The sequence below is a fragment of the Diadema antillarum genome, unplaced genomic scaffold (genome assembly GCF_040938485.1).
Source record: "Diadema antillarum isolate AM-2024a unplaced genomic scaffold, OU_Dant_1.0 scf00000108, whole genome shotgun sequence".
Taxonomy (NCBI): domain Eukaryota; kingdom Metazoa; phylum Echinodermata; class Echinoidea; order Diadematoida; family Diadematidae; genus Diadema; species Diadema antillarum.
Window position 1 is genome coordinate 117,739 of NW_027270997.1, and position 70,182 is coordinate 187,920.

The 70,182-nt window shown below is 38.5% G+C and overlaps 3 protein-coding genes across 3 annotated transcripts; 1 reads left to right on the top strand and 2 right to left on the bottom strand.

Moving 5' to 3' along the window:
- The first annotated feature begins 1,434 nt into the window (after positions 1-1,434).
- LOC139719256 (synaptic vesicular amine transporter-like) lies at positions 1,435-33,609 on the top strand. Its single transcript, XM_071630682.1, has 15 exons — positions 1,435-1,642; positions 6,183-6,362; positions 6,889-7,282; positions 12,777-12,835; positions 16,217-16,300; positions 21,931-22,026; positions 22,895-22,984; positions 24,005-24,106; positions 25,363-25,458; positions 26,528-26,606; positions 27,281-27,332; positions 28,501-28,564; positions 28,968-29,087; positions 29,894-29,939; positions 30,893-33,609. Exons 2-15 carry the CDS (start codon positions 6,251-6,253, stop codon positions 31,047-31,049), a joined length of 1,551 nt encoding a protein of 516 aa, XP_071486783.1. The 5' UTR covers positions 1,435-1,642; positions 6,183-6,250; the 3' UTR covers positions 31,050-33,609.
- Positions 33,610-35,297: 1,688 nt separating this feature from the next.
- LOC139719257 (TNF receptor-associated factor 4-like) lies at positions 35,298-50,499 on the bottom strand. The gene is made up of 8 exons (XM_071630683.1): positions 50,174-50,499; positions 48,753-48,801; positions 43,499-43,603; positions 39,680-39,919; positions 37,735-37,812; positions 37,129-37,257; positions 36,179-36,383; positions 35,298-35,626 (listed from the first exon to the last, which is right to left on the bottom strand). Exons 1-8 carry the CDS (start codon positions 50,497-50,499, stop codon positions 35,298-35,300), a joined length of 1,461 nt encoding a protein of 486 aa, XP_071486784.1.
- A 10,444-nt stretch (positions 50,500-60,943) lies between these two features.
- LOC139719254 (cytochrome P450 2J4-like) lies at positions 60,944-64,526 on the bottom strand. Its single transcript, XM_071630681.1, has 5 exons — positions 64,097-64,526; positions 63,243-63,833; positions 62,655-62,840; positions 61,745-61,951; positions 60,944-61,161 (listed from the first exon to the last, which is right to left on the bottom strand). The coding sequence occupies exons 1-5, from the start codon at positions 64,524-64,526 to the stop codon at positions 60,944-60,946; spliced, it is 1,632 nt and encodes a 543-aa protein (XP_071486782.1).
- Positions 64,527-70,182: the final 5,656 nt, after the last annotated feature.

Consider the following 70,182-nt stretch of genomic DNA (forward strand, 5'->3'; position numbering starts at 1 on the left):
TCCTAATAATTCTAGTCTATATGATTCGCTGATCTTGTGAATTGCCGGGTATATCCTGAAACGAATGTTTGCGCTCACTTCGAACGTCGGCTCTTGGAGTAGCTCGATTTCCGCCCTCCACTCGGAACAAGTACGCCTAGCACTGCCTAGCCCCCTCTGGAGAAAATCGAAAGGTAAACACCTGTTGTCAACTGGTTGTTCCGCGCGGACGAGCTCAAATTTGATCAGTTCTTGGTGAAACCGGCGTATGTGCAAGCGTGACAGCGCTCTCGTAATACTGTTCCTGGCTGCTTAGCTTTCATTTTTCCTCTTCATTTCTTATAGCTGTCTTTCCCTCTTTCACTCTCTTCTCTTCAATTCCCTTCCCCCTTTTTTATTAATTTTCCAGTTCTCCAGGCTTGCCTTATCTTCTTTTTTACTCCTGCTTTCTGCCTGCCTTCTGTATCTTTTACATGTTTATCTTTTCTTTCCCTCTCTTTAAGTGAAGGTTGTCCAAGACTACACCCTTTCGTTTTGGATCGACATGAAAACAAGACATAACTAAACTAAACTAGGTCTAAATCAATTTAACACATACACACACACACACACACACACCAAAACCGAAAGAGCTACACGAGTCAAATGGTAATAGATACAGAATCAAATATAGTCATATATTATTTCAAATCTTGATTCAGAGTTGTTTGAATATATGAGAGCCGAGCAATAACATTTAGGTCTATATAGATTTTCGTAAACTGTCAGTATACTATTGCAGTTTAGGCATAACCATCATGGTTAAAGCCCCTGGGACCATTGGGAGCAGTGATTAAAAAAAATGTTCGAGTTACCACATTTTGATGCCATATGCATAGTTTAGTTGTAATCACAAAACATCCGACCATATCGAAATTTTGCAATAAAGTCACAAATATAAGGAGATGTCACTAATTTTCTCAATAAACCATAACTGTAGACGGTTTATTCTAGTTCTATTCTTGTTCACATTTTGTATATTTAACAGAACCTAACATTGATTACACTGATTAACATTTTTACATTGGTTGTTTCTATTCCTAATTCACATTTTATAGAACCATTAGCACTAAGCTGGTTTTTTTTTTAAATCTGCAAATGGTAAATAGTTGTTTTAAGTGTTTCTCCCCCTGATTTTGAAAATGATACGCGGCAATACGTAATGGGTATATTATGCGCTACGTACGGACACACCCAGCGTGTCTGACGATTCAAGAAGCTCCGTCAAACTGTGTTGATAGCCCGACATAAGCTATTCGTAGCTCACAGCTCTTCGCGCGCGCTTCACCCAAAAGTATGACTCTGCAGGAGAAAGGGTATATGATTATACCAGACGACAGTGAAAGATCAAAGAAGACTTCGCGTCCCAAATTCTGCATCATTCCTCTTTCCCTTGGCAATTCCACTCGATGGAGGAATGCTGTGACCACAGGACTTGAGGAATATAACCGTTACTGAAGGATTTGATTCCTCGCTTTTGACTGTTACAACTTGTTGTTGGTATACCCCGCTGCCGCCGCCGCTGCCGCCGCCAAAACGATCCACCAGAATAAAGGATACTCGCAAACAATCATATCAACCGTCTTATTCTTCTCGTAGAAGCGGAGCAAGCGATACAACGATGGTACGTTGAAATATTTGTATCCTGTTTAATCATTCTTTTTTTCTTCATACGTCTAGTCATTTATCTCTGAGTAGGCCTATCTGCACTTGTCTGCATACAACTAACTATCGTGGAGAAGAAGAGCTCCAAATTACGACCTTGTGTGGTTTGGCCCAGTTGAGCAACTTACATGTACGTCAAACACGATAATTGCTTTGCAACAATTTTTCGTGTTGGTAATGTGTAAACTGAACGTCGTATCTTAGGACCATTTAGGACTCCTGGTTTGTAATTTTCAAGGAATGACATACTTATAGATCCCCCACTATGTAGGACTAAATCTCTGTTCACCCTATGTTGACTCATAGGTCATAGATTAATTACCAAGGATGCTGGATTACATAACCTCTTTGATTGTATGTAGAGATATTGGATTTTCTAACAACTACATCAAAACATTCCATGTGCAGTTAGTTACACATGGATTTCATTCTAAAATCCCACATAAGCGCAGTGCTATCTGCTGTCTTGCTAGTCTCTTGAATTCCTCTTACAATTGTATTATATGAACCAGAGGTTCGAAAAAGGAAAAATTGGCAAACATTGGCACATTCTTGAATCTAATTGTAATGGATCATTATAGTAGTTATAGGCATTCTTTGCATTCCTGCTGAGGTGGACAATGTATGTATATGTTTACTTGCCTTTGTTCTACGTTCAATAGCTGCATGGTGGAAATATTGATTAGATTATTGTTTTTTCTCCTCTCAGTATAAAAAAAAAATGACAATTTTTTTCTGCTTGTTAGCAAAGATAAACAATCACCCAAGTGTTTATCGATTTTACTATCCGTAGCTGAATGCCCGGCCACATGCTTGCACAGCAGCTTTGTGAAACTATGCGTTTCATATTTTACTGCTTCTTCGCAGATTGACTCATAATCACGCGCGGTACATTTAAATTCGTCTGTTTTTCTGCGACGCGAAAATCAAAGGCTCTTTAGTATGTCACTTTTGACATGAGATAGCGGACAGATTTTCCTCTATAAAACTGATGAAAACAAACAAAAATCAATACAGTTAATGTAGAATGTTTGTTTAAAACAGTGTGCTCTGAATTTCACGTGGTAGCTACCGTAACCAGTATGACTTGGGGTATTTATATAAGTGACAATATGACTTATTACGATATATTCAAAGAATTTGGGAGTAATAACTCATAGCTTTGATTAAAGGTGAACCTGAATTCAGCTCCATGATACGAGAGAATATTACACTGGATATGACTTTTGGATGACTAAGTTTCTGGTACGAATTACATCCTGTCGTCCTTTTTATCTGAGTAAGTATGGATCACTTTTCAAACGACCCTCTATATCATATCAAGTATGTTACAATACAACTTAAGTCACTTTCCTTAGAACGAACTACTGTATCAAATGAGTGTAAGTGAGTTCAGTTTGGTCTTGCTTTCCACACTGCGAACTGACTTTGGTGATGAGTCCAAATTTTGTGTCCTGAATTGCATACAAAACCTAAGAATGCAATGAAATGGAGAAAAGAGTGTGATAAACATTTCTCTCTTGCATTGGCCATGAAGCTATTGTTAGCTGGATGAAGATATTGGAGTATTAAACTGCAAGCACATGCATAAAATGCCTCAACAACGTGCACAGTGACGTTAATATAGGACATCGAAATATGTTGTCGTTTTAACGTCGCGTTCACTTCATTCTTTCTTTACTTGATCGTTATCATTCATCGTTCACTGGACGCTTAAAGAAGCATAGCAACAGTGTGCTTCTCATCTCTTCCTTCAGCTAGACTTGACGCGCATTAACCTTTCTGTAGCCGGGACTTTGGAGACTGTGTATAACACTGAGAGGTTTTCTGTGTCAATCAGTACTCAGAGCCCACAAAGGGTTAACTGCCGATAAAGACCGAGTTTGGAAAAAAAGGGGCAGATGAGAGGCATATGCACGCCTTTGAGTGCAATGTCATTTTAAAGGGATGGTACAGTATTGATGGAGATGAGAATTGGGCTTTTAACTTTTTGTGAGATACCAAGAAAACACTTATGATCTAGTACAAGAGCATACCATTTTAAGAGGAATTCAAAGTTTACTTGATGGAAATCGGGTTTGGAATGACTGAAACATCCAAAAACAAAGTAAAAAAAGCAATTTTGATAAAGTGTGGGTCCCACACTTTATAAGAATCGCTCTTTTTAGGATATCTCAGCCATTTCAAAACCAATTTCCATCAAATAAACTTTGAATTACATGCTCTTTTATATTTCATAAGAGGTATCTCATTATCTCACCAAAAAATGTTAAAAACCTGAAATTAGGTCTCAACCAAAACTATACGATCCTTTTAAGGTCAAATTGACTTTGATGAATAATGCAAATCGAAAAGAAATTTCTGGTTTTATCGGATCAAAAATGTGAAGGTCGCTGAACTTTCATCAGTGATAATTCCAGCAATCACATATCATACAAATTGGATGAGGTGATAATGTCATGCCGTTTAAATGTAATGTTGCGTTTTCCCTTTTAAAATTTCTTGTTCAGTTTTGCGGAACAGACTTGACCTTGCAATGTAGACAGACGTTTTAATATCCCGCTTACATAATGCCGTCTTGTGCTTGCAGATTTCCTCCGTAACTGAAGAGCGTGCTACTGAAAAACTTCGAGTGAAATTATTTGTGGAAATTACCGTTCAGTTGAAATAATTGCTTATTGGAGATGGTTCCACTGAAGAAGAAAGTGTAAATTTTGACGCGGCAGAGCGCTCTTCACACGTTTTGGTATGTGCGTCAATGTCAGCTGTCGGCGTCAAATTCTATTGTAATTTATCACGGTATCTCTGTGCGAGAGATAGACTCACAGAAAGATCAGTTGAATTCAATTTCAGCGAAGTGTATGCTTTATCGGTACTCCCATGTACACACAATATGCAGTGCAGTAATATCAGCGGAAATGATGACAGTGCGGGACTGTGAAGACTAATATAATTATTATACTGTTTTGAGTGCATATTGACATGATATCACATGGTCATACCACAGTATACTATTATCATTGTCGGCCCATAACTATAATGTGGAATCTTTCATACTATATCGTCGGTCTTATGCCAAATAAAAGGGCCTTAAACCACTTTCACTGTTATGCAAAAAGGCCCTTAACGACATGGACTTTGTACACTGCTTTAAGTGCCCTTTTGGCATAACGGTGGAAGTTCTTTACGACCCTTTAGGCATAAAGCCGACGATATTATGATATAACAAAATAAAATGATTATGATAAACTGTAGGTTGATTTGATATTGTATGATACAATATAATGCGATCTGATATCATACATACACTTGATTTTTTTTAAGTTTAATATCACACAACTCGACATAGCCGCTGGAATTATGTTCCCCCCCCCCCCAAAAAAAAAAAAAAAATGTCTCATTTATCGACGAAAAAATATAACTCCCAATGGGCTGTCAAGCGTTATATTACAACAATAAACAACACAATATTTGTTATATCGTATGGTCCGCATAAATACACATCCTTTCATTCCAAGCCCATCAGCAGCCGGTCAAATTTCGGAATTATGTTACCTGACGTGACGGCACTGTTCGCAATAAAACGATTCCAGTCCTTGCTACGTTAGTCTCGTGAATACATTGTGACCAATCACCAACCAGTATCTCTATAGACTATTCAATATACTCAGGAATGCAATAAGGTTACATGAATTATGTTATGCGTTTGTGTCTCTGTGTGTACACGGGCGCGGTAATGTGTGGGCTTAGAACTACTAGTATACCTTTTAGGGATTTGCATTCTCCAGGTTTACACATAAGACCGCTGTACATAGGGATAATAAAAAAAAAAATATCAGTCACAAGCCTCCGTCGGAGCTAGACTATAATTGAGACAATTATAACCTATGATTTGAACAATGACTGTAGTATAATCTATTATAATCTGATGTCATATTCATACATTAACGCGTTTATGCATGTTAGACACTGAGCAAAATGGTCAAAGCAGCCATTTAAACTATCTCTCAGACAGTATAACTCAAACTCGAGAATTATTTAATAATGATAATAACAATAAGGTCTTATTTATCCAGGGTAGCCTCTTCAGTGTTGCCACTGCTCTACCAGAGGGCCCTGCCATTAATATTACCCCAGCGTTGCCAGGTACCCATTTATACACCTGGGTCGAGAGGGACATTGTGGGTAAAAACATCTTGACCAAGGACGTAAGCACTGGGAGGGATTCGAACTCGGGTCCTGCGATTGGAAGTCGAGAGTCTTATCCACTATGCCACAGCGCCCCCACTATGAGGTGGTAAAGATCTCGCCTTTTTTCTGAGATCATCTAAACGTGATCTAAAGGCAAACTACAACACAATACACGTTCTTTAGAACACGATTTGTTAACAGCACATGTTGCCGAGCGTAGGATGCTCTGGTCTAATTTCCTCTTCACTAAGTGGAGTTGATCCAATCCCTTTATCATATTTAGAGGACCGCTTCCTTTTCATACGCAGGCAACCGTTCCGCTGTTAAAGAACTGATAACGGGTTCTAGGACGTGAACCAAATCATAGTCCATACCGATGGCGCCGTGGATGTCGAGCGCGACGTCGAAGCTGAGGTCGTCGAGGTCCGTGATCCTGGTCGTCATCCTGCTCGCCCTCTTTCTGGACGAAACGTTGATGACCGTAGTCGGTATGCTTCTTTGTTTTTTTTTCTTTCTGGACGAAACGTTGATGACCGTAGTCGGTATGCTTCTTTGTTTTTTTTGTATGTGTGTGTGTGTGTGTGTGTGTGTGCGCGCGTTCTTTTCTTTTTACATCAATAAATATCTCAATAATGTGGGTCAAACATGTCAAATATGGCCTAACGAATCAAAATTCTGTCACCCTAGAATGGCGCATCAAAAAAGTGAATCATGGACTGTGTGTTTGCTCTTACACTGCCTTGGCTGTAACTCTCACATTGCGCAGATTCTTTCTTCTTCTTCTTTTTCTAGTTGAAGAAGAAATCTATCTAAAATCGTATCATTCCTTGAAGGGATGGTAGCCATAAGAAAAGCAAGAAAACTATTCAAATTGTGTTTGACTTTATGAGATTCCCGGAATATATTTAATCCTCAACTTATTTCGCGCTCATTGTTTCATGGCAAGACTTTCTGACTTCAGAGAAAAATTATTATGTTTATTAGCTCATTGAATTATGTCCTCTCAAACCACAGTTCCAATCATTCCGGATCTGTTCATGAAATCATATTGTGGAAATACGACTGCTGCCGGTGATTCATCCGCACACTATGGACCTCTCTACCAACCATACGGCCGCTCAGAGCTGGTGCCGCCGGCACGGCTCCAGGACTACTCCTGGTACGACGAGGACAATGCCGCCGAGATTCTGGAGGAATACTCCTGGTACGACCCACGCGAAAGGGATGCGGCAAATTTCACTGGTCACCATGGCAACGGAGTGAACGTGTCGGTGATGAGAGCCAGGTTTGAGAGCGCGGAGCAGGAGGAGTGCAGCCAGCACGTAAACACTAAGACCGGATTGCTCCTGGCGTCCAAGTTCATGGTGCGGCTGGTCCTCAGTGCGCCGCTTGGAATGTTCACAGAATGGTGAGACGCCATCATGAATTATGATATTGTATAGGTCACGTATGCATAATGTATCTGTTTGGGTGACAAAATCTCGTATCTAAAAATGTCGAATGTTCAGCAGAGCGAACTCCCCCTCCGCCCCCCCCCAACAAAAAAAAATAGAGCAACAACATGGCAGCCCAAGCACTTTATCAAATGGAATCACCTTTCCTTTGACATGCTGTGGTGGCTTCCTTTTTTGGCAAGACAGCCAGGGTTTGGACGTGGCATCACTTAATTGATAAACCGACAATTAATCCAAAAAGAAATTTTCATCAAATTTTGAGATCCAAGGTCTTGGAACCCCAACGACGCTATACAAGTATATATGTTTATATGTATACATACGCGCGCGCGCGCACACACACACACACACACACACATATATATATATATATATATATATATATATATATATACATATACCATATATATATACATATATATACATATACCACATATATATATATATATATATACATATATATATATATATATATATATATATATATAATTTCTAATGCCTATAATGATAATCACTAGCAATAAAGGAAAGGTCAGAGGTCAAACTATCAGCGGTAAAGCTTTGGTAGGTTCATTAATTTACAAGGCTTAGATGTTTCATAATGTTAACGTGATTAAGGCCAGTGCCATTGATCTCACCAATTTTGTATGAAAAAACATGCACACAATTCATATAGTGTAGACATATATTGTAGCACAATAAATATGGTAAAGGCGACAGTAGATGTTTATAACCATGACTTACGACCACCAGATGGCATTTCGTATTCAACGTAGAAATTTTAACCTCTGGTGACGAGCGGGTTAAACTATAATGAATTTGGCTCAGGAATGTATGTCAGCTGATGAAGGTTAACAAAAATCGTATTTGACTTTTCATTCTTTGATAAACATCATTCCATCGTTCTGCAAATGTAACTAGAAATGAGAGGAACGGGGAGAGTTCACTCAAATATTTATCATCTTAGGCAGTGGTAGGTAGGCTCAATTACTGAATACATGCATTTTCATTGTAATGTCGGCGTGTCTGAGAGAGTCAAATATAGTGTCAAGCAAATAGCAGAGGAATTAGTTAATTTCCAACCGAAAAAAGAGCAAAAAGTAGGTCAAGTTAATTGTCGAGGGCGATAATCCCAGATCAATTGATGACCAGGGCCCTGGTGCATAAAACGATGCAATCACATATACAGTAAAAGAATCGAATATAAGTCAGGTATCAGCCAATCACAGCTGAGTATTCAAAGATTTATGTTTGATTTCAGACTTATGTCCGATCTCGACCTTTATGCAACGGGGCCCAGAACACGTATTAGTTCCGTAATAGAATCAACTCTTGTCTTCAATAAACCAACCAGACACCTCTCTTTGAAGACAAAACCAGTTCTTTAAGTATCACTCTTTTCCAGCTCCCCCCCCCCCCCCAAAAAAAAAAGGAGAAGAAGCATTCAATGGAAATTTGAATTCAAACTTATGGGATACGGGATGCATATGATTATGTTTATCGTATTACTTCATACGGGCGAAAAAAAAATGATAGTGACACCTTGATTGCAGAGAAGAGCGTCAATAGATCCCAGTTAGATCCCAGCCTTTGAATGTAAGGTGTGGCGTCCCACAGGGGTCCAATCTCGGTCCTCTTTTGTTTATGATCTACATTAACGACCTACCCAATTGTTTGCAGCATTCATCTGTTGCGTTGTACGCGGATGACACATGTATTTATTTTTCTGGAGAGAGAATCAGTCAGATTGAAGCCAAACTTAATACCGATTTGGAATATGTATCTAAATGGCTGAAGTGTAATCATTTAGTTCTAAATTCCAATAAATGTGAAGCTATGATAATTGGTTCACATAAGCGAGTTAAAAAGCAACATATCAATATAGTAATTAACAATACAACCATTAAACAAGTTTCTTGTTGTAAATATCTTGGCGTTTATGTTGACCAATCACTTGACTGGAATGAACATATTGATTATTTGTGTAAAAGTACAGTGAAAAATTTGTACTTGTTGAAACGAATTCGGTCTTTTATTTCTGATGATATAGCCCTTTTGTTTTATAAATCAATTATTCAAAGTAAATTAGATTACTGTGATGTTGTGTGGAGGAATATAAAGAAATCTCATATTCAAAGACTCCAAATTCTTCAAAATAGATCACTGCGTGCAGTACTGAACGTACAAGCTAGGTTCCCCACTGATTTATTATACACAGCACTCCCCATCGATAAACTGGATAAGAGGCGACATAAACATACTCTACAAATTATGTATAAAATTGCACACAAGTTTTGTCCGAAATATTTGCTTGATATGTTTCAACTTAAAGTTTTCAGCTATAACGTAAGGAATTCATCGTTAAACTTTGTGTTACCTTTGATTAAGACTTGTTTCAAACATAAAAGTTTGACATATTCTGGATCAATGCATTGGAATAAGTTACCATTGGAATTGAAACAAAAACCAACGTTTGTAAGCTTTAAAAACGCACTTGACCGAAACTGTTAATTGACAACTTTTTCAGTTTCCCCCTTTGTATGTGCTTCTCTCTCCCTATCTCTCCTCTCTCTTTCTCTCTCTCTCTCTCTCTCTCTCTGTGTTTCTCTTTCTGTCTGTCTCCCTCATTCTCTCTCTCTCCTGAACTCATTTCATTTTAAACTACGGCGATCATTTGTATAATTGTACATGGTTATCTTTGATTGATCATGTTTGTTTCTGTCGAAATGTGTGCCGCAGTTTCATCAACATGTTATTGTGGTTTTTTTTTTCTATATGTTTTTTTTCGGTTTTTAAGTATGAGTTTTGTTTTTGTTTGTTTGGTTTCTTTGATCATTTCTGTATAAAATGTATATCTATGTTGTATTTTTTATCCACACGGACCTGCGGAAGAACAGCCTACGGGCTGAAGTATGTGCCGTGCATAAATAAATGAATGAAATGAAATGAAATGAAAAATAGTTACATTCTCGAGCTTTTTGTCGCCAGAAGTAGAGTTCAAACGATTCATCAAAACTGACAAACTTTCGAATGCCGTGATGTAATTACAACGTCATTCATTACATCTGAAAAAGAAAGAAAAGCAGATCCGTCCAAGTTACATCACTCTGGATTTTTCCGTCATTCATCATTTAAGTGTAAGTTTTAAGGCGTGGGATCACGGGAATTTTTTTTTTCTGACCGTTTAGGCGGGAAATTATTGGTAGCAGGCGATCATTACAGAATACTTCCTAATAGTTCCGCCCAATTAAAGAGACAATTAGTAAACAAAGGAGGAAAAAAATGCCCGTGGTTATGAGACCAGGCCAATGTCACTGCGCTCCCACGTACGAACTGAAAAGTAAATCTGCCTGAACCGTCACAGCGACCGATATATTGGAACTTTTCGGCAAACACTGCGGCGGCTTGACTTTTTAGAAACTGAGGCGTCCGCTACGTCAAGGCAAATTTTAATCAGTAACCGCCTAATCCCCAGGACAATTTAACAGTCACGTCCGCATGTACATTCACGAAGGCATGACTGCTCAGGTAGCATGTTTTTTTTTTCTTTCCTTTTCTACAAGAGGAATACATGAATAACACAGGAGAGGAGAGTATCCATCCAATGACACATTTTTTTTTCTCTCTCATTTTTTTTTCTTTTTAAACTTTGACGTCAGGGACCTCAATTTCTAACCTGGTAGCGAAACGCGTTCACGAAATAAGTTCATTCATTAGCAGAGCAAGAGTACAACTCTCCCAGCAACCCATACGCTGTGACATGAAGTTTGCACTTCGTTCACGGCATTCAAATTACCATGAGGTATGGAATTTCCAAGTGACGTGAGAACGAAGAGCCTGTAAACATCTTGAACAAATTTTACTTGGCAAATTCTCCTCATCACGATTGGTCTGCGTATTAAATCCTGTATGTACATTTTGTTTAAGTGATGTGTCAGTTATAGTCTGATGATGGGCAAATTCATATCGCGTTGTCATTGCTAACCTGATGTACCCAATATGTGTTTAGATATTTCTTTGCATATATATATATATATATATATATATATATATGCAAGAAATGTTGTGCCAACGTTTAAACCTCCTGGTCGTGGAGACATTATATAGGCGTAAGACAGTATAATTAGTATTCCACGGGAGACGTAGCTTCTTCTTCCTATTACCTTTATTTCGTGTTCGAGCTTTCGGTAAACAAAATGACAAATGTGCCACTGCCATTGATAGCTATAACACGACTTACATGTATGTGAAATAACATACAATAGCTACAAAGTACCATATCATGGCGTGTGTAAATATAAAGAACACCCACAAGTCGCGTTAAATCACTGGGAGTGGCACATTTGTTATTTTGTTTGCTTGTATAGATCCTGATGAAGGCCGACACGGCCGAAAGCTCGAACACAAAATAAAGGAAATAGGAAGAAGAAGCTACGTCTCCCGTGGAATACTATACTATCTTACGCCTATATATATTTATATATTTATATGTACGCTGATGAAGAACCGAGGCGGGCCGAAAATTTTGTTAATAAAAACCTTGTTGTAACTACAAATGGCGTACTCGACACTCCTTCTTCTTCTTCTTCTTCTTCTTCTTCTTCTTCTTCTTCTTCTTCTTCTTCTAATAACATTCGAAGTCCAACACGTGGAAAATTCCAAGAGGTATATACATGTAAATGTATATTATGCATTATATGTTATTATTGTGAAGATTTTTCTTGAAATACTGGTTATTATGGTATGCGAAAGTATAATACTCTGTAATGATCATTATCGGATCGGTGCCCGGTAAATATGCCAGAGGTGTATAATGTATACATACACATACATATAATATTATACCTAAAAACCATCCTATTTCCTCCAATACGTAATCACACGATTTCCAAAATGCAAACGGTGTTCAAGCTGTAGAATGTATCAAATTACGTATGTATGCGTGCAATGTTTGAAAAGAGATAAGAATCAAATAAATTCAAATAAACGAAGTATCAATTGAAATCACGCTATAATCTTCTGTGACAAGGAATGAACTGATGAAGTGAGCACGATACAAGCTCTGACGAGATTCGTTCTCTGTTCTATATCATAGGCAAGGTATACACTGGTATAGTGGCATTTGCCAGTTCTACACAGCGATGAATATTTTATAGTCTTGCGAAGGTCGCAGATGTATTATTTGCACTGATTGAATATTCGGCTTCGCAGGATTCGGAAATGCCAGACAAAATTGTGCATCGACACTGACGACATTGCTGCAGGCTTTGAAACTAGGTGGATCTTCATTTTGACGAATATTACAGTATATATCATATTTAATGTGTTTAAAATGTTCACTGCATGGTGAGCGTATTGGGTTAGCATGAAATAGGGGCGACCAGATTAACACTCAATAAAACTACCGGAATTATATTTTGTGATTTGTTTCATTTTGATCACGCACAGGATTGGCTATTTCTTCCCCCTCTTTGGCAGTACAATTATCTTGATTGGTTCGTGCTTGGGTGAGTCATATTCATTCATTACTGATCACAATCAAAGTAATGTAATTATCGTTGTATACTCAGGAGTAAATTATATATACACATATACCTATACATATGCGTACACATATATGTTTACATGTACATATACTTATACATATATATATACACACACACACACATATATATATATATATATATATATATATATATATACATATATTATATATAAGTATATTTTTATATACATAATATATACTGTATATGCATACATATACACATATTTCACATTTGTATATTGTATAACATGGTTGGAACTGAAAGAGAGCGAGAGAGAGAGAGAGAGAGAGAGAGAGAGGGAGGGAGAGAGACCCATTGCAGCACATGATTTCAGTTGACTTCTTAAAGGGATGGTATAGTGTTAGTTGTGGTGGGGATTCAGGTTTTAACTTTTTGTGAGATTATTAGAAACCATATTAAAGAGCATACAATTCTATGAGGAATGAAAAGTTTATTACTTTATTTTTTTGATATCTGAGCCAAGTCAAAATTGATTTTTATCAAATAACTTTCAATTCCCCCTTAGGATTGCATGGTCTTCAATATTACTTTCTAATTATCTCGCAAAATGTTAAGACCTGAATCTTTATCTGAACTAAAACTATACAATCCCTTTAAAGCAGATCTATACAAGTATTTCAAAATATGTCACATATCTGTTACGAATCATTTAACGAATTTGATTTTGTTTGGAAGAGAAGTTTGAGTTTGCTATTTGTTTTCTCTGCTACTGGGCAAAAAATCCTCCACAACAATGTGAGGTATTTTGCGGGTCCGGTGCACCGGTTAGACGGGTCAACAAAAGGTAGGTACGTATCTAGCCGAAGACCATAACACCCAACACAAATACAACCGCTGATGTATTTGTTCTGTGACCACGTGCTGTCGAAACCTTATACCTTATGCACGCCTATACATACTATTCAAGTTATCCTTCCAATCATCATTCATAACTTTATTGTATACTCTAGAGTATGTGTATGTGTGTCTTGGGCGCAGCATAATGAAATAAAAGATTAAACATTGCCGATTGATACGAATGCTATGCACCAATATCGTTACGTCTAACGTCTAAGGAGATGAGTTCATTTTGAATTACCGAAATTATTTCTAAACAGTTTTAAATCAATGGAATGTATCCTGAAAGAAAAAAAAAACTGTATTTGGAATATCTGATTTTGGGCAAAAGCTGCTAATGTTTAGGGAAAGATTTTGCCTCGAGTTTTTGCTGTCTTTGCTTTTGTATAATAAATAATGGAGAGCGTTATCAACGTAACTGATCGAATCGTAATCACTTTTTAATCGTAACGCGATTTTCAATTCAATTCAATTTCAATTCAAAGTTTATTTCATTTTTCGACAAAACATATAAGTTACACTTCTTTTGACAACAGAGAATAAGGTAAACAGAACATTATGTATCGAAAAGAATATAAAACAATTGAGGAGGACCACATAGTAATTATACATTGTAATAAAAAAAAACAGAAGTGATCGAAATATAGTACATGTATAACTTTGCTTAAAGTGCGAAAAATGGAGAGACCCACTAAAAAGACAGAGCTTGTAGAATGTGGGCCCCTCTGGAATAATAACATCAATAGAAAAATTAATTAAAGCATTATAAATACTATAGGAGAGGGAAAAAAAAGAGGAAGAAGTCTTGGAAACCAACTTGGGACCACGAGTCTTATAAGTCCTGCTGACTTTGTATATGAATAGGCCTATGTTGCCGATGGTACTGAAAGAGTTAACATTCAAATCCTGGATGGATATTGGAGTCTTTGTCGTGGGGTAATAAAAACTACCCAAGAAATCTCAAGCTCGCTGCAATATCAGGCTGAAAGACAAATCGCATCGGGATTTCTTCCCCTTTGCTCTGGTCTTCGAATATTTGAACATCCAAAGCGGATCAATATTTGTCGTTGTGATAGGCACAAAGGATCCACTTGACAGGAGTAACCTCATATGTCTGCCCACGTACTAAAGACAGACAGAGACAAGCAGACGGACAAACAGACGGACAAAGACAGAAACCAGACCAACTTAATAAGATTGCGTTGGGGTTGAATACAGACATTATTTGGCGTGCACTCATAGCACAGAGTCCCTATATCGCCTTACATTTTTTTTTTACCCTTCGTCTTTAACTGGAGTAGTTTAGTAACTACAGCTGACTTTTGGGTTTAGTTATTTCTGATGATTTTGGTCCCCGCAAAAGTGACCATCTCCCCAAAATCTCTCCAATATTTGTTTCAGCAAGTAACATTCTATGGACTTGACTCATCTTGTAATGAATAATAAATGTAAACGTGTACATGGAAATTGCGTACCGTAAGACAGTTACTTGTCCACACACTATACCGAGCACTGGTATATGAATACATGTATTCATACGCCAGGATATAAAATGTATAAATGTATATCATATATTCATAGTACACGCAGAAACATACAAACATGGTATGCATATCGTACAGCATGACACCTAATTGGGCGTACACGAAATACTCTGTTCAATTAGTGCTCTTGCCATTTTTTTTTTTGGGGGGGGGGATGGGAGTGGGGATGGTGGTGGGAGGAGTTATAATTCAGGCGTTTTTCCATAGATAATGTCTGATTATGCAGCCGTGAGCATTATGATGTACTACTATTCAAACAATCATGTTTTATTATACTGACATTATAAGTAAATTGTACATACAGTATCGGGTTTTTTTCTGGTTGGAAGTTGAAGTTTTTGTTCGTTTTTATCTATTTTTTGTTTGTTTTCTGTTTCCCTAACCCGGTAGATCAGACACAAATTAACTGACAAGGGTTATCATAACTAATGTAAACGCTATCACAGAATTGCGTCGGGACCAATTAATTCCAGAGGTTTTAACATCACTGAGTGATATGTCTCATTAAGAAAACGGTCTCATGGTTGCCTCGTATTCCTCACCGCTGCTTCTCGGGGAATAGGTCTCAAAGTTAGTCGCTTACGTCCATGTCGTAGTCTCTGTCAATTCCGAAAAAACAATCGTGACCAGACAGTAAAAAAAAAAAAAATAATAAGAAAAATTATAATGATATATAACCGTTATCCAGACAGTAAGCATGGTATGCATGTAAGGATCTTGATTTGGTTTATTTCTTTGGAGACACGAACATGCTGAAAATTTAATATATACATTCCAAATAGCGGGGATATCAAATTCTCCTTCATTCGTTTAGGGATGTAGGAACATAAAGCAATGGAACATAGAAAGCTCCATTCCTTTACACAAACCACCAGCCTTCACATGATGATTATGTATGATAACAATGCATGTATCTGAATGTTTACTGTTGTTCTTTCAGCATACGCCTTTGGCCAGTCATACGTCGTGTTTCTCATCGCCCGTCTATTGCACGGAGTGGCAGCCACCGCCATAGAAATTGCAGGTCAGATAAAGATTTAGATTAATGTCTCTTGTCGTCATGTAATGTACTATATAATAAATGCATGTAATTATAGGCATACATTATACATGCATACATACATACATACATACATACATGCATGCATGCATGTATCAGTATACATCCATATGAGACTGCGTGTTATCATTGATCGTAATCGTTTCCCTAAACGATTGAAAACATAAACCTCTAGCAGTCCTGGGCTTCATCGATTGAGGGAATTTTCCCTTTCAAATTATTACTTCAACTGATTTTTCCTTCCAATCCGCACCATTCTGTAAATCGTCATTGAAATCTACCGTGACCTCTGCCATAAAGTGATCAGTATTACAATTCCTGATTCTGAAACACCTGTTTCTGTTGTACATCACAATGTATAGTAGCTGCTTGCACCTCTGACCACACCGCCACGCCCAATCATTATTCCAACAAACACCTCCCATCTGTATACAACCATCGCATAACCATTACAGGTGACACCGCCACAAGCGCCAACACCACAACCAGCACCATTGCTGATGTCCCCGCCACAACCAACATCACATTAACACCACCACGAACATCACTAGTGCTACCACTGTCTCAGACCACCAATAGTTCTTCCGCCACTAATAGTGTTAGCCACTATTATCCAGCACTATAGCATCACCACTAAAATCACCACATCTTTTTCTACTATGCTATCATCCATATTTCCATTACCATCGCCACCATGATTGCTACCACCAAACCAACAACTATACCACCTTCACCACCAACGTCACCAACCACTTGCATAACCGCTACCACCATCATCACTTCTACGATCACCAACCACCACTACCACGACACTCGAGCTCTTAACAAGGCCTAACACCACCACAATCATCATCACTTACACAATCACCTATTTCAACCACCGCCACCACTATCATTTCTTTCTAATACAGCTACCATTATCACGTGACTGTAATACTCAATAACCTCCAGAGCCGCTAAAAATCGTCAGCATATAGAGCATTAGCAACACGCTTAAACCTCCATTCCGTTCTTGCCATTTGGCGTCGCAGGAGAAAAGGGGATTCGAGCCTTGTAACCTCTTGATGTGACATGCAAAGAAAATGTGTTTTTTTCCCCTCCATTGCATGCACTGCGTGACGTTTCATTCCACTGTAACAGAAAACGATTGCCTTTCATGCTAGCAGACAATGTCAAGAGTATTGCGTTTTGTCAGCTTTTCTGTAATGCACATCAATAAGAGGGGGGGGGGGGGAGGAAGAGAGACTTAACGACGCACCCATTACGCTTTGCGACTGGATTTACAAAAGAACTGTTTGTATACACTTAAGAAATACTTCTCCTTTTTTCCTTTCTTTGAGCACATACACACTTTCCCCTCACACACAGTGCGTTGCAGCCGTGGTTGCTAATGTGATACGTAAACATTTGAATATATACACAGTGGTTTTTGTATACATGTACATAACAACAATATGTATTTGTGTGATATTCATTATGTAAGTACACATCAGACAGATTCTTTAATTACCTATTTACACTTATTTTTTTGCACAGGTATTCATGTAACCTGTGTCTCGATGCCTTTAGATATACTAAGGAGGTACTATAACGAGCTCACCTAGAACTGTCCTATACAGTATATTCCGGAATGTGTAACACTTATGTGCATAATTACTAGTATATGTCTGAGAGGAAATTCGTCAATAGAACTTGCATAGTTGAATCAAGAAAAGGTACACTATATACCATGCCTATAGTGTCAGAGTGTCGATATTTCGATCGATCTCGTCGTATTTTATAATAATGGGATTGTTACCACGTGGTAGACCACTGCCACATGGCGGACAACGTGATAAAGAAATATGCCAAACATGTCATTGTTTAACATATGTTTGCCCTCGGTGAATTAGTCAGTTGTAATATTTTAAAAGAATCCTCAAAGCTAAATCGGTCATCATTTTCTCTTGTTATTTATCTTTCAGTCCGATTTCTAGACAAGAATACTTCCACTTGCATCACATATAGCTTATGCTTAGACGCCTTTTTCCATGAATTACTCTCTTGGGCACTTTTGAGTAATCTATATCCAGATTTTTCATATGGTTCGTAGGATGAGGGGAAAAAAGAGGCCGTTAGTTTCCTCTTGAAACTGCTATGAACAGTTATTGCATAGTCGTAGGTATAGTAGTGGTGGATACACGGTATAGAGTTATATTTTTTCTTCCATCTCAAAATTTAGTTGTTGTCCGAATCATGCTTATATACGATGTTCTTTTTTTTTCCTACTCTATGTCGTACTAATTTGTATTTGTGTCCTGTTTTTATGTTTATTTGTGCTTTTATTTATGTTTGTCTTTTCTGTTCTGTCTGTTTTGAATTACTTTATATTATCCATTTGTAAGGGGTTTTTTTTTGCGCCGATTGTACGAGTTGTCCACAGTGTACAAGCTTTGCTTTTTGGTGGACCCCTCATTTCTTTTTCCCCCTTCAGAACATGGATAATTAACGACTTAGGTTTGAAACTACTGTATATATACATGTACATGCTTTTGATTTTTTCTACTGCTAATTTTCATCGCAAAGTCAACTATTGCGTACTCAAGATCATGTGTAATCTTCGTGTATCATGTTATGTTCTGTGGAAAAAAATCATTGAAATGAAATTCTCTGACGTTCGCAAGTCTTCTATCGGATTGCTCACTATAGATGAAGAAGGTTGGTTTGGTTTGGATTGGTTTTATTCCCGTCATAAAAAGGCATACAAATGAAATAACTTTGCAAATATACAGAGTTTACAGAAATGCAATGTTATACAAACATATACAAAAATGATATCATTAAACAATAAGAGTATAAGTTTACAAACAGAGAACCTAAACAATGATAACAAAGACAAAGTAAGTAAATGAGATAGAGGAAAACGGATGGAAAACCCATATTCAGCGACACTGTTGTAGAGTCACTGGTCTTCCATGGGGACCAGAAGAAGAAGAAGAAGAAAAAGAAGAGAGAGAAAAAAAAACACGATAGAAAAGAGGGAGGGGGGAGGGGTTATATCGTCTTGTTATAACAATAATGATATTCAATATTATCTTCTATTCAAATCAAGATCAATATAGAAATCAAAATAATCATTAATTATACAAACATCATACATAAAAATATTTGAATTGTTCATTAAAAAAACACACCATTGAGTCTTATTCAGTCTAATTCTCAAGGTATACGAGGAGAGCCTTGTATTCAGTATACTAGCCACCTCCTTGGTATAGCCTTGGTTATTATAGAGGATGTGCTTACGACCCACGTGCATTTATAGCTTGTCTTCTTACATAATGAATAGATTCAGTGGCGTGTATCAATCGCTATAAAGGCGTCTCACCTTCTTCACATTTCACACCTTTTTCGAATTGATCATGGTAGCAGCTCCATGAATTGATGATACTTCTTCGAGTTTACGATGTAATTGCACCCTGTTAGTGAGTAGCGAAGAATCAATATACGCGTTTATGGGTCGTTAACTCGTAGGGCTTCTTGAATTCGGTCGCCGTGCACTTTTACAATTCGAGACCCCGATGTCATTCGTCTTTTGCCCGCTAACTGTTGGACTCCAGCGACGTTAATTGATTTCAAATGGTACCGCCGGGTGTGATATTGCATTTGCCGTCATGGTTAAGCTACGCTGAATTGAATGTTTGTCAGTAATGGCCAGAAAGTAGCGTGCCCTCATCCTTTGACAGATTTCAAACGATTCTCGTGTTCCAGATTTTATGCCCATTCGCGTCATCACCAAAACGTTTAAGTGCCTTTCTTAATCGGTCGATGACAAATTGGGGTGTCTTCACCCTTAAATATCAAGTACTTGTTAGGTATCATGATTTATTGGAGAGAATATACAGTATTGTTTTTCCTCATCAATACATAATTTTCAAAAGCTTTCAAGCATGCCGAAGCTGTTTCTACAAATGAATATGGCGACGAAACACACACACACACACAAATGATATATATATATATATATATATATATATACAGTACAGAAACGTAATAAGAAAATTGGTCTGCTCGGCATCTTGATGATAATAAGTTAACGAATCAGTAGAAGAAGAACGCCGTAAAAAAAAAATAATAAATCCTAGATCTTGAAGATCTTAAGAACGGAGCATAGCTCTCAAATACTGAAAGGCAAGGTCACACTCTTCATCAGTGCCCATGGTGTGACAAAAGATCTTAATCAAACCCGTTTCTGAAACAGACATGAAAACACGTCTGATCACGTCTGATCACGTCTGATCACGTCTGATCACGTCTGATCATGCCCATGATCAGACGTGTTTTCATGTCTGTTTCAGAAACGGGTTTGATTAAGATCTTTTGTCACACCATGGGCACTGATGAAGAGTGTGACCTTGCCTTTCAGTATTTGAGAGCTATGCTCCGTTCTTAAGATCTTCAAGATCTAGGATTTATTATTTTTTTTTACGGCGTTCTTCTTCTACTGATTCGTTAACTTATATATATATATATATATATATATATATATAACACCCCTCTTGTCTATGTCATCTAAACTAACAGAGGTGTAAAATTATTATTTCAGTGCATCATAAAATGATAGTACTTTGTTCTCCCTAATGACGTAATGGCGTACAAAGCAGCTGCCCTTGGCTCTACTGGAGGCGAATCAAACCTAGTCTTGCTTTGTGGAAAAAAAAATCACTCGGAAATTTAAACAACAACAAAACAACAACAACAGCAATAACAACAATAATATAATAACAATCACAACCCTTCGCTGACTAACAAATGTAAAAGATTTTTTTTTTTGTAAGCTTCAATATCTTGTACATTTCATAAGAAATGTAACTTCATAAAAAGACTTTCTGATATCTCTTCCTTTCGCCATTCTCGTGAGCAAAAGCTGTGTTAAATTGTAGTTTTTTTGGTAGATTCTTTTTCGTCTACACACACACGCACACGCGCTCATACACACGCACACACACACACATTTTGTCTCATATCTTTTCTCTTTCTTTATAACCCTCTCTCAAACGCACGAACACACACATATTCTCATATTACTTCTTGTCTCTATCTTCCTCCTTTTTGTATCTCTCCCTCACATAATATCATTATATCCCAATATAATTTCTCTGTATCTATACCTCCTTCTCTCTCTCTTTCTAAATGTCTCCTTCTCTACCTCTCTTCCTCTATATATACCTCTCCCTCTCACACACCCAAACACATTCTCTCATATTACATCTTTTCTCTGCCTTCATATCTCTCTACCTGTCTCTTTCTCTACCTCTCTTTCTCTCCGTATATATTTCCCTCTCACACCGAAACATTATTTCTCTACCTTAATATCTCTCTATTTTTTTTTCTCTCTACCTCACTACCTGGTCTTTCTGTCTATATATTTCCCCCTCAGTAAAGCACATCATTTCTCATATTTTATATATGTTTCTCTGCCTTCATATTTCTCTATAAAACTATACCTGTCTTCGCCTCTACCTCTCTTTCTGTCTCTATATCTCTCCCTCACAGAAACACATACACATTCTCTCTCATGATATGCCTCTCTCTTTCTATTCCTTCTCTCTCTATAGGTCTGGGTGTGCTGGCGTACAGCTATGCCGATGATGAAGAGAAGAGAGGGTTTGCCCTGGGAGTGGCGATCAGCGCCTTTGCCTTCGGATCTCTGGGTATGTTTAGATGGGGGCGTGTTAATGGGGTTGGGTTTATTTCGTGAGTCATTATGTTCGGAAAGGATTACATGGGTCAGATAATGTTGAGATAAGCTGATGACGTGTGCAAGTATACATATAGGATTATCCTCTCATTGAGGATCGGGAAGTCACTCTCTCTATATATAAGATAGGATGACCATTCTCCAACGTGTGAAGATTACATGTACTAGTATTAGATTAAAGGGAATTCTAACACCAAAAGAATGTGTTTTTGGTGGGTTTTTTAATGTGAGATGTAATGATTGGTTCGCTTTTGAGAAGACTTGCAGGTATAAAGAAGTTATGGCAATTTGTGTTTCAAAATTGAAAATAATGATGAATGTTAACGGAAGTGTGATTTGTGAAACTGTTCATGGTAAGTGTAATAGTATAGATAGTAACAGAGAAGAGGTGAGAGCTTAAAGAGAATAGATAAGTTTATTGTTGAAAAAAAATGAGTATTCTTTTGCTGTAAACTGGCTCAGTGTTTTAAAACCAACGAGAGGAAGAGGAGAAGAGAGCTAGAGTACTGTAGAGAATGTAGTAGATAAGTGGGAAGTTGAAATGGGGGGGGGGCGTATTCTTTTGCTGTTATACTAGCGTTATCATTCCTTTCGGAACTGATTTCGTAGCAAAAGAATGCCCCTCTCTTCTTCACTGTATGTCCACTAATTTATCCCCTGTCATCTCAGCAGTCATTTTAGGAACGATAGGCACATGGTCTTAGGCACATTTGTAACGTTATTAATTCGCCTGTGACGATAAAACTTGAATAACCGTTCTCATCGTGGAACCAGCACTAGAGTGGACTACTTTTGTTCTTCCCTTCCACCGTACCGTGCAGCCGGACCTCCGTTTGGCTCGGTGACCTACTCTTTCCTGGGCCAGGCTACGCCCTTTCTTATTCTAGCGGGATTTGCCTCTTTGCTAGCAGGTGAGCATCAAAAGAAAATCACCAACTAAGCACAAAAACAAACAAACAAACAAACAAACAAACAAACAAACAAACAAACAAACAAACAAAACAGATGCTAGTACTCCTTAGATGACCTTGGTCTTGTAAAGAGTGGTACTGCTTATGGAGCTTTATGGTGCACACGTACAATTAATCATCTATATAATATTTGAATCCCGCACGGTGCGTGCATCTGTGGACAAGATACTGTTTTCCAGGATGCTCCTTCTGGCCCAGATTATAAAACCGGTGTCCAAAAATGTTTTGATGTTAACTTATGGCCCTCTTTTGGGAACAGTGGCAGCAACATTGAGCTTGCTGACCTGTGTAAATAGGTTCATCATTATCATTACAACAATGATAGTTAAAGTGAGATCAATGATGATGAAAGTAATGATAATGATAATAAGACAAATGACAATCATGATAACGATTATGATAGTAAGTTTTCAAAGAGTTTTCAGAGAGCTTTCCAAACAACTGCGTTGGAAATAAACTTAAGGAAATAATACATTATCAATTGCCCGTATTCAAAAACAGAACAGAACAAAATTAAACAAAAACCTATGTCAACAAAAAACAGTTGTCTAAAGGGCACAACGTCCTCGGAGAAAAATGTTAAAGTTGCATTAGTTTTTTTCTTATCATAATCATCCAATACCATCTGAAAGAGAAACTGCGAAACCTAGAGGAATGTTCGAAATGCATTTTACTAGCTAACGAAACCGGATAGATGTCAGCCTTATAGATTACTTACTATGATAGTTGCAATAGCCGAGTGTAATTATTGCTTTTGAATTTTGCAGTATTTCTGAGCATCAATGCAACCACGAGGAAAGCCCCTATACACAAAACCAGGTCTCAAACATTTTGTTTGATGACACGACATCCGCGAATATAGGTCTTTCATGTAAGCCATTTCTACGCAATTTCATTTTGTACGCGCCTGGTATATACCGATATTTCATGACACTTATACACATGTCGACTTATACACAGTACTGGAAGTTCTCTGCATATCGCCCAAAGCTCGCAACGACAGTCCCGACCCAGCGCCCGTCTACCAGCTCGTCAAAGACCCGCTCATCATGACGTCGGCAGGTAAGATGATGTTGATGGACTTGTAATCCTAATGATGTTAAACGTTGAGATTTGAAGCATGGTTCGCAATATCAACAAGTGCGCGCGAAGTTGTCGGCGGCTATAATGTGAAGGTAATCACGAGGAAATCTGAATGACATGCACGGTTTATCATAACACGCGGGATGCAATTATCATTCTATGTTTATCAATTTATGAAATAGAACTAGATTTGGATATGCGAACAACATGAATGCGTTTATCAAGATATACGGCTGTACTTAGGATTCTATGTATATCAATTATGAAATAGAACTGAATTAGGGAGACACAATATCAGATTTACGCAATGGCTCTTTTCTTTAAAAAAAAACAAAACTCAGCAAAATAGCATACTCTCTATCGAGTTCTTCTCCTAAAACATTGAGACCAACGTTATAAATTAAAGGTCTTGTTTACCTTTTGGAACAGTGATTTTAAAAATGTTCAAGATATCACATTTGATGCATATGAGTAGGTCTATTGTATCACAAAACATCCTGCCATATGAAATGTTCGCAATAAAGCCTCATATATATTAGGAGATACCAGTATTTTTATTAACAAACCAGAACTGTAGACGGTTTAGTCTGGAAACATTTTTATCATAACTATTGTTCACATTTTGTGTATTTAACAATACTTAACATCGATTATACGGATTCAAATTTTTACAGTGGTTTTCTGGGCCCCTAACTCACATTCTAGAACTATGTCAAGGCACTAATGCTGAGTTTTTGTTTCATCTGCAAATGGTGAATTATGCCTTTAAAGATAAAAAATTACCGTGGGTGTCTTAGTGGAAGAATTAGCAAATCAATACAGAGTGATCTATGAGTATAATTATAAGATGGTGGGACAAACAGAAACCAGAACCACTCTTCTACTTCTGCGAGGTCTCCACAAAACGTAAGATCTATACCGGGAGGCAATTTGTTGTGTAAGTAGAAGATTGCTCATGGCCTCGTGGGGTTAGTTCTGTCTTTCTTTTCCTGCTCATTGGCACTTTAGCACGTATATGAGACTTCCGTACTTTGCACGCAGGTCTTTGGTATCACCTTTACTTTTTCCCTCCCCATGTTACATGATGCATAACTTTTTCTTTTTTTCTCCCTTACTTTCTTTCTTTCCTTCCTTCTTCATTTCTATCTATCTATCAATCTATCGATCATTCTTTCTTTATCTCTTCCCCTTTCTATTTTTTTTTTCCTCTCTCCATCTCTTTCCTCTGCATGCAGGTGCCATTGCCGTCGCTGGGGCGGTGGTGGCGCTGTTGCAATCGTCACTACCACTCTGGTTGCTGAAGACGACGGACGCTCAGGACTGGCAACTCGGTGAGTTGAAAGGAGAAAGCTAGACTCCCCGGCATGCTACGATGATAATACTCTCAATAATCTTTCATATCTTGCATATTCTACATTATCTTGATAACGCTACTGTATGCAAAGCTCTTTGTCTCTGCTATTACGGATTTCATTTCTTTTTTAATGTTTGACTGCTTATGTAACCATTTGTTGTTGTGATAAATGCACACTTTTCGCCTCAAATTCAAACGATTTTTACCATGAAACGTAAGTCTTTAGGACACTGAACTTTCAATGACTTGATCACATCTTGTTTCAAATCAATTTTACATGATAAGAAATGAGCAGAAATCACTAGGAGTCCTTGAAAATGATAATAAAATTCATGATTAGCCATGTGCTTTATGAAAAGGAAGCATTTTGTGAAGAATTTGCAGTAAAACTCATTGCAAATGTACAAAAATTAAATGCTGTATCAAAATAATTTGGATTGCTTTCATTTTCGACGTTTTTTTTTTAGTAAAGCAATTCAGACAAGATTGTACATTATTTAACAATGTCGCCTCACTCGTTTGAACTTACAATGTAAACCTAATATGCATGTTAGGATTAACTAATCAACTGAAATTGTATAACATAATAGTAGTATAAAACGCTAAATTGGACTAGAATAGAATAGAATAAAATATGATAGAATTCAATTCAAACAGGATAAAAGCAAAACAGAATATCATACTTTTAAGCACAATAAATCTAAAAGAGTTAAATAAAGGCAAACAATTCATAAATGTAAATATATATATACCTATCTCTCTCTCTCTCTCTCTCTCTCTCTCTCTATATATATATATATATATACATATATATATGTATGTATATATATATATATATACATATATATATGTATATATATATATATATATATATATATATATATATATTATATATATATATATATACATGAAAGGTAAGATAAGATAAAATTAGATAAGATAAGATGGAGCAAACTATGGTATACAAATACTCTTTCGCTGTTTGCAAGAATACTGACATTATATTCAACATTTCTTTCGTATTCGACCCTGATTTTTCCATATAGGAGTGATCTTCTTACCGTCCAGTATTATGCAGATTATATCCAGCGCGGCGCTGGGTTACTATGGCCAGAGACTCGGCAGGTGGGTGGCCCCAAATACCCCCCCCCCCCCCCCTGTCTATCACTCATCTAGCTATGTTGAGCTTGATTTTTGAGCCTTTTTTTCATGATTTAAGGTGCGTTCATGATTGTATTTTTTTTAGATGAATAGAGATAGATGAAAAGCGTACAGGAATGTAACCATCAATGTCGTAATAGTGGGAATGGTTTTAAGTTTCATCTCCAAGTAGCATAACAACGTACAATCCATAAATAGTCTGATGTCTCGTGCGTGATGTCTGGTGTCCTAGGCGATAATGTATAATGTAAAATTTGCAAATAGCACATCACGTAATCCACAAAACTTATGTTGAGAAATTATGATAACTTAAATGGAGTGTGGGAGGGTACTGGATAAAAAGCGAAAAGGGCTGAAGAATTGACATATAATAATATTGGTGTGTCTATCAAATTCCCTATCTTGCCTTATTACCTGCATAATTGGTAGTTTATGATTTTTTTTTTCTGTTCCACGTCGGTTTTCGTTACTGCGTGTCCAAAAGCCCTCTTCATATATTTTCGTCTTTTTCGGTATCATCGCTTTTTTAAAAATAAAATACAGAAGTTAATTCTAACTTGAAATATTATCAATTTATACCACTTTGTAGTGACAACAGTTAAAATAGAATATTTCTTGTGACCCTATCACCTTTACAGGTGGATCTGTGCCTTTGTATCTCTGCTCCTCCTGGCTGCAAGCATAGCAACGGTAATGCTCACGACAAATTGATATACAAACCCTTCTCTCCCTCTGTTTGGCATGGACATCTACCCTTTGCTGCAAGGCCAGTTGATCGCTGGCTGATATACAATATAAGAACAGTTTCATGGCAGAGGAAGGTTTCGTTTTGTTCCTCTGCCACTAGAAACTTGGTAGCATTCGGCGCCGTGGGTGTTATTCGTGCGAAGGTTCTAAAAGGCTGCTTTGCAGTAAAATGTTTATTGTTTGAAACGCGAAGCGGCTTAGGCGAGAAACGAGATGGGTGAGATGTTCCTATCTTTGATACTACCCGTTTTCCTAAAACATTAAGTTTAAAAGCGTCCGATCTCTTGTTCATCAAAAAAGCTGATAAGAGGATTCGAAGGTCAAAGTGACGACTATACTGTCTTTGACCTGCTATGTGAGCCTCACAGAATGCCAAACATGCTCTTTACCACGGAGCTCGCCTAGTACCATATTGTTCCGTCTGACCCAGTTGGAAAATCTAAAAGAACGATAATATTATATGCACATACACACAGACACACAGCCAACATAAATAACCAGCTACATGTTGCATAAATGCACTACACTTACGTCCGCACCCTTGAGTCAGATACATTGTATATGTATATTCCCCTCTCTTTTCACCTGTCTCTGTGGTAAGACGCCCACACAGTATTTCATTTCTGTCATTGAAGCCTTCATCAAGATCAAACTATAGATAGTTGAGGTCTCCTGCATTTTTTTTAATTTGTTCAAATGCGGTTATTCGACCTCACATTATTTTACAAAATAATTATGAAATGATACGTGTCTGATAAATTTGTTGATTTACGCTTTTACGATTATGAAGAACCATTCTTTGTATCATCACTCATTCCCATTTGTTATGAAAGCATAAAACAAGTGCAAAAGTACAATAATATGAGATCAAAATCAGCATTGTTTAGCTAATTACAAATACAGGATAAAGAACGCTTTAACAGCTGAGATGGCTCCCTGAAATATTTATGACGCCATCAATATCGTAATTATTACATATCCGTTGTAGACGGTTTGCTTCATTAGAAGTAAAAATATCCAGATCGTGAGTCTATGGCGCAGCTCGATATTTCTCACTGTATGAAAGCTATGTATTCACACTCTTTGTTTATAATTCTGCCTTTGTTGGAAGGTTCCATTAGCGAGGGAGGTGGTGCATCTTATTCCAGCGATGTTCATGATCGGGTTTTCTTTTGGTGAGTGTAGAAGTCGTTAGTTTTGGTGGTTTCAGAAACTTTTTCACGTTTCCGCTCACTACGAAGCGACCGTCAGACCTACGCAAATAAACACACACTACGAGATTGCATTTTATAAAAAGTAAATGCACCTGTATATGGTTAAATGATTTGTACCACACTTCTCCTTTAACCCTCTCTATGCCAATGAATCAAATGTGCCCAAATTTCATACACAATGCTTATGGACAGGACACTAATGTGACACCCAGAGGGTCAAGTCAGATGAGTCTGAATGTTTGATTTTATGAAAAATATCCACTGTTTACATATATCCGCTGTGTGCTCAATTCGAAGTTAGGAGATGAGTGGTTCGAGACTTAATATATCATATTCTTTTTTTTTTCTCAAAATAATCTATTAGGTGCTATAGACAGTACGATGACCGCCTCTCTAAACTTGGTGGCGGATGTTCGGCATAATGGTGCGTACGGGGCCGCAGCCGCAATCTCCACGTTCGCCTTCTGCGTCGGCTTTGCAGTCGGTGAGTTATACCCAGGGCCGTGGACTGAGATACATTATGAGAGATGAATATACAAAGATATATCTTGGAAAATAGAGAGACTGATAGATGAATAATTGCATATAAAACTGACAGATGGTCAGAGACAGATGAGATTTTGACAGACGGCCAGAAAAATAACAGAGTTTAATAGACGTATACCTAAGTAGATAAGATGTATAACAATGCATAACGAGAAAAAGATGGGGAAGATGGGGGGGGGGGGATAGAAAGATGTTGAGTGGATAGACTGATAAAAAGATCCTCCACATGAATGCTGAAGGATGGCTTAAGAACGATTGCTGAAGAGATATAAAGATAGCGAGATAGGTATATAGTTACGCAGATACCACAAATGATGAGGAGACAGAAATATGGATAGATAGATAGATAGATAGATAGATGGATAGATAGATAGACAGACAGATAGATAGATTTGCAGACAGACAGATAGACATACAAATATATAGGTACTAGATAGGTATTAATTGAAAGATAGATATATAGATAGATAAATAAGAAGAGATAGAGAGAGATAGAGAGAGAGAGAGAGAGAGAGAGAGAGAAGGGGGAGGAAGAGGAAAGGGAAGAGGAGAAGGTCAGATATCTGTCAAACAAAAAGGCTAAGCAGCTATAGAGGGGAAATCATATTTTGTAATACATAATATTAGCAAGGCTACAACCTTGGAAATTCGAAAATCCGTACACGTGTATAGGAAAAATAAAAGAATCACTATTATTCTCCGTTGTGACCATTTTCAGCCTTCACTGTGCTTTTTTCATTCCAGGACCGACTCTAAGCGGAGTGTTGGTAAACTCCATCGGGTTTCCTTGGTAAGTGTGTGGGTGACATAAATGGCATCAAGGATATTCATGACATCATCATTATATCCATCCATAAATCCATCCACCTATCCATCCATTTATAAAACATCTATCGGTATACAGAGTCATGAATACACACAATTTCACACTCACACACTCACACACACACATACGCGCCCAATCATATAAATTGACATAAGAAATAATGATGACAGAAGAAAAATGAAATACGTCAAAGCATTAACGAAATTCTCATCAAATATAGTCATTATCTCAAATCAAAAAGAATATAGCTTATTAATTCCACCATGCATCTATTGGTATTATAAACACATTCATCAAAATTTATTACGGCAATGTGAAGGCTGAAAACTGAGATGAAAATATACTACATAATCGTTGCGTTGAAGGGCAATGGTGCCATCCATTTTCATGTTTATCGCAGAATATATGAGTGTGTATGTCTCTTCTTGCATTGATCATAATTTGCTATACAGACGATATACATGAACATGCTGTTATAATGGCTTCCTGTGTATTATTCAAATGCATGTCCAAGTTCAATAATTGCTTTGTTCATTCTGTTTAAAAAGATAAAAAGAAAGTATGAACTTTGAACTTTTGAACTTTGTATTGTACTGCTATCTTGCTCTCCGAATTACGTTTTACCATTTAACTCTTCACAGCATTTCCGGGTTGCTTGATTCAGAAGTAAAATGCAATCTCAAACTAACATACGAGAAAACTGAAGAAATAAGAGGAAAAATTGATCCACATACTGATTGTAAATGTATTGAATGTGACAATTCAGAATTGTTTAATTTGTGGAATTTGTGGAATATTTGGTGCTGTCTTTGCACAATATTTGGGGGAGAATATGAGAGGTCTTGATTGAAATGTTACTTTCCGCGTATGTTATTTTCTTCTGAATGGTTTTGTTTCTTTGTCTTAATTCCCTGCAGGACTATGCGAACCATGGCAATCATGGCGGCCGTGTATGCACCATTCTGCTTGTATCTCAAACGGGTTCCCAGTAAACATGGTCAAGAAGGCACGGAACGCACGGTGCTCCTTCCCCCGCACTCCCCCGAGACGAAAGCTGTGGTTCTCCAGCATTAAGCACTGATTAAGTGACTCTCGAGGCTGTAGAAGAAGAGAGCCCTCTTTACGCAGAAATTGGCCAACCCTTGCAGGAAAAGCAAAGCGAGCTGCACACCAATGGGGAGCTTTAGATTTGCGACGCGGGCGTTTAGACGACGATTGCGTTGACCGTTCCCCTTTTTCCCCGCGTTGTGTTGCAAAGTACCAGTAGCAATAGATTACGCGAGGACGCGGCCTATACAAAGTAAATTGGCACCCCCATCATGATCATCATGATTTGCATCAAGTAGCGTTGTGAATTTGAGCGGACGCTAAAATGGTCCAGAACCAACCGTGAAAACTCAGACGACGCGAGATCTAAAGCTCCTAAATAATTTATGCCATTGGAGCTAGGACAACGCCCCACAGTTGACATGCATTGTGCGTGACACCAGCAAAGTCCAGTTAACTGATAGCTATCTATAGCAGCTTCTTGCTCCTTGTCGACTAATATTGACGACGGGCATTGACGGGGAAAGTTGATATTTGATGAAAGTCGTATGTGCTTCATTCCTAGCGTTGCTTGCTTTAAAAGGACTTGGCCAATGTCTGTGACTAAAGGGGTCTACAATTAAAGTGATCTTCTTTGAGGCTTATTAATGTAACTTGTGCAGAACAGTCTGTTGTCGGATACGGCTTCTAATGTATGTTAGTTAATTGTTAAGTGTATGATGACGGGACGGTGTGTGTGCATGTGTGTGTGTGCGTGAGTGTGTGCGCACGCGCGCGCGTGTGTGTGAGTATTAGGGAGAAAAAGAGAAAGAGAGAGAAGGGGGAGAGGGAGAGGGAGAGAGGAAGAGGTATTGAGAGAGAGAAAAAAAATCCCAAAGACACGTCCAAAATGGTCTTGCATTTTTATGCCTCGAAACAGTGCATAGGCATCGCAATAACTCCACAAAAATATTATGATATATCAGCTGTTCAGTAACCCTCATTAGATAAGCGTAAATCAATTAAGTGGGAGATATTGAAAAAAAGAAAAAAAAAGAAATGTGGTCCGGATATGAAAATGTCGACATTTCAATTTATGCCTGATGATTATGTAAAATTGTTTGACAATGTGAGAAAGTAATCGGTATCCTAATTTCGTTATACTGGAAAATTATTCAGTGCTATACAGTATTGCTTACGCCCGCAGACGTGTCTTGTAGTACGCTACACAACATACCTGGGGCCCGTTTCATAAATTTTGTCATCAGTGACAACTGCCACATTTCCATGACAAATTTGCTCTCAGCCAATCAAATGCAAGGATTTCAGTAGCTTGTCACATCTATGACAACTTGTCACTGATGACAAGTTTTATGAAACGGGCCACAGTACTGTCGATGATCCCCCTAAAAAGACAAGTAAATATAATGCTAGTATTGTTAGAGTGTGAGAGTATTTAATAAAGGTCCTGTATGGGGGAAATTGGTCTTTCTCTCTCTCCCCCCCTCTCTCTCTCTCTTTCTCTTGCTCCCTCTCTCTTCATCCGAGGCCGCATTTATCACACGCATACACAGACACGCACGCACACACACACACACACACACACAAACAAACAAACGCACAAGCACACAAACACACAAACACACACTCATACACATACACGCACGCGCACACACACACACTCACACACACACATACAGTCACACACACACACACACACACACACATACACGCACAGAAACACACAAACGTACACCAACACAGCAGTCCAAGCACTTTCTACAATCAAACACTCATTTGAAATACACTTTTTTTTTCTTGTCGAGACCCTGGAGTGCTCGTCCTATTTCACAGACATGACTGAAATAAACACGAACTGGGACGCAATTTATCCATCATTGTTATTTTATCAAAGTATATATCACATCAAAATGTGGAAAGGACTATGAATGTACATCGATATAATTACAAGGAAAAATGGAGCAACAAATGTACAAATAGACGTAAGGACATTTTCATTTTATAGTTGTGGTGGAGCCGAGACGATGATTAATGTGTATTAGAGTTTCAGATCACGTGAGCGTAAAAAAAAATATGGGTGGTGATGTTCTCATAAATACACTAAATACGAGAGCAAGCCAGTTAAACTCGGCACAGTGCAATCTGTAATTACAGCGAGCTCACTGGCGCGCTTTATTACTTATAGATATGAGCTTGTTACGTATTCCGAATCACAATGGCGGGATGAGGAAAACGACGTTGCTATGGTTACAGGAGAAAATAATTTGTCGCTCACGTTATGCTCTTTGTAACACGCCGCACATGCAATCAACTGCCAGCCATAATGATAAGGAACACATAATTCATTATGTCTGTCATTTTGACAACACAAGTTTTGACGATCTTTTTTCTTCCTTTTTTTTGCAACAGCTTGAGAGAACATAATACATTTCGTCCACAAAGAATGCGAGCCATGTGAAGATGTAACCCATGAATTTGTGTTCAAGCTGCGGATGAGCCTCAGGCGTGAACGATAAGTCTTCTTGCCTTCATTTGCTTAAGGACTTCACATGTTGCATGATATCCGTAACATAATGGCTTTAGAAGTACGTGGTACAACATGATGCAAAACACATTTTGCTGTAATGTAGATAAGATAATGTGTCGCTGAAAAAAAGTGATATGTGTTAAAGATCAAATTAGTATCTGTCTCATGTGAATGTGTGAAATTAAATGAATGTTGATGAAAACATTAAAGTTAAACTATCTATCCATCGCTCTTCATTTCTACACATTTGGAAAAAAAATACGTTGAAATTCATATTCACAATTCATTCTCTCTACTTTGGCGTCAATGCATAAAGACACACGCACACACATAATGTATTCTCAGACAATTTCAATACTCACTTGCATAGCTAAAATTGGTCTCTGTGGCTATGATACACTTTACAAATATAATAATTTGATAATTCATATAGCATCAACAAAACCACCTGTCGCATTCCCACTGTGCGACCGATAGCTGGATTTAATCATTGCGATCTACGGTAGATCGTAAGTGTGTTCTCATTGGTCGCTTCCATGTCCTCTATCGATTACTTCATCCGACTCTAGTACAAGTGAATCGATCGATGGGGGGGGGGGGGGGGGGGTATGAGGAGGAGGAGAGTCAACTAATGCGAGGGAAATGGTTCGTGAATTTGTTTGTCCACAGCGGAGGAAGCATCGTCAACGTTACTCGAGACTGATCGAGCAGTAACGGGCATGGAACAAACTGTTTTGTTTTGGCAATAATATACAGTGCAATGACGGTTGCGTTGCTGCGGTGAAGGTTAATTGCCCCGCGAGTGCAATTTACCAAATTTAAGTGCGGATTCAATTGCACTACCGTCCATTATAGTGTGTACCAATGGAAGGAAATTAGATGATCTTCTGTCGCAATATTAGATATCGACTCCCTCCCTCTCTCGCGCGCTCTATCTCTCCTTCACTCTCCAACTCCCAATGGTCATTTCCGTTCTTTAACCATCTGCTTATGAGAGTATCACATAGGCCTAAATCATGATACATTTGTCAAACACTTCGTGATAGAAACCGCTAAGAGAAAGGAAAACGTTCAGACTAGCATACTACTGAAAATTGATGTAAAATGAGAATACCACTGCAGTCACGTAGCTCAACATCACTGTGTGGTGGCTAGAGAAAGTTTTGCTATGATACGAAATCAAACGATCACGTCATTCACAGGATGATACTTTACTCTCAATGACATTCTCACTCGTTTTGCTATGGGAAAGTGCGGAGCTATTTTGGACCACTGTCATACTCTAAATGTGATAACTACTTCTGAATTAATACAGATAGGCCTATACAAAAAATGTGTCGTATTTCGATGGTAATGAGAATTACTTCAAGGCCCTCTATTAAATGGCGTGAAAACGGTTATACCCGACTTGATGGCTGATAACGATAATGGCGACTTCTGATGTTGATAACATGGCAGTAATCATGTTGTTTGTGATAATGGTATAAGTTGTGAGAATTCAGCTCATTTTAACTTCGCAAGCAAAGGGAAAAGCCGTAAAAACGAAAAACTCAAAGGGTATTCTCATCACTCTATCAGTGTCTGTTAAGACACCAAAAGCACTTGATTGATGTCAATTATGACAATGTCACTTTAAAATGTGAGCAAATGAAGGTGGCGACTTATCAGTGGTCACGGGCAAAGTGTCGACAAACTTTCACATGATCTAGCGTGCATGTCTTATACTCGGCATTGCTTCGACGTCGCTCTCATAGCAGGATCATATTGTCGTAGTCGACCTGGACTTTGACGAACATGGTGTCATCGCGGATGTAGTCCAGCGTCTTGATCATGTTCAGCGGCACGAACTTCTGCGTGCCGAAGCTGGCGTTGCGCTCGCCGAGCGGCCGCCCGAGGAACGGCTTGTTCTCCTTGCACGGGTTCGGCTTGATGTTGTAGGAGATGTTCCGGCGGGCCGTCGGGTCCTGGCACTGGTCGATGAGCGTGAAGGTGATGCGATGTGAAAAGGGCCAGGGAAGGAGGGCGTCGTACTCGCCGCGGTTGATACACACGAAGATAGACATGAAGTGACTTTTGGCTGTGCACGAGAAATGGTATCAATCATGACAACGAGAAACGAAGATGTTTTGTGTAATAGACATGGTAAACTATTGCTGCATGAGAAGATAGACATTGAAAGATTTCCGCTGCTTATTAGAAATCAACGACGATCGTAAAAAGTGATGAAATCCACACAACCAATTCACATTATGGTAAAGTACGGCAAAATTAATGTGAGTAGGATAAAGGATTTTTTTATCTATTTACATTATGTAGCCATTTTTACGTCAATCACCAATACAGTGCCAAAAAATCAGGCCGTAAACATTATCCGCTCTATGTTTTTTGCTGTTTATTTGTTCGGTTATAAATAACAAAAGAAAAAAGCAGGTCATGTGAACTTTGTTATAGCGGGATTTCACTGTATACTACATCCATTGACATCTGTAGGAAACATGCATGTCAATATTTTTGATAGTTGTTGAATTCAAGGAGAGACACGCAGAACGAAGATGCAAGTATGGCAGAGAAGGGGCTCTTAACAGACGAGTAAAAGCAGATTAGTACGATGAAAGCTGTTTGACCTTACCTTTGCCATCACCGTTTAGACAGAGGGAGACGGAGAGTTTGTAGCCATGGCGACTGGTGAGGAAGGGCGGGCTGAAGATGGTGACCTTCTTCCCCGTTTTGGCCTCCTGCATCCTCTCGGCGTACTTGTCGATCTTCCACACCAATTGTGAGCCGTACAACTTTTCAAGGTCACGAACTTTCTGCATACACACTCCCAGGGAATCCTGTTGAGGGTCAATGAACATTGAGTACCGTATGTCAAAAAAAAAAATACAACGGGATCCTCCGCAACGATAACTCTAAAGATAGTGAATCAATCCAAATACAATTTCAATGTATGAAACTACGACATATTACCCACATCTTACAGAAAACCCCGTCCGATTTGCTTCAGTGGTGAAAGAGAAATGAGGAGTTTTGTAGAGCATGTCAGGAATCCCTTCCCTCCAAGTCCTGTCCATTGTGTTCACACATTAATATGCAGTTCCAACTTCCAAGAGCATCCAGTGCGCAACTTGGAAAAACAGACCCATGACATGCTTTACAACTATCCACATTTCTCTTTGACCAATTAACCAAAATAAATGGGGTTTTCTGCAAAACATAGGTGAGATGTTATATTTTTAGAACATGAAATTACATTCAGACGGTTTAATCATATTGAAAGTTATTAATGCGGAAATTGGGGACATACTATATATCGAGCAGAGGAACTTAATACCAACAAAACCGAAAAGCATTTGATATTCAAAGGCAATGTCGTTCATTATGGGGTAAGAAGTGTGGATGAATGTTTTGCAATGATGCCCTAATTCGTTAATGAAACACTTGATTAGATAGCATGGGTCGTGTCAGTCTGGGGCACATTACACACAAATACACACAAGCTGACACATACGCCAAGACAAACAAACAAACATACATACATACTGTATATACGCACTACATGCAAATGCATGAAGTACTCACTTTATGTTCATTGAGCGTCTCCTTGTGGGAAGTCAACGTTTCCGTTTGTTTGACCATCACCTGACCCACAAGGCTCAAATGGTCAGTAGGCTCGTCCGAGACATGTTTCTGCATCCGCTGTCGCTCACACTGTGGACAACGAAATAATTTACATGATTTTCACTATTATCACTTTAATTCTTCCTACATCAAAGTTCATCATATCAAAATCCATGTGCACATAGCCATGCGTGTCTACGTTGTCAATTACGATGGGAATTAGGTATATGTCAGGTTTGAAGAAAGGTGACGAAGTGAGGAGCATTAACATTAATGAAGACTGTGATGTGTTGTACATAATTAGAAATTTCTATTGAACCGCATTTGCAGAATGATTATTCCATCTTTTCAGATATTACACTGCAAAGGTTTATCAAATGAACTGCGGAAATTGCAGCCAAAACTTCAAGTTTTATTCTCATATATTTTCTATGCTTTGATAAACGATCATCGCATTAGATAATACAGAAATAAAGAATAACATAAGTTAATGTGAAGCAAAACTTTTTACGAATAAAAAACAAGAAGAAACAGAAAGAAAACAGTATTCGACGGGAATGTATTTACCTTGTACGTGCAACCCATTGTGCTAAAAGGGCAAGGAATCTTTGTCTTTGGGCAATCTTTGTCCACATGTGTTTTGACCTGAAAGAAAAAAATTATATTCACACCGTGAAAAGAACTTCAAAATATTTGTGCAATGAAAACCGACGGACGCAATAACCGGTTTATATAAAGCAGCTGTATTTACTATACACTGTATTTGTTTTGATTTGATTTGATCAAAAATCAAATCAAAGTCAAAATATACTGTATGTAGGTGTATTAAGTATATATACATGTATATAGTACATTGGTTATGCAGCAATATACGAGAGAGGACACTGAACACTAAAAACACATACACACGTACACGTGCACATGATTATGCAAATAATGACATACTCATGTATAATAATATGCTTGACGGGACGCTGAATAAACCTAGCCTGATTTACATATACGATACAGACAAATTCAAAGGACAAGTTCACCTTCATATACATGTGGATTGAGTAATTGCAACAATATTAGTATAACACATCAGTGAAAGTTTGGGGAAAATCCGACAATCCGTTCAAAAGTTATGAATTTTTAAGATATCTGTGCAATCACTGCTGGAGGAGAAGACTACTAGAGTGTATGATGTCACATGCTTACAACGATATAAGGAAAATAAAAAGAGAATTTCACAAAACTTGACTTTTGAATAACGTGCACATTTCCTAGAATTGTTACTGACTTATGTTAGGGGTAATATCATTCCCCCTGACTTCTGAAAGAGAGAAGTCGAGTGTTCTTTTATTATGTGAGAAAAGTGAGAATATCTTGAATTTTCTATATACTTTCTTTTATCATAGTTGTACTCATATGACATCACAAGCTAAAGTAGTCTTCTCATCCAGCCGTGACTGAGCAGAAACTTCAAAAATTCATAACTTTTGAATGGATTGTCCGGTTTTCCTCAAACTCTCTCATTGATGTGTTTTACTAATATTGCTGCATTCACTCAACCCACATGCCTATGAAGGTGAACTTGTCCTTAAAGTATCAGTCAAAAGTGTTGACATCGAGAATACAAACACGACAGTGTATACGTTTCAGTCATTTTTGTTATCACGGGGAAATGAGTCTTTCTGTTGCACAACGTTGAATGTGTGTTGGAAATTGTGCGTTATTTATTTTGTTTTGCTCTTTCGTAGCATTTATTCATTTTCTAACGTATGCTATCTATTTACCTATCATGTATTCTTGTAATTAACACAGGGTCATTCATTTACTAGAAGTATACAGTGGTCTTCTATTGAGCTATATTAAACGTAACAGAAATGCTGTAACACATGTATAATTATTCCTGATTTAATTATATTCAAACGTAACCATTATATATATATTTTTCTACATAAACTTAACAGTTACCATGCGAATGTAGTAATTCAGTATATCCACTACAAAACAGAAGTGATCCATTGCTTGCAGACCACCTGAAGACTCACAAGAAACGGTATTTCTTATTTATCCACACCAAATGATGTGATACATCACTTTGGCCCGATTTAATTAAAATTAATTTTCTATAAGCGTCCATTTAAAAGTTTTGAATACTTCAGCAGAAAGAAAGTAGTGAAAACATACATTAAAGATGTATATATGAATACACATAATTTGTGTGTGTGTGTGTGTGAGTGTGCGTGTGTGTGTACGTTTACAAATAGTTACACATCAGCATTAGATTTTGTAACACATGTGGACATGAATATTCGTTTTAACCTCGTAAAAGTTCGATGCATGCTCTCTACCACACCAAAATACACATAAACACACAAATACACACAGACAGGCAGAAAAACAGAGAGACCGACAGACAGACAGACAGACAAACAGACAGACAAACAGACACACACACACACACACACACACACACACACAAGAGCAATCATTCCTCGCGTTATCTAAAGTAATCTTCACTCACGTCTCCTCGCGGGATCTCCGTCTCCTTGCACCCGTTCGGGCAGGGCACGGGGAACAGCTGACAGGCGTTCATATGGGCGATCTCGTCCTTGTAGAAGATCTTCTTCTGGCAGAACTCGCACTGCACCATCCGCTTGGTGCAGTCGTCTGCCAGGTGGGACTCCAGGAAACGCTTGTCGAAGTGGGCGCCACACAGGTTGGTGCACTCCACCTCCACGTACATGCACTTGCCGACGTGATCCTTGACGTCACAAAATAAGAAAGAGAGAAAACAGAGAGAGAAAAGAAAGAGATGGAAAGAAAAAAGAAAGAGAGAGAGAGAGGAGAAGAAGACGAAGACGAGAGAGACGAAGTAGGAAGAGAGAAATATATAGAGAAAAAGGAGAATGAACACATAGAGAACGAGATAGAGTAGTATGGATAGATAAAGAATGGTGTAGAGATAAAAGAAGGACGATAATATATATATATATATATATATATATATATATATATATATATATATATATATACATATGCAAAGATGAAAAGATAGCAGAAAGAGAGAGAGAGGGATAGAAGGACGGGAAGGACAGAAATTCATCGAGAAAGAGAGAGAAAGGTGCAGGGAAGTAGGAAGGCAGGGAGATGGTACATTATTTCAATCGACTTCAATCCCTATATCAGTGTATATTGCATACAAAGTATGATTGCGCATTATTCTGAACAGATGAAACTATATAGACATAATCAAGGATAGAGTGATATCTACATAAAGAAAACAAAACGATGCAAGGATTTTGCGTTGACTCAGCGGCTGAAATCATCATATTGTATACTCATTAACTTGATATTTAATAATGTATCATTTATTGCAGAGGTCACATGGCGTTAGTTAAATATATCATCAGTAACACCAGAAAAAAAAAACCCACAAACATGTGTCAGCATGAGACAGAAAACGAGGTATATAACTTTAATCTTCTCAAATATCTAACCACTTTACAGATCAATAAGATTTTCGAGGATTTTGAGGTTTTTAAACCGAAATAAAAAAGACATAATATGACTAAAATAGGGATCAACTGGGAGAAATGTTTCAGTCTTCAGCTTTGTGAAATACTAACAAATAAATGATGAAAAAAAGATACATACAAATACACAAAACACAGGAAATTGGACGCCGGGAGTTGATGGGTTAAATAAACTCTTCATTTTATCAGTTATACACGATTCTCTGCCAAAATAGGGTTTACGCTTACCATTCGACGAGGAAGTCTATGCAGCAATATAATAATCACTCTCTGAGTGGAGCAGCTATAGCCGAACCTCAGTAATAAGCAATGCGTGTCTCTCGGGAAAGATATGACTATGATAATACCCTAACAAGCTAGATTATACTGTCATATTGTCATGACTGGCATGGTTTATTGAAGCGCTGCTCTTTACATTTTCATCGAGACACAGCGATGCATAGCGTAAAAGGAAAATCAATTTACTGCCGTCCTGATAATTGGAAACAAATTAATTCGCGTGAGCTGAACAATAAAGTAGTCATGTATCGAGCGGGGATTCTGCCAATCCCACTATATACGGTTCGTTGACAATGGAATAAGACTCGGTACAAATCCAAAAATAATGAATTGACGTCATACCGGAAACTCTGACATTTCCGTCCACCAAAATATCCATCCATTAACACAAAAATATCAATACAGAGATTATACTACTTGGCCACATTTTAATCGCTTGGTATTTTCTTTCTCCTTTCAGATAAAGAGATGTGTTTTGATCGTGTATTGTCATTCCGTTGTACACGAAATCCATCCATTATTCTTTGAATTACACTTCTCTAGTCCGTTGGAGGTGGTGGCGGGGGGGGGGGGGGGAGGGGGAGAAGCACGGTGGGGACACAGACACACAGACACACACTAATACACATTGTGTCTGACAAAAAACAAACAACAACAACAAACAAACAAAAAACACCCAATAACAAAAATGCCCTTGCTCATCTTCGGAATACTGTCTGGGCCTATCACTGTTTGATTAAATTGTCGATTGGGTCGGGTGACGAATGAGAAGAGCAGTAACGAATTACCTTGTACAAGCATAGCGGGCCTCGTCGAGGCAGCTGAGGTATGGGCTTTATCGGCTCCGGGTGCGGGTTAAATATGTGTGACACTGCGTGGTGAATGGGCGCGCGTTCAAATACAATGCTTGCTTTTGGCATTGCTTCAAACAAATTTTGTTTCGACATGTAATCCAAACGAATGGAATGCACCTTATGTACGTTATCTAATGTTCTCCCCTCAAAAATCATGGTTGACTTCTTTTGTGAGTCTTTTTCGATTTTTGTCAAATTGTTCGTCATAAGGCCGTGTCACACCTTTCCGGGCAAGCTACGCAGGCTTGTGGCGAGGAAGTAGTTTCCAGCACGTAAAAGATCTTCCGCGGGCGAACAAGAATGTTTGCAATTTTCGAATTTGTTTCTTACCTACTAGACGCGTGCTACTTAGCTTCTACTTGCGTGCATTCCGTGTGACCTGCATGAGAGCCAATTCCTGCGAGGTGCTGCCGGTAAGGGTCTCCTACTGGTGTTCTGCGTGTACCTCTGCGAGCGAACCCCCACGACTCACTCGGAACAAGTTTTGAGTATGCTCAAGGCCTTGTTATACCGTATCTGGGGAAGTTTTGCGGCTTGACTTGCGGGGAAACAAATTTGCTCCCTGGAGCTCTCCGCAGTTGGTCCGCACCTGACAGTACTTGCCCAGAGGTGCTCATGCATTTAACCGCAGCCAAGTTTTGAGCATGACCAAAACTTTTTCCGGTTGAGTCGCGGGGATGCCCGGAGACATCCACGCAGAACGCCAGTAGGAGGCCCTTAGCGGCAGCACTTCGCAGGCAACTCCCACGCAGGTACTTCGCAGTCCCCGTATGCAGCCAAGATAATGACATTCCTTGGGACTTCAGTCATTCCTTCAGAGGAATTCCTTCTCTGAGTTGTCAGCCCCAACGCGACTGGTACAAAGGTTACACAGTATACCCATAAGTAGAATTTAAGTAGAACGCGTCCAGCAAGTAAGACACATGCACTGACTCGCCCAAATCCTTGTTCGCCCTCAGAAATTCCCGTTATGCTGGAAAATCCCTACACGCAACAGAATGCATAGCTTGCCCGGAAAGGTGTGACAGGGCCTAAACATGGTTGCTGGTAAAAAGATTTGCGTGCACACCTCCGGGTGACTACGAGTGAGATACAATGTACGTGCTAGGTACTGTCATTTGCGGCTCATTCCGGGGACCTCCGGGTAGCAAAAATTGTTCTTTGCAAGTCGCACGCAAGACTTGCCCGGAAAGGTGTGACACGGCCTTAAAATCATTGGATTGCTTGTCTCTCTGCGGCTAAGATTGGGACCATCCATAATTGCGCAAAAGAAATATATAATACAGTATAAGTAGGCCCTATATATGAGAGTGAAGGTTTCTTGATTCCCTAAAGCCCGCCGCACACTATACGACTCACGACTATACGACAGACAGACATTGAATCTGAAATATATCACAATATCCTCAAAATAAACACGCTTGTTTATTTCAGATCCAAAGTCTGTCAGTCCGACAGTTGTAAGTCCTATAGTGTGCGGCGGGCTTTACATTTGATTAGTCAAATTGCCATACGAGCCTTCTTTTAAACCTCGCATATGCATGCACACATTCGCAATGGCTCTACATTAAAAAAAAAAAAAACATGAAGGCCCCATCGTATGGATTAGTATGTATTTACATTCAAGGTGTCAGAGGTTACATGTGAAAGAGAGAGAGGACGTTGGAGATCTACCTTGTTTTCCTTGAGAACCCCAGTCCAGGGGCACCCTTTGTCGGAATTGCAACATTTCACCGCCAGCTCCCCGATCTCGTTCCCGAAAGCCGTGTCGACGTATACCTGGCAAAAGCAATCAGGCAGATAGAAATTAGTTGCTACGAGAGAAATCAAAGTAGTATCAGGAAAACATTTCAGTTGCCTCGTGCCATAGAGGAAATGAGTTGGGCGCGTTTTTTCATCTTTGTCCGTCTGTCATTTCCAGTATAGGTTGATTAAATTAACCATTCATGATCACATTAGTTATGGTGTCCGTGGCGGTGGCACTCCACTTAAACTTTTAGGTAGTTATCTTAAAGATCGCCAAGTGATGGAATGTTGAAGTACCATTTATACAGAAATGGGAAATTCGACATTTTGAATATTTGGAGGAGTGAAAACATTGGTATTCACGGAAAGAGAAGATATTACCAATGCAAGTATTGATGCAGCATTGCAAAGCTTAGTACAGATTTAAATCAGCAAAAAAGAATGAAAATAATTTATAATCTCGATTTGAATACTTCACGATCTATTTTGTGATTCATAAGTGTGCAGAATGTTGATTCAGCGAGTGCAGGTTTTCAATCATATCTTGCGAAGCGTGTTGTTTTGCTAACATTTAAAATCATGACACAGAAGTTATCTTTTTTAACAATATCAAAGTCCAAGTCATACCTTTATTTTTATTCTTGTCTTGTATAAAGATATTTATATGAATGTTTGTGTTTGCATAGTGCATAATTATGTAAACATACATAATCACGCATATTATGTTCTACGTACTTATGCCTCCAAACACTTTCACTGTAATTTTGATTTAAAAAGTTACAATTCATTCGTGATGTAAGAGCGTATTACCAAAGAGAGTATAAAGTATGAATGATTCAATTTTGAGCGCTAGGTGTTGTCTGTTGCTAAGTTGCTCTGCTTCTTAGACTGCATTCCTTTTTAACCCCTTCCCTTTGGGATCACTAAATCCCCACTGACTTTGTATACAATCCTCCAACTTGCCGTAGGCAGTGGGTTGAAGTAGCTGGGTCCTCAAACTTTAATGTACGATACTTCCACGTAATGTTACGAACAACAGCCTGTTAGGTGCTCCTGGGACCTCGCGATACGCAATTCTTTTAAGTGGCTGATCGATCGAGCTTAACTCCAATTTTGTCCCTGCCACACCACAACGTGGGTTTATACACACATATCGATCGGTCGTCATAGGAATAGCGATCACACATCTTGACGGCGGATATGCCAAGGTGCTAATAATACGGACCTCTGTCCGAAGAGGAGACGTTACGGGCTTCTTTGTTTCTGGAGTGATTAACGCTAGTAATGCTTTCACAATACAAGATGTAAAGCCTTGGAATGGCCGCAGGGATGTGCAGCGGTCAATCGAATGAATGTGTGTTTGAGTATCGAGTATTGAAGCTCTGGCTGCTACTTGTTACGGACGTGTCTACCACAGGAGGGAAAGGAGAAATATAGGCGAACAACAAAAGAATTGAGGACTAGATGAAGACGGGGATACTGGAAACGTTGATGGAAGAGATGGCAGCAGAAAGGAAGAGAGAATGCATGCGAGAAACATCGAAGGATAGAGAGAGAGGGGGGGGGGGATTGAAGAGAAGAAGGGAGAGAAAGAGAAGGAAAGACACGCATAGTTCCTGGGTATTGTATTTATTCAGACAAATTAAAACAACATGTCTAGGGGAGGAAAAAAGGCACGAATACCCCTGAAATACAGTACACACCAATCTAAACAAATTAAAAACTATAATTGTAACATTGAAATGCAAAAATCCAAATACACTTAAGTATGAATATGATACAGTAAAATGAAAATGAAGTCAAGCTCTGGCCTTCGGGACAGCAATGTTGCACAAAGAATGGATAATCAATATGAATATGTTAATAAGTGATATTTCAAAAGGGGAATAATCATCTAAACAACAAACAATATTGCAGGGTATACAAGCGGGATATAAAAAAGAAAGAGTGGATGAATATATCAAAAAAGTCTATATCATAATGTATACACATTAGTATTACATCAGTCAGAACAAGGTTAGAACTTCACCAAATGAAACATGTTACATAAACATTGTAAAATAAATTCACATACATAAAAAACTATCTATTATCTAAAACGAGAAAGAGTTGTCACCCTGTTTGTACTGGTTACAATGTTACTTGGCAATGGATTCCATTCTTGTGCAGTCTTGAGATAAAAAGAACATTTGAAATAATCAGTTCTTGCAACGGGATGCATACTTTCTTATTATATCTGTATGATCATTTCTACCAAATCAATTCTCTCGGGTAATTCTATGTTGTCCGGTATTTACCATATCATTTCTCATTTTATAAAACATTGTAAGTCTAAAATACTTACGCCTTAATTGGGTGACTTAGCCTGCTACCAAAGAGCATTTTAACATCACTCGTCTTAAATTTACAGAGCCACGCATTCGCCCTTTTTACGATTTTACAATTCATGACTAGAGCAGCAATATTTGTGAATGTGATACAATTTGCCAACATTTACTGATACTTCAGCATTTTGTGTTTTTTTAGCATTCAAATTCTTCAGGAATTTATTCATTAATATCTGTAATAATTCTTTGATAGATAACGAAATAGAGGGCCAATCATGTGCTGCAGGGGAAGGAACCTCAGTCGGTTGATGTAACGTAGGCAACAGACTACACATGGACATACATTAAAGTTCAGTTGTATTGATTTGGCGTCACAATTAATGTCATGTGTATTGGGATCAAGTCTACCAATGCAACAACCATTGGACTCTAATTCGCTATAAGGAACAACGACACTCCCCGGGAAAATATGACACACTGTTTGACCATGTTTCCAGGGTATGCTGTGTTCTGTGACATCAGCTACCACGATGACGAAGTAAACATCATTTTCTTCCTGACTTTTTTCATTTGTCTCTACAAGCGTTTGGGAAAGGCTGCCAACTTAAAGGAGACGTCCGGATGATTTTCAGATTTTTACATTTAAACAACTATATAAATTAGTTATACTAAGGACAGAGTTTCAGAATTTATGATAGTCCAGATGAAAAAATAAGAATACTTTCAAAATTTAGAACAAATTGCAATGAACAAGGATGATGACATCGCAGAGTCACCATAAGAAAGCATGAGTTGGGGCTCAAGGAAGCAGAACAAAAGAAGAAGGCATGCATAGATTATACACAGGTGAACTCGCAAGCAAGCGGTATTGTAATTGGAATTACACTGCTATATTTCTGAAATATGTGAGCCTCTATGTCATCATCCTTGTTCAGTGTAATTTGTTTAAGGTTTTTCAAAGTATTGTTTCTCTGCTCAAGAACCACAATAAATTCTACAAATCTATACATGGAGTTGTTGATTTATGTACTACATGATGTGAAATTATGAAAATCGTCTGGAATGTCCCTTTAGATTAGAGCTGACAAGAATCAACATCGTCCTCAACGTTCTAACAGGGTGACTCAGAAGATACGAGCAATACAGTATCAAGACCAAAACGCATTTCTGCGTACCTGCGACAGGCATGAATGTTATACTAAAACCCCCCAAAATAAGTTCTGCAATTAAAGTTTGATATATCATATTTCTCTTATACCTGCATTATCTTCCTTAAATATGACATCATAAGAAGGCCTGATTAATTAGGCCTATCTTTGAAATGATATCTCACTTGCTATGATTTGGTGTTCGATCATGTCCATGGAATGTGCAGAACACCTGAGTATGGGGACAGATCAAAGGTGAAAAGTCGCAACAATTCTGCTATTGATAATGCTGAAATGAGAGCACTTTCAAAAACTCCCATTTCCTAGACATTAGATGCCTTTTTGGTCAACCTTTATGTTTAATTTTAATCTGCAGATACCACTGCATTTTATGATTAATGGATGAAGCCTGGAATCTAATGATAATCTCACAATGCATTCTTTTCAAGCACATTCCTTCCCTAAAACGACAAAGCAAATGGGAACTACACTGTTTGACATAACATGTTTGCTCCATTTTGCAACCTTTCACATTTGACCTTTCCTCATACTCAGTCATAATGTGCATTCCATGAATGCATAATGTGAACAAGTGAGTTGTTGTAAAGAAAATTAATCAGGATTTCTTATGATGTCACATTTGAACGAAATGATGTAGTTTTAAGAGAAATATGATACATCAAATTGGACTTGCAGAACTTTTTTTTTTTGGAGGAGTTTATATGATAACGTCATCGGTCGTAGAAATTTTAGTCGGTATTGCGTGGGCGCATTCGCAAACAATTTAGGTGACGGCACTGCAATTATTGCTGCATTTGACGCCCTAATCTGGCCTGACAAGATAATAATGTATCGGATAAGCTTTGTCACTGACATTGGGTGACATTGAGAGATATACAATGCGAACGATAGATGCACAATGGCATTGTGTTTAATATGTTGCATGCACGTTTTTCTATATTGCCATTGCAGATAACTTTAAAAAAAACCTCGGCAGGCATTCTGCATTCCAAGAAATGATAGGCAAAATTATGATATTGCTTTTTTTTTTGAATGATGTGACATCCTTTGCAATGATTAAAGAATTAAAAGCTCAGGCTTCTGAAAACAAATTGGAAAATACGACATCACATTTATCAACCTTTTTGGGCTGCCTTATTCTCCAAGAGAACTGTTTTATTTAATGGTCGTGTTTGTCCTTTTCTCTCGTCTAGATACAGATCCACGGTATGCAAATGTAAGTTCATACAATAAATAATACCTGTCCCGCTGATGGAATTTTAGCAGCTGATGCGTGGTGACATTTTTTGTTTGTTTTTTTCTCTATCTCTTATTATATTTCATGGAAGAATGATTTCAAAAATATATCACTTTCATTTGTCGTAACGAATCACAGATAATCTCTATTCATTTGTTTTGTTTATTTAGGTATAAACGTGTACACAGAAAAAATATAATGCACTAAGTATCTTGTTGATGAATTCACGTGTTCACAATTACACATATATATGATAGTCAAGAGAAAGGTGATTTTGAAGAAAATTCGGCAATAACAATAGCTTGTCGACAAAAATGCGTTAACCTTTTTCTCTTGAATATAAGAACCTAATACGTAGCCATAAGATTATGATAACTAACACACGAATCATACAGCATACAGCATTTGAATTGAGATGAAATTACATATACGAGCAATGAGCAATTTACCTTATCTCGTGACACGGCTGCTTGATCGAGCGGACACCGCGGCGAAACTCTGCAAGAGAAACGGGATCCAACCACACCACATGGTAGCTGTTTACTTGTGTATAATTCCCTCATAAAATGCTTCAGTAAATGTCCCCGGAATTAGATAGGAATATTTACAAATGAAATCAAACAATAGACAATGCATTTTGATAATTTTTTGAAGGCTTTGCCGACCGTTTAACTAATTGCGTCTTCAAGCGTGATTCAATTCAGAATTGGAAGTTTTCTGTTTTATTAAATCAAAGTGATTCTGGTCAGTGGTGTAGAAGTTGTTAAAGACGTGGGTTGGTTGGCTTCTTTACTTATTTCTGCAAGTTGTTTTTTTGCGTGTATTGGTATATTACAACAAATATAACAAAATTAGTTAACAACAGGAAAAGAAAATGTAATGAAGTACTTAAGTGACAATGATTGATCAACTCTTAACAAAAGATATATACACTGTATAAATGAACTTGATGTGTGTTAAAAAAATGTAGATGGAAGGCATGCTTTACAGATGTATAAGCATGGCTTAAAGACTAAGTCATCAAAATCAGGTGAATCAGGCAAGCAGAATAAAAAGAATAATACCTATAAGTATTATCTGTGTAAAGACAGCATTATGGAACATTATAACAACGAAAAATGTATTGCAAGAAATAATCATAAGCTGTAAGTATTCAAGAGATAATGATGTCTCTTTAAAACCCTGTTTTCTTGGTACGTATGTTATGATGTTCTGGGTCAGGACAGTTCATTTATAAAGATCTATGATATTAAAGAATCGATGTTTACTTTCAGCAGCCACCTCATCTGCCAGTCATCCGTTCTAATCTTATTCTCGTAATTTTGAAAAAGTCCAAATCAGAGTTGAAAATACGTAGTCAACAAAATGTCGAGATCCCTATACAGGACCATTAGCTTTGGTATTTTCCAAATAAAATCATTCTATTGACGCACTACAGTAGGCGGTTATATGGACATCAAACGTAGAGCGATCAAGCTCTAGCATCGATAAGAAGTTTAAAACACACATATACCGCACGCACACACACACACACACACACACACACACACACACACACACACACACACACACACACACACAAACAAACAAAGAGACAAACAACTCTCCACCCCTCTTGCAATTGTTAGTTCTAACCGAGCCTTTTCCGTGATTTCAAGTGACACATGTGATGCGTGTCGAGTTTAACAAAAACCTCTAACACAAATCCATTCATGCGATATTCGAACTTAATTATTTACGGTAAATTGTTTCGCTTGTCATCATATCGATTTCCCTTGTCGGCATGTCATGCAGCAATGTACCACAAGAAATGTAGATCTTATATCAACCGCGGGAAGGGCGTGGCCGACCCACTTCATGCATCACATACCTGAGTAGCTCCGGGAGACAGGAGGAGCAACATCTGTGACCGCACTCCTCAAACTGCACTGGGTAGCGAAGAATCTGTTGGCACACCGTACACACGTACTTCTTATTGACCTCCTCAATGGGCATCACGTCCATGTCGCCCATCATGATCACACCTTTCTTCTTCTTGCCCCTGCCGCTGCCGCTCCTCGACGACTTGCCCGACCCCTTCCGGGAGCTCCCCTCGTCTTCATCTTCGTCCTCATATTCATCCTCGTCCTCATCCCCTTCCTCATACTCCTCATCCTCCTCCTCGTCATCGTAGTATTCCTCGTCAGGCTCCGGCATCTTTTGGTTTTACGCTCGAGTCACGAAATGAAGAGATATTAAAGAAGAAAATCACTTCTGCGATTGGTCCCTTCGCTATTACATCTATGACTGCAGTGATAAAATGTGGCTGTTATTGTTTTTCACATTAATCACAGCGTCTCATTCACAAGTTTCTATCACAATGTCGAATCCCATCCAGTTTTAGATAACAGATCCGACACATGAAAAGCCTGAGTATCAATGAAGATTATTTCGTCACATCGCTTTATTGCGCACCTGATTGAGGCAAAATCTCTTTCAGAATATCCGTGTATCAAAGCTGGACTTTAATTTTCCTGAAAAGAGACGTTCCGCTGTCGAAAATGGCTGTATTCTCACCCACGCAGGTTGTCTGCTGCACCAGGTTGTGGCTGGATGCGTGTAGCCTCCGAGTTCGTGGGGCACCGAATGAGAGAGCCTTTGTTCCCCGTCTAGCTTCCGACACGACGCTCCGCTCTGCAAGCAGCTAATGGAATATCATCACGGTGTCCCACCTGCAAATGAAATGAAGATGGTATTGATAGGGGATTAAAGCAAATGTGGTTGCCATGGCTCTCATCACGTTTTGATATTATGATTGCACGCTCTCAACGATGCGGAAGGGTTCATCCCAATACTATTCCAGGATGAAAGATCCGCAATATATGATGCAGCACTGCAGTGTTTAGTGAAGGACGCGACTCAACAGGTGTTTCTAATTATTCATAACTTACCTGCCCCGTCGATCATTGCGGGAAAAGCTTTCTACCCAAGATAAACCAATCAACTAATCGACCGTTGTACTATGTTCATTTCCCCTTCTCCTTTTGAGTCATGCTATTGATTCTCAGTTTTATTTCCCGGATGCATAACTGATTATGTTCTTATTCAAGAGGTTGGAAATGAAAGTCATTTCGCTTTCTGGTTGAATAGATCGACCAGGGAGGTTTTGAATTGAATTGAATTGAATTTATTTTCCATTTCCATGTCAACATGAACAATATGAACAAGTACAAAAGACATGATACATATCATTAACACACAAGTAAAAGTACAATTTACATATAGACAATTGAAAAAAAAATAGAGACAATATGAATGGCAAATGGATGGATCTGCAGAAAGTAATAAAATAACTTATAACTTGAAGATCCAACAACAATCATATAAAGTATAAGTTGTCATTGACATGCATATCAAGAACATTGAGACATTTGTACATACGCACACACACACACGCATATCACAATAACTCAGCCTGATTTAAAAAAAAATATATATATGACTAGTGTTTTCAACACTAGACATGATTGACCTTTGTTGGCAAGCAATGTAATACCTGTGGAAAGTGGCTTGACTTGGTTTTGTTGGAAATATTGATACTAAACAATTTCGCATTATTGGTTTAACGTTGATTTAATGTCTAGTGCTGTTAACTTAATTGTATGGCATCGGGAGCAGCACAGATTTTTCTCGTCAATGTTTCGTCCGGAGTCTGTTCTGTTTAGAGAATCCTAGCCGTGCAAGTGATTTGAAAGGGATTCTAGTGTTAGATTCGTTGTCTTCTATTCTTGAGCTGAAACTTTTTTTTCTCTCTCTCTTGGGGGGGGGGGGGGGGATGATCGGTTGTGATGATCGGTTGTTTGTTTGCGGCTGGGTAAGGTGGGGTTTGAAATTATTCATGAAAGACTCTAGCTGATACAGCTATAAGGACAATAGAATGATTGCCCCAGCGCTGTTTACCAAGGGGGAAAAAAAGGAAAGTTTTTTTAATGATTATGATGGTGGTGACGACGGTGATGATGACTTTTGTTACCATTGTTGTTATTGTAGTTGGTAAGAATATTCTATTGCTATCATTATTTCATTACCGTCGCTACTATCATCACGACTCCCACTGATTGGATGATATCATGCGTGCATTTATTTTGTTTGCATGTGCAGCGAACAACATCAGCTCATTGCACGTTTTGCAAACGTTCGTGCCGCAGCGGGATGGAAATAATATTGGTATAGAAGATACAGCAAGATGAGTACCATCCTATCCTCCGGTTTTCATCTTCGTCATTCTCACCAATAATGCATGGAATTCCTCTATTTCTTTGTTCTCATCCTGAGATGTATACGTTCCCTTTTCTGTGTCAGTGCAAATATTTCTTTCAATACACGGGGAGCTGAGCTTACTTTAGGAAATTGGTTAAAGTCATCCTCGCGATCAGAGCAAAGTGGTCATCCATTTGTATAAATGTTGCCATGGCTACTGAATGGCCGGAAACCCCAAGTCAATTAGGGATTGGTGGCATCAGCACAGAACAAGGGCAGATAATCGGGTTGAGTCACGTGCGAGAGCATATGCCTCTTACCCTCCAAAGAAAACCCTCCGTGGTGATTAAATGAAAGGGCGCACTCTTTAGTATTAAAGCCGTGTTAAATAGCAAGGCACCCCATTGGGCACAGTTGTCAAATTATCATATGGACATAAAGGACTTCAAATTTTTACACATGAACAACTATAAATTAGTTGGGATAATTGGGATGAAGAATAAGAATATTTTCAAAATTTAGAACAAATTGCAATGAACAAGGATGATGACAAAGCAGCCTCACCATAAGAATGCATGAGTTGAGGCTCAAGGAAGCAGAACAAAAGTAGAAGGCATGCATAGATTCTTCACAGGTGAACTTGTTGAGCAAGCGGTATTGTAATAGAATTACAGTTCTACATTTGTGAAATATGTGAGGCTCTGATGTCATCAACACTGTTAAGTGTAATTTGTTTAAGATTCTCCGTTTATTGCTTTCTCTGCTCGAGGACCACGAATCTATACATGGAGCTGTCGATTTATATACTCCATGATGTGAAATTATAAAAATTGTCCGGAATGCCCTTTTAACTGCCTTTTATTTGTGCTCTGTATTTTCAATTGTTTTTGTTTCTGTGTACTGTTAGAGACCTACACCTTCCACGGTGTGTGGATGCTGTGTGTATAGGTGTAAAGATATGTATGTGCTATGACTGTGTGAACTGAGTTGCCATCAGCTAGTTTCAGATGGATTTTTTCCATGGCGTGATGATCCATGATAAATGAGATTTCAGCCGCTCGCTTCATGCTGTTTAACATCACAAGGACACATTTTTATTTCCCCTGCATGTGTTCAGTACATGCTAACGAGGTACATACCCTATCAACATAATTGCATGTTGGTTGGATGACTTTACGATTGCACGCTTCACATGCAAGAGACAGGAAATTAAACTACAGTAGGGAAAATAAATTGTCTTTTGCATTTCTAAAGGCCCCGTCACACTACAGCGAATGCCCAACGAATGCCCAACGTATGTCCAATAAATATGAAAATTTGAAGATATGTTAATATCCATTGGTAATACTACAATAGTTCGTAACATGCTTGGCGTTCTTTGTATTCATTAGCTATTCGTCGGGATTCGCAGAGATACGCTGGAGCCGATTTTATTTTTTAAACATGTCCAAAATCTCCAGCATATCTCTGCGAATCCCTATGAATGGCTAATGAATTCAAAGAACGTCAGACATGCAAACTGTCTTCACATTTTCGAATTCGTTGGGCTTTCGCTTGGCATTCGTTGGGCATTCGCTGTAGTGTGACGGGGCCTTAAAACGAGCTACTAGTATACAAAATAATCATCGATGAATACTGGATGATTGCAATCAATCATTTTTTTTGGGGGGGGGTGCGGATGTTATGGCATATCTTGCTCGTCAAATGTCGGAACACCTGTTTTTGTCACAACTCATTACTTCCAACAATTGATTCACAGGTGTTCTGAACAATGCCACATTCAAGGTCTGTGACAACCTTGAAAAGGCTTTCATGCTCTATTCATGTTTACACGGTCATTGTGGTACGTTGAATACCTGCTGCGGTGAGGATCTATTGCGCGTGCGCTTGCGGAATTTACCTTGAGAAAAGCTTATCATCATACTCCCGTCCTATTGACAATTCAGTGTAATCTTCAACTTATAAATGTACATGTCACGCTATCAATACCTGTAACCTCTCACCTCTAAGTCAAAACCAAAGTGTTTCAATCTAAACTGAATCTTGAGGTTTTTGTACGCCATATCTCTATATCTTTCGCAAATCACTTACCTAGAAATAAAAAAGAGCATGATCATGACCTTTACAGGGTCAAAACACACATACACACACACACACACACACACACACACACACACACACACACACACACACACACAGAAAAACGGATTAACGATTGTATTCTGAACAAAATTCTTATATGATATTCTTTTTTACATCGTTGTACTACTGCGACGTCACAAATGGATGTAAATTCTAATTAGAAGTACGCTGCACATGAAACATTTAGACGAAACTTCAAATTCACAACCTAGCTTTTAATTTTGTTTCTCTTCATGCCATTCTTCGTTCATCATCATGACTAAACCATCAAAATAAGAAAGCATTGTGTCGCGGCGGCAGAAAAAAAGAAAAAAAGTATAAGAGGGCACAAGGCACGTAGGCCTATACATGTGTGGGTATGCAGGTGCGTTTGTGTAGAGAGTCACGTTGTATAGATGTAAATGTAAAAGTGGAACGGTTGGTAACCCCGTTCTGTGGCAATTAAGTACACCATCGGTTTCATTTGGCAGGTGAATTATTAATGATTAAATATGAGGAGACGCAACTACAGTAATTCAAATTTTAAAGCTTTAGGGCGATTTTACGGACTCTGAACATGGATGGCGCTTCCTGTATATGTCTAGTATTAAACTATGCCAACGTATGAATTGACCTTAACTGAGAGAAGTTGATAATGATTGCCGATATTTACACAGCGTTGCCACGACGATATCCAATCAATTGATAAGAAGGATTTTTATCTATCCATTATTATTAAATGTGGGTAAACTAGACAAGCGAACGAATAAACTCAATTACTATAATCTAAGGAAGAAGCTACATTTACTTTTTAACTTTCTATTAGATTATCCCGTATTTATCAGCGCCGAGACCTCTTTTCAGATTATCCTCCTAATGATTATAATCATTGAAACCATCTTCATCCTCATAAAGCACCACTAAAGAATCCCTTTTCCAATCCTCTATGGTTCTTTTCTTCTTACTTACTCCTCCTTCTCGTTTTCTCTTCTTTTACTTCCTCTTCATACTATTTCATAGGAAAACCTATGTCTTCAAGTGTACAGAAGTGCTGCAAAACGTTAACTGCAACAGGTAGTAAAATGTACTACGGTACGACGGAATATATAAAAAAAAAATCGTGCAACTTTGAATAGAGCATTTGCTTTCCACTAAGCGTTGTAAAAGACAACATATTTTTGCGGGTGTTCTGATGTAAACCACTGCCATAATGCAAAAAGAATATCACAGCACCCGATTACTTACAATCTATATGAGGTAGCAGACCCAAGCGCTGATGCATCCGTAGAACACCCTGTATATTTAGCATTCTATAGTGATATTACAAATACATACTAATAACGTTATCAAATACCCAATTACACTAATACATTCATGAAGCAAATCAAGATTTAGGCTAAGGCACAAATCTTCTTCGCGTAATGTGTATGTGGTTTTATCAACCCGGCAACGTTTAAATCGAGGCCGAACATTAGCGATATTACATTTCCCAACCATGCATGGTATTAAGGCTGAGTTCACTGAACTGGAAGGTTTAGCGCAAGTGATAGAAAATGACATGGTATACTCTGCAACGCTTGTTGAGAGTGGATGTAATTAGCAGGAAACCGATATGTTTTGATACATCAGTCGAACTAAGTTCTTCTTGGAAAAGTCACTCGGATCTTCAATGTAATGATTACTTCGCTATCTGATGCGTTTCCTTTTAGTTTTGCACAGAGGAACAGATTACATAAATTGCATGTGCTTCAAAAACACTCAAATACGCTATTTGTTCACTTCTAGTGAGAAAAATACCCAAATGGAAATTGGTTTGCCTGAATGATAATCTGGAAATGATTTTTGCCACCTCTTCACATGGCAAATCCGAATCATCTCCCTCAGCCATCCCAGGTTGCCACAGATATTGATTTCCAGACGGGCTCGAGTTGACAAAGAAGTTTGACTCTGCAGGAGATCTCACTACACAGCGCCATTTTACTTTACACCTCGACTTAACACTGTCAGTCAGGTCTCAAAACAGAAATAAAGTTACTTACTCACCAAATATCTTATCCGTATGCTTCAGCAAAGCCAGCGATGAAGAATAGAGTGATCCTTTATACAGGGAAAGGTTAGAAGTAGAGACTAAAACGCCGGGAATGATCAAAGACAACGAAAGTCCGAACGAATTAGGAAGGGCAAGGCTTAAGTTCCGATACGATCGTCTGCGCTGCACCTTGGCACGGTACAAGAATGCATGTAACGGGGCCCAATAACACGCGATCGATTAGGTGACGTCGGGTTTCTTTGTAAGACTATCGATTGGTATCCTACTTTACGTTCAAAATAGCGACGGAGGAGTCGCAGATTACCACGTTCCCCGCGGAAAATGATCTCTGGTTAGCATAAAAGCTTGTTTATGAGGAAAATGATTGTATAACATAGCATACATAAGTTTATTAAGCATGAGTCATGCATGCGTTCGCGCGAACATCTGTGACCGGAAAACATTTCTGTTTAGGGGAAAAAAGGTCTTATTGGGCTGTCATAACGTAAGTAGAGCAATACCTACGTCCATTGAGATACGGAAGAAGAGAAAAATAAATAGGAGTGTTTTTGATGTACAATAAAATGAAAACGGGGGGGGGGGGGTACAATAAAGGCAAGCTGAACATCGCAGGATGTTAAAAAAGCTCTAAAATATAACTATTATTGCATCAATCATCACATCATCAGATCACGTGAACAACAAAGGTTGTTAAAGGGGGTGCTGTTCGATATTCCGAAGGTTCGTTAATCCGAAACACACAAATTCCCTATACCTAGAGGTTTGTTAATCCGAAAATGAAAAAGGGTCCGTTAATCCGAACATTTGTGGCGTTATTCCGAAGGTTCGTTATTCCGAAGATTTGTTAATCCGAAAATGAAATTCGGAATAACGAACCTTCGGAATAACGAATCTTCGGACTGAGGAGCCTTCGGAATAACGAATCTTCGGATTGAAGAGCCTTCGGAATAACGAACCTTCGGAATAACGGGCTCTAACCGTTAAAGGAGCTCATTTAGGTTGAGCGCTTCTGTTGAGAGTCGGTATGATATTACATCTGTATATTGAATAGCAACACTATAGTAGTTAGTCTTGAATAGAGTCTCTCTTGTGTTTTTTTTTTGTCTCCCTCTCCGATCCGAAAATGTATTCGAATGCATTTGGTATGATATTGATGCTTTTCTGTCAGTTGTAGTGGATGAATGATTTTTTAAAAGCAAATTTAGATGTAAATTGAATTATAATTATGCTCCATATTCGATTTGGTTTTTGACAAAAAGAAAGAGTAATAAAAAGAGAATCCCCAAATTGACCTGCTCATGAATCTGCAATAAGTTTTCTGTTCTTTTTCTGTTATTTGACAAATGATTGTTATTTTTAGGAGGAGAGAGTTGCACTTGCTGCATTGCCGAACACTTGAACATTCAATTCTTTCATATATTCTTCAAAATGGACAAACATAATAGAATGATTATTGGGTGATGACATTACATCATTTCAATGGATGGCATAGTTTTGGTTGAGATGGAGCTTCTGGTTCTCAACTTTTAGTGAGATAATAAGAAATCTCTTTTGAAATATGACGAACATACCATTCTAAGAAGAATTAAAAGCTTGATGAAAATCGGTTTCGAAATGACTGGGATATCCAAAAACAAAGAGGTCCTGGTAAAAGCTGGAACCAACCTTATCGAGACCACTTTGTTTCATTTTGTTGTTGTTGTTGTTTTTTTTTATAGATATCTCAGTCATTTTAAAACCAATTTTCATCTAGCAAACTTTGAATTCTCTTAGAATTATGTGTTCTGTCATATCTTCACTTAGTTTCTAATTATCCAACAAAAAGTTAGAATCTGAATCCCCACCTCATCCAAAACTATACAATCCCTTTAGATCTCACATTTATTGTGATTTCCACCATCATAGGCTTTCTCTTGGCGAAACATGCTAAATTTGTATAGTTTTGTAATTGCTTTGATAATTTATGTCAAATTTGGGGAAAACTAACCATTTTACGAATCCAATTTCCTTCTTTCAGTATAAAGTCAACAAGAAAATGGATTCGAATTACATTTTCAGTTTATATAAACCAGTATAGACTAATGATATATTTAGGATCTGTTGTATCCCATTGACGTGCTTTGTGAATAAAAGACTAAACTACGAACATGATAACTTTCGACACGATTAACTGCATTTATGTCATATAAATAGCTTATTCTTGCTGTGACGACATCTTTTTTTTTCACGAGAAACCCATTTAATTCACAATATGTTCCGATAGAAGCACGTGAAATCTCCGATTCACATACCCACCGAGTAAGACAACTGTGATGGTGACTCAAATACCGTGGGGTTAACTTTGTTAAAAAAAAAAAAAAAAAAAAAAAAAAAACTAAATCCCCTAGACAAACCAGTACAAATTGACCTTGATACCTGGAAGCGTAAAATATTCTGATACTTTGATTTTTATCATGTTACATGTCATCATGCATCAATTGTACTCACAAACGCTCGCAAAGCAGACTTCAAAGAACATCACTCTTGTATCAGCTCGTTTTCTGTTGTTGTTTACAAGTTTATTTCCGCATACAGCGGTTAAAACGAAAATATAATTTTAACAGCACTCTACTTACAGTATATACATGTAAACGCTCTCATCACTATTCAACCTTCACTGACCGTTTCTGGATCTAACAATAGAAACAAGTTTTGGTAAAACGAGCTACTCATTTATTTGAGTTTTTAAATTTTGCTGTTTTTTGACATCATAATCGAAACCTCATCAAAGAATTAAGACAAACACTCCATATGTTACGGATACAAATTGTATCGTTAACTTTACTTGGACCATTTTTTTTTCTGTAAACCGAACAGTTTATTTCATTTCTAATTATAGAAATAAAAAGTAGCATGTGTTTAAAACAGATTTTGGCTGCATTCTTATAAAACAACGCACTGTTTCCTCACGAATTGCACGTGCTGAGACGTAAGTAACATCTGTTGTTGGTTTCGTTTTTTTTTCTCTCTCAAGCAGAATGAAGACGCCACCATTATCGTTTTGTGCAGAGCCGTGCCACCGTGCGCGGTCGCGCTCATATATACGAGTTGGGAAGTTCGAGCTGGCATTAGCCGATATAAGCCAAATTCTCAACGGTATTAAGATAAAAGATACTATACATTGCCAAGGAGGGGCAAATCCAAACTTGCAATATAAATAGCTCCGATTTGTGCTTCCTAGTTCAATACCTCCCTTTCTTTCTGTCTTTTTTTTCCAGGCCCTAATTTGTTATCAGCCGGATTGATTAATCTTACAAAACAAGTTCTGTACATTCCGAAGGTCACCCAATAGACACCGTGTCCTTCAAACTGGACTAGCTGAATCTATTTCGTGATTCAGTGTGTCCGTGTGTAAGACAAAAATATACAAGTTCTATGTACATAATGTACAATAATATAATTATGTATTTACAATGCCCAAAAGCGTGCTTCTAAAAGGATTCTTCTAAAACGATCGAACAAACAAACAAACAAACAAACAAACGAACAAACTAACTAACTAAACTAACTAACTAACAAGCACACAAAGATGAATACAAATTCTGTCCACGGCTTGCATCTGGACAATTTAAATCTCATTAGCAAAGTGATAATGCATCACGTGTGTAATCACATAATGTATCCTGCTTCTAAATGCACACACACACACACACACACACACACACACACGCATCATTAAACACACACACACACACCTTTTTCTTCCTCTCTCTTTTTCTCTCTCCCATTCTGCCTTCACTCTCCTTGATTAGTTGTTCTCATGTCGACATGTGTTTTCAAAGACCGCCTTCATGATGCATAAAAACCTCCACCGTGTCCACATTCCGTCTGCGCAAGACATAACAGAAATGATCATCATGTACAGCGATGTACGGCACGGTCTGTCCCGTTTTCCCCCGTTGCTAGGTCAGAATGCAGAAGATTGCCTTTAACAGACAAAAAACGAAAATGAAAAAAAAAAGAAATTATAAAAGGGACAACTGATAAGGCAAAATCTCCGTGCAGTTCCTCACATTTTCCTATGTCACATCTTCACCAGGCATTCAACTGCTAACTGTCTTGGAGGAGTCTGCGCCTTTGAATGTTTCTACAACAGATAAACAAAGGCGATATACAGATGCTGTGGATCGTCGTCGTCGCCGCCTTCATCGTCATCATCATCATCATCATAAAAATCAGGCCGTGCGCCGATCAGAGTCCGTGAGCCTTCTTCGCCGTCGCCGGGCTCGGTCTCCGCTCCGTCATGATGAGCTCAAACGGCGCCGGATTTCTCGTCAGTCCTCCGCGGGATTTGAGGCTCAGGGAATCGGGACCGCTCGTTCCCGATAGGGTGAAGGTGTGCAATATATGGGTGAGGAAAATATAGCGTTCACACTTGGCGAGGTGCTCCCCGATGCAGATTCTTCGACCTGAGGGAGGAAAAAAAAAAGATGACTAACGTAAGCATGGTAAGGCAAGATTTAAGAGAATAATAACGTATGTTCCATATCATTCAACTATCATTACTACGCTTATGAATAAACTTTATTATCACGTACAAAGTTCCGTCATAAACTTGGTAAAATGTAAAGGCAAAATATATCGATTGCTTGTATACCACTGATGATGAAAATTATGCCCGTATAAATCAGTTGAACAATGGGAGAAAAATTGACGACCGTGCTTCTGATCTTTTCGAAAGTGCACGCGAGAGAATATGCATGATTTCACTTGCTCGTTATGATTTGTGATTCTAAAGATGAAGTATTTTCGGTGGTGATGCTCCATGGATATTTTGTTCTTTTATACTTCCAAATACTTAATTCATACTTCTATACATAGTGTTTCATAATTTACACTCATCCACCAAATCGTGCATGGATCAGTGATTTGTTCTGCTTCTGTATTGTCTGATGCAACTCTCCAAAAGACAGAGCTTGGCATATTTTTCCTATTGTAATCTAAAATGGAGAACGCAATGATGACGATAAACAGTGCTAGCTCTGTTCTCACCTATTCCAAATTGTGAGTTGACGCGGTCCGTCAGGTGTGTCTTCACGTTGCCTGCTTCGTCGAGGAATCTCGACGGCCGGAATGCACCCGGGTCCGGGAACATCTCCGGGTCCATGAGTACGGCCATGATGTTTGGAACCATCACGGTTCCCTTTGGGATAAGGAAATCCCGGAAGACGGTATCCCTTACTGCTGCATGGGGTACAGCTGTGACAGAAAGTTCGTAAAGTAAAGAGAAGAATGAGTGGATAGTGTGGAAAGCTGACACTTTCATACGAGAGAATGATTAAGACTTTCCAAAACATAATAGGAAAACCTAAAATGCCGCAGAAAAGGTGAAATATACAGATGTGTACATATATGATATGTGTATGTACAAAGGGACACAAATTATCATCAACAAGACATACGTTTTTGTGTAGGGTGCCTACATACCTATATACGTGTATAAGGGTATAAACATATCGCATTTAAACGGATAGTTTGGAAAAGTCACTTTTAATCGATTCATCTTGCAACTTAAGTAAAGGAAAACAGGAAACTCCGCAGAAAAGATGGATATATACGGATGTGTACATTATATGATCCAACCATGCATATCTCATGTATATGTGCACGTAGTAGGTCTTATACGCGTATGTACGTGTCTATGGATATAAACGTACATACATTACATTTATTGATAGTTTGGAAAGGTCAATTTTAATTAATTCGTCAACACTTCCGTGCCCTACTATAGACTGACTTGTAGAAGTGCTAGCCGAACCAAATTGAATAAAGATGAGAAATAGAAACGAATAAACTAAGAAGAAGTCGAAGTGGGGAAAAAAATGAGCATTCTGCACTCTGTTCTGTCGATATTATAGTGACATTAATGAAAGAATGTAATGAAAGAAAATTTGATGCTCACCAAAGGGACCTCCGACACCGAACCTCATTGTCTCGCTAAGGAAAGCAACGGTATATGGGAGACTCTTCATGTCAGCTAGGGCCGGCATCCGGTCCCTGCCCACCACGTGATCAAGCTCTTCCTGAACACGAAGCTGCTCCTTCTCGTACTTGGCAGCGAGGAGCAAAACCCACTGCATGCTGTTACCTGAGGGAGAAAACACGAGAAGATTCAGCATTTTTAGAGTTTATTATGCGTCAATTCATGTGTTTTTTTATCATTTTATTTATTTATTTTATTGTTTTGCTCTTAACTGCATTGTTCTCGTAGTATGCTATTTAGGTTTGTTTGCTGCAGATTACTACCCGCCAAAACCTATCTGAATGGTGACAAGATTTTGAAATTGTGAGACTTTCTGTGATGGATTCAGGCTTTTACAGGTTGAAAGTCAATAGGTGTCTGCATGAATGTCAATTGCCTATTTATCACATAGAAATATTTGTTGCTCATCACACCAATTAATTCATTCAATGTTACACTAAATGTCAACTCACTCGTCTAAAAAATACGAAAATTGCTTTCTAATTACAGCGGAGCGAATTCTCTTACTTGTCGTGTCCGTTCCAGCCGCAAACATATCCGCGATAAAATGGAGCAGGTGCTGGTCACTGAACCCAGTTTTGTCGGCCTCCACGCCTTCCTCTCGCTTCTTCCTGATCTCGTGAAGGAAGGCATCAATGAGATCACGAGTCTCTGTGGGCACAAAGGTGGCCTTGTGTCCGTCGCGCTCCTTGGTGAACAATCCCGCCTCCAGCTCGCGGACGCGGGCGTCGAACGCCCCGTAGCCGCTGAACGGCACGTACTTCATAAAGTCCAGGTAGTTGGTCACGCCGGCGACGTCCGCAAAGTGGAAGATCTCGTCGAGCGCGTGGAGGAACTGCTGGAAGGTCCTCTCCGTGTAGGAGAACCGCTGGCCGAAGGTCATGGAGCTGATGACGTTGCAGGAAGCCATTTCGAGGTAGGGTTTCACCTGGAAGGCGACTCCCTTCTGAGAGAAGGCCTTGATCATCTGAACAGTCTCGTAGCTGATGATTTTCTCCATTCGTCCGTCCGACTTGCCCACGCCGAAGTTTCGCATCGCTCGCACGCAAAAGCGACGTTGCTCCTTCCAGTGGTTGTCATAGTAACATGTGGCTATTCCTGTGAATATAAGACAATAACATCGCTATATGTTTATACGCTTGTACAACAAATACACATAACATCGATGAGAAATTTGTGTACTCATCATGCTCATTGTGTGTTTCTTCATTATTCTTCTCGAGGTATGCACAAAGTAGGACGCCGTTATCAAGCAAAGATGATTTTGCACTCTGAAACATTACAGCGAAAGGAAGGATTTCTAAACCATTACATATTCAACAAGTCTTTATTCTATTTTCTATAATTATTATCATAATTACCATGTCCTTTTGTGTAGAGCTCGAACATGGCAATCCTCGGTCTGTCGTTGAAAGCGTCGTCCTTTCTCGTGAATGCCTCCTTGATCGAGTCGTAGTCGTTGAGGAAGACGGCCTGATGGCTGCCGAGGCGACCGGAGAAGACCACACCGTACTGCTTAGACATCTCCCATATGGACTGTGCCGGATTGTCCTTGTCGAGGTACGGCAGCATGCCCACGATCGGCCACCCCCTCGGGCCTGGGGGAAGCCTCTTTCGATTGCGACGTCGACCACCGACTCGGAAGGAGAGAATGGCGAGCAGGACGCTGCACAAGGCAACGAGAACAGCGGTGCGTCTGTTGCCCACCGCCATGCGCCTCAGGAAGAGAATGGTCGACTTGATATGAGCGGGGTATGCTCCTTTTGACCTCTGAAGTGCTGCGCCCAACATTTTGACTTTTCTTTGTGCAATTTCGTCTAATTTTACCGTCCACGTCAAATTCCACCTCTGAAATGTATGACTGTCCGTATTTCACACTTCACTTATGACAGCAGCTGGCCGCGTATAACGGGAAATCAAATCCAAGTGGTATTTATACGGATTTGGGGGACTGTCAACAAAGTCTAGTTTATGTTAGGGATCAATACGTAGTGTTATCAAAAATATCCTAGATCGAGTCCAAGCCCACGAAAGCGTCCAGTCGACAGCATCTACTCACTGATGTTTGCCTATATGTTTAGCGTGATAGAGAGGGATATAAAAATAGACAATTCTTGTTGACATATAAGTAAAAATAGCAGCCCTTATCTAACTTACTTTATTTTAATGTCAAGGCGGTTGGATACCACAGACAGTGTCTCACCAAACGCGGATATGTTTGGGAAACATAAATAGACTGACACAAAGACATACCCATGTACATCTTTAAACATTCAGAGACAGGTTTCCATGAAATGACCGTCTTTACGCAAACAAACCTTTATAGGCCTACACGTGCGGCAAAATGCAAACATCGTTTAATTTTACAAATGAAGATATAGATGTTGAACCTAAAACTGTTTTCTTGTATTCTAAATCTCATCATCTTATTTCTCAAAGAGAGAAAGATGATATTCTTTTGATTTACAAAACCCTTTTTAAATAGACATACTAAGAATAGTCGGGATAATTTTAGCTTATAAAGTAGATTTCATGGCATTTGGAAAACTTCGTCTTGTTTATGGGGAGGAGAAGTCACCTCCCTGCCCGTCTCGTCCTTAAATGGGGCGCCCAAATTAGGAGACTTCGAGAAATTGTCTTCTCACCTTTGCTGGTCCAAGAGGGAAGCACTTTTTATGGACAGCTTTTGAGAAGTTTCCTTCTCGTCATAAAAGGAGGCGCCTTGTATAGACATCTTTTGAGATTTCGCCTTCTCGTCCTAAACAAGGCGACTTGTCTGGGTGATTTTAAGAATTCTCCTTCAAATCTTCAGAATGAGTGACTTTCTTTTAGTAGTTACGTTCTCGTCGGATAAGAGGCGGCTTGCTGTGCAGACGACTTTTTAGAAGTCGCCTTCTAATCCATGCAGGAGGACGCTCTGGCGAATCTCGAGCAAGTACCAATTCTGTCATGTTATAAGCTTATTGTGTATGTCTGCAGCTGCAAACGGTACAGTAACCAATACTTGATCGCCATATGCAACCCCAATCCTTCCAGGTCAGTGTGGTAATACTGTAACAATCGACTCATCCACACGTTTTTACTCTTTTTTTTTTTTGGGGGGGGGGGGGGTAGAAATACATGTGCACTAAGTGATAAAGTTTCGATGTGTTGGTGTCGATACAGAAGAATAGGTGTACAGATGGGGCCTTACAACTTCCCCTGTCTCAAGCAAAAGCTATTCCCAAAGTTTCAGATCCGTTTTCGCTGAAGAGCATTGAGCAACATCCTTAATTGTATCATAATATTAAGCTTGCAGCGGGGCTACGCTTGGTATATTGTTGGATAAAGTTTATAAGAAGACCCCACCCCCTCCCCCGTTTTGATTTTTTCCTTGATTTTTTTTTGAAGAACAAAAGAATATGTATATATGTGCATGTGTGTGTGTGTGTGTGGGGGGGGGGGACTTCCAAGCCCTCCCCCCCCCTTCCCGGTTCGCCGTTCCTATAGTGGAGTGACGTGTGTGGAGAAAGAGCCGTGTCAATGTCAATATAGAAGAAGGATCAAACATTTCCCAAGAATGTTCGCGCTAATCTGCTAAGTGTTACGGAGATAATTTACGCGGCGAAGATAAAGAGAAATATGTGCAACCGCTGCTCATATTTGTATAATTGCGTTTATAAAAGAATGTGAAACGCATTTAGTCTTCTTCCTAATCAAAGCGGAACATTCGGATCACCGATGTTTGCGAAAGCTGATAATATGTTTACCAGTGTAATCCTTATAGGGAGATATGGTACGTACATATGCCGATGTTCAGTTGCTACTACATGTATTATATCACTGTCCTATCATGCCTGACGTAGGTACCTATTCTTTTTTGTCTTTCTTGCCATGTGAATTAACATCTCATCATCTCCCTTAGAAAAAAAAAACACCGAATGAAAGAGATGTGGAACAAAGGGTTAACGGGAGAGTTTTTGGTAAAAAGTATTAATAAACTAGTAAAGTGAAAGAATTAACGTCTTTGTAATACAGGAACGAAATTGAGGAAATGTTTAGAGCAATATGACGATAAGAAAGATAACCTCATATGTAGTCTCCTACAAAAATCTGGGCACTCGATTCAATGCGACATAATGTATCAGCTTGCCCAATGTAGCAAGTCATGAAATAATTTATCAGTCATGTTGAAGCTGGAAATGAGGAAATTGATGATGTCATACCCTCACAATTTTTCATGTATATACGAAAGTCCGAAAAATTGTTATATTCAGCTAATACAAGTGAAAGCATGTTCTCATACCAAGATAGATCAGAGTTTTGTTCTTTTTTATTTTGGGTGGTTTGAAGGCAAGCTTTATTTCTACACATCTGAAATATGAGATTTTCGTCATTTCTGTATATGAAATGAATAAGAAATTGTGACAGCATGACATTGCCAACATGACATCTGATTTGAATATTCATAAGGACTGGTCATGAAATGTTTTCCGAAAAAAAAAATGCAATATCAAAATGTCATATTTTCCTTATTTCTTATCCGACTTTTGTCATTTTTGTATTGTTCTGTAGGGAATATTTATCTCTTTCTTTTCATGTTTTTTTGTTGTTGTTGGATTTCCTCAAGGAAATATCAGAGTTTACATATTTCTCTTCTGTAACACTAAACTTCACCCTTATTTCAAAATACAGCATTTTTGAAATTTATGTTCCATATTCCACATTTCATACAAGTTTTATATTCCATTTGATTTTGAAAAAGAAATGTTTTTAACACAGTGATCAGTTTGAAACAAAATTGCACAAATGTATAAGGACGTATAATTTACGTGTAATATGAGTAGCCACTAAAAAGCAAAGCTTGTAGGATTTGGGTAGCATTAATCAGCAATCGCAGTCAACAAGAACACATAATCAGTAAACTCTCACTGCAAACCACTGCAGTGACACACATATTAATATGGGTCTGTGTCTCCGTCTCTTTCTCTCTCTCCTCTCCATCCAGAGTCACGGAATGTATTTATCACACAAAACGCACACACGTACACACACACACACTCACACACACACACACACACACACACACACACACACACACACACACACACACACACACACACACATACACACACATTATAGATACAACGGGCATGCACGCGACGTATTTCAGAAGAACAATCTCCAGAACGTAAGCCTATACCTCCTGGACAGAAGTTTCATTCATGTTGCCATGGGAACGAGACATTTTCGACCAATCATCATATTGATGTCCTGTCACCAGTCTCTTCAATATCGTATGAATATAAGTATTTGAAGTAATGTTAAATCTATCTATATAAGTTCGACAAACATGTCATCGTTGATGCATAATTGATAAAAATGGTATCTTTTAGGTTTATTTTCATTTTTTAAACCAAAAGTTATGTGGAAGTAGAGTAATGGTACTGATATCGGGCTCTTGATGTCCCTGTTTGTGGGAAGGACGTAACCCTTATTTTGTTGCGGCATTTGGGTCCCATTTCATAAAGAGTTGATATGATAGCAAATCTTGCTGGAATGGCAATTGTCATGGCGACGACAAGAGTCCAACTTCCTGATTGGCTGTTGCTATGGGAAGTTGCCATTCCAGCAAGAGTTGCTATCCTAACATCTTTTATGAAATGGGGCCCTGTAGGAGTAGATCGTGAATCCAAAATGATCTGGACCCTCACCTCGGGAACAATTGATGTCACTACGCTGCTGGTGCCGCAGACTTTCTGCGCTTGTACTTTCCACCTATTAGTTTTGTTGTTCAAAGTGCATGGCTGCCTTTGCTACATCAGGTAGTGAGCTATGTGAGAGTGATCATGTTATCATGATATCGTCCTGTCCTTGTTTATTGCATGGTATGAACAAATTCAATTTTGGTGAGTGGCAATAGACCGTTTGCTTGGGCCCCTCATGAAACCAAGTTCATCGTGCATCAAGGACATGGCATAAATATGTAAAATGTTGTGTCGTGAATTATAAATTACTTATTGTCGATGTTTTATATGCCTTCTCCAACTGCAATGGAAATGTATGGATAGTCGTTGCTCCAATAGAATGAATGTTGGTGAGCACGACAATCATCTCTGGTTTACAGTCGTCACCCAGGTGCATGAATAATGACTAGTGACAGGCCATTCAGAGTTAGTAATTTTACCAGAACTGCCATTAACGACACAGAACGAAAGAGACGAGTATTGTTCTGTCACTCAGCAGTCAGGGACAAACACAAACAAACAAGTAAGATGGCGGGGAGTGTATAGCATCACCTGTATTCTGCTAAACATAATGGAAACGCGATTCTCTATTCAAGTTGAATCTAATGAGAAGAGTAAAGCGAAAACAAATTAATAGAAATTAATAAGACATGAATTTTGAAAAGTCAGTTATTCATTTACTAGTTTTTAAAATTAATTTATTCATGTATTTTCCGCATTTTTTTTTTTGCAAAAACAAAATGATATTGCTGACGTCACCACTACACAGGCAGTGAACGATAATGTATAAACAAACTAAATAAATGCCATCCCTTATCTACCCTCCAGTTGGCTGGTACCTGAAAATATAACAACAATTTGAAGTGAAAAGTTTCCATTTTTGTAATTTCTGACTTCAGGCTCGAAAAAGAAAAGAGAAGATTTAGTGAAAATTAATGTGCAATGGAATGGACTCTGGAGAAGGGATGACATCATCACCTAATTATACCTCTGCATGTCATGTGACTGCAGCAGCTATCACGCTGAGAGGAAAAAAGGCATTGCATTATGCGCGCTTGTGTGTGTAAGGGGAGGGGTACTATGAGCACTGTGTACATGGTTGTGTAGAAAGGTACGTGTACATCCTTTATTGATTTTTGTGAGATTTTCGTTGTTCAATTCAATTGAATTTTCCTCCACTTATGAAAACGGAGCAAATTGATGATCTAACCCCTCACCAATTCTTTACATTTTTACAGCACCTTCCTAGCATTCAAAATATCATATACAACTTACAATAGAATACGGAGGTAATGAACTGAAAATGCTAAAACAACATGTCTTTTACGTAGACATGAACACATGAAATGAATAATGGTTGGAGACTATTTCAGAGATAGAATAAACTTCATTTTCGAAGACTGAATGAAGAAGATAATATAAACATTGGCATCTATATACAGAAGATGATATACGTACCATATACAAGCATATAAAATATATTGTTAAATGAATCATGGTTATAATTGTCACATGGATAGCATGAGAATAAACTTAGCTGAACACACACTGAAAAAATAGGGTTCCTTTTGTAAATTATGCATGAATAACAGAATTATTATTCTAATAACATCATAGAGTCTAATAGAAAAAAAAATATGTGGAAGGATTGCGAGACAGCACCGTATCACACACATTTCGATATAAAATATTAGTTCTATTGAGCCATGAGGCCATACCCA

What these genes read in the sequence shown, in the direction of transcription:
- LOC139719257 (XM_071630683.1), bottom strand. Translation starts at nt 50,499, where the DNA reads ATGCCGGAGCCTGACGAGGAATACTACGATGACGAGGAGGAGGATGAG. An exon ending in CAATGGGTTGCACGTACAAG is followed by an intron (nt 37,258 to 37,734) that starts GTAAATACATTC and finishes CGTTGTCCACAG; the next exon opens with TGTGAGCGACAGCGGATGCA. An exon ending in AGACGCTCAATGAACATAAA is followed by an intron (nt 36,384 to 37,128) that starts GTGAGTACTTCA and finishes GACCCTCAACAG; the next exon opens with GATTCCCTGGGAGTGTGTAT.
- LOC139719256 (XM_071630682.1), top strand. Translation starts at nt 6,251, where the DNA reads ATGGCGCCGTGGATGTCGAGCGCGACGTCGAAGCTGAGGTCGTCGAGG. An exon ending in CACCGCCATAGAAATTGCAG is followed by an intron (nt 16,301 to 21,930) that starts GTCAGATAAAGA and finishes CTCTCTCTATAG; the next exon opens with GTCTGGGTGTGCTGGCGTAC. An exon ending in ATTTGCCTCTTTGCTAGCAG is followed by an intron (nt 22,985 to 24,004) that starts GTGAGCATCAAA and finishes ACTTATACACAG; the next exon opens with TACTGGAAGTTCTCTGCATA.
- LOC139719254 (XM_071630681.1), bottom strand. Translation starts at nt 64,526, where the DNA reads ATGTTGGGCGCAGCACTTCAGAGGTCAAAAGGAGCATACCCCGCTCAT. An exon ending in GGCTGGAACGGACACGACAA is followed by an intron (nt 62,841 to 63,242) that starts GTAAGAGAATTC and finishes TTTCTCCCTCAG; the next exon opens with GTAACAGCATGCAGTGGGTT. An exon ending in CGGTGTCGGAGGTCCCTTTG is followed by an intron (nt 61,952 to 62,654) that starts GTGAGCATCAAA and finishes TTTCTGTCACAG; the next exon opens with CTGTACCCCATGCAGCAGTA.